This window comes from Hypanus sabinus, chromosome 6 (assembly GCF_030144855.1).
Source record: "Hypanus sabinus isolate sHypSab1 chromosome 6, sHypSab1.hap1, whole genome shotgun sequence".
Lineage (NCBI taxonomy): Eukaryota > Metazoa > Chordata > Chondrichthyes > Myliobatiformes > Dasyatidae > Hypanus > Hypanus sabinus.
In genome coordinates this window covers 45,719,084-45,791,172 of record NC_082711.1, presented here as the reverse complement: position 1 = coordinate 45,791,172, position 72,089 = coordinate 45,719,084, and the positions used below count along the sequence as shown (strand labels likewise).

Below are 72,089 nucleotides of genomic sequence, written 5' to 3'. Positions count from 1 at the left end.
CTATGCCCAAACACAAGTTCAAATGGACTAAAACCTAAAGATTCCTGTACCGATTCCCTTACTGCAAATAAAAGTAAGTTTATACCCTCATTCCAGTCACTTTCATTTTCCACACAAAATGTCCTAATCATATTCTTGAGGGTAGAATGAAACCTCTCCAAGGCACCCTGCGATTCTGGATGGTATGCAGACGAAGTGATTTGCTTAGCTCCCAATTTATAAACTATCTGTTGAAACAATCCAGACATAAAATTACTGCCTTGATCAGTTTGTATCTCCTTAGGTAATCCAAAATAAGAAAAAAAATTTATAAGGGCCTTTGTCACAGTCTTAGCTTTTATATTCCTAAGTGGTACTGCCTCTGGAAACCTAGAAGAAGTACACATGATAGTCAACAAATACTGATAACCAGTTTTTGTCTTTGGTAATGGACCAACACAATCTACAATAACTTTAGAAAATGGTTCACCAAATGCTGGGATAGGTTGTAATGGAGCTACTGGTGTAACCTGATTTGGTTTACCCACAATTTGACAAGTATGGCACGTTTTACAAAACATCGCCACATCTTTTCTTAGACCAGGCCAGTAAAAATGTTTTAAAATCTTGTCCACAGTTTTCCTTACCCCTTGATGTCCACCTAAAGGCACACTATGAGCTAAATTCAAAATCTCATTTCGATAAGCTTTTGGAACAACTACCTGGTAAACAACATTCCAATCCTCACTTGCAGGAATTGTAGGCGATCTCCACTTCCTCATCAACACTCCTTTTTCCAAGTAATATCCTACTGGCACCTTATCAATTTCACTATCTAGTAAAACCTGCTCTTTTAATTTTATAATCTCAGAGTCTCTATTCTGCTCTGCTATCATCTCCTTCCGAGACAAAGATAAATCTTTATAGTCAGACTTACTCCCAGAATCTTGTTCAAACAACGAAGATAAGGAAGTCTCTGACACATCCTCAAAACTCGAATCCTGAGTTGAACAGTCCTGAATAACAACCTCATTCTGCGCATCAATCTTTTTAGCCATAGCTCTAGTCACAACACAGGAAGAATCTGTGTTAGAATTCATCTCTGGTTCCTCTGACTCCATTGTCAAATGCACTTCAGGAAAAACTTGTCCACCTGCCAAGTCATTACCTAACAATAAAGAAATACCCTTCACAGGTAAGCTATGCTGTAATCCTACTTTAACAAATCCTGTAACTAACCCTGACTTTAAATTTACTTTATGTAAATGTACAGGCATAAAATCACTTCCAACACCTCTTATGTAATTTACCTCACCAGTATCAGACTCTTCATTAAACTTCAACACACTGTCTAACATCAATGACTGAGAAGCACCAGTATCCCTAAGGATTTTTATTGGCACCAGAGTAGATCCTTCCTTCAAGGATACAAACCCTTCAGTTACAAAATGATCATATCCCTTTCTAACTTGGTCAGACTCTAACAAAGCCTCATTTGTTTTTATCAAACCCTGTAACTTTACAGGTTCTTCAGTATGTTGCACACAAGCATCTGGAACTGCTTCCTTCTCTTTCTTTCTCAATTTGAAACAGTTAGCTATTACATGGCCAGGCTTCTTACAATAGTTACAAGTAAGACCAAACTGTCTTTCCTTCACAGGCTTTCCTTTCTCATCAACTTTCTCATTAACCTCCGATTTAATTTCAAATTTACCTGGAGTCTCCGTGTTATTTTTCCTCTTAAAAATTCTGCCCTGAGGAAATTTGTTCTTATGGATCAAAACATACTCATCAGCTAATCTAGCACAGTCCTGCAATTTATCAGCATCCTTCTCATTTAAGTAGGTCCTTACTTCAACAGGAATGCTTCTTTTAAATTCCTCCATTAAAATCAGCTCTCTCAATGTATCATAGTCCCCATTTACATTTTTAGAAGAAACCCATCTCTCAAAACACATAGCTTTATCATAGGCAAATTCCACATAAGTTTTTTCCACAGACTTTTTCAAACTTCTGAATCTTTCCCTATATGCTTCTGGGACTAACTCATATGCGTTTAAAATATGACTCTTAACAATATCATAATCAAGAGCTTGTGCAGCTGTTAAAGCTGTGTAAACTTGTTGTGCTTTGCCTTTAATTACACTCTGTAACAACACTGACCATTTATCTTTCGGCCACTCTGACATCCGAGCAATAGTTTCAAAATGTTGAAAATACCTTTCCACTTCTGTTTCACTAAATGGAGGGACCAATTTAATTTCTTGACTAGCAACAAACGTTTTTTTAGAACCAGAAGACTGATTTCCAGTCCTTAATTCCTCCATTGCATATGCAAATTCTCTCTTCTTTTGTTCTGCCTCCAATTTACACCTCTCCAAATCAGCTTTACTTTGTTCCAATTTCATTTGTTCGATTTGCAACTGCATCTCCAGTTTACTTATTTGAAACGACTCTAAAATCGATTCATCAAAAACACCCGAATCCACATAGTGTGACGCGATTTTCCTCTGTATTACAGCCTTAGAAGTAGGCTGCAAAATACCTTTAAGTCGCAATCTACTAGCTAGCTCAAACACCTCAGTTTTTTTCGCCGTCGCCAACACCTCTGCAGCTGGCGAAGCCAGAAACTCATCAATATTCATTGCTGCCGAATACCACAACAAGCCAAACAAAAGAACCGAGTAATCCCCGTTTCCAAAACACCGATTTAAAAGTTAGCAAGCATGTAAACTCAAAAAATTCAATCCCGGACGAGCCCCCATATTTAATGTTACGTATTCAGGCAACAATAAATATATGAGTTCGGCAAGGGTTTCTTATAACAAACAACACGTTTATTAAACACCGAAAACAAACCCCCCAAAAGTAAACAAACACTACCGTAACCGGAAACAGCTGCTGAGCGGCTGTTCAAACAGTTCGTAAAGTGATATTCCAAAACAGTTCTTTAAAGTGATATTCCAAAACAGTTCTTTAAAATGATATTCCAAAACAGTTCTTAAAGTGATATTGCCAAAAATTCGATATGCTCACAGTCCATTTAAAAGGAGAGACTTTACAGGACGATTTAAGTTCTCTTTCACGTCGCTTGCTTCGATTCCCGACGTCGAAATTCCCACGAAGAATTTACGAAACAGAACGGCTTAAAGGCACTGACCTTTCCTTCTCCACTACCTTCAATCCTTTCTAGTTAAACCTAGGGATTAACACGAAGATAGTCAACGAAATCCTTCCAAATAAGGATCAAACAAAGGTCGCCCCCGTTTCACCGTAGAAAGCGATTCTCCTCGATCTTTACTTCCAACCTTGAATCTTCACTCTCCTCTAATTCCCTCGAACTAACAGAATCATAAAGAACCTGTTGGCATTAACCTTTTAAACTTTAGGCATTAAATAAAAACTTCATCCTTCAACTAAACTGCGTCATCACTTCAAACACGCAGTGGCATGAAGTCAACTTGGCAAATCCAGCCACGAACTGCCCCTCCTCACAGGGTGGGGTCTACCTTTTATAACCTGTAAAAAAAACCCGTCACATGATCTCTACTGGCGGGAAAATGACGTCATTCCACCATCACAAGACCATCACCTCAAGTCCAGTACAGCTTCAACCCCAGTCACATGACAAGGGCACCACTGTCATGTGTCACGAGTATGTAACACAGGTCACAAATTGTGTCTCGTACCCAAACGTGTACAGAGTCACAAAAGGATATTCACAGTCCAGCCTGTCAAACTTCTTCTCCTGGTTACCTGGTTACGGGGGAGATAAGTGACTGGAGGACCACCTTCTCAGTACAGGTGAATCAGATACCGGATGAGGTGGAATTTTATCCTGGAGGGACCATCCTGGGACAATGTAGAACTGATCAGGGTGGACCACTTGAGCCACCATGAAGCCCAAATGATTGGCCATTGCCTGGGCAAAGATCTTAATCTCTGCACTGAGGAGAGATACTGGGTGCCAATTCTTTAGGCAATGGAAATCTCCCTTCTTTGGTGGCAGGGCTACAACTGCTCTGTGCCAAGAGAGGGGCATCTCACCTGCCACCAGGCTTCCCCCCAACACCCTGGTATAATCAAACCCAGGATGTCAAAGAAGGACTGGTGGAATTCTACTGTCAGCCTATCCATTCCCAGGGACATGACTCTCTGCAACTAGTTGAGGGCACTGGGCAGCTCCTCCAAAGACAGTGGAGCATCTCGCCACTCAGCACCCTTATGGCCACTGATCTTCCAGCATCTCGGGGTCAAACAGTAATCATGGTGGTCATAGACCAATTCTCTAAGGCTTGCTGATTTGTACCCCTTCCCAAATTACCATCGGCTTCAGAGAATGCCAAGTTCATGTTACAGCACATCTTCAGGATTCACGGTTTTCCCCAGGATATCGTCTCTGATCGTGACAGTTTGCTTCTAGGTTTTGAAGGCTATTTTGAGCTTACTGGGCCTCTGCCAGTCTGTCATTCAGGTTCCATCCTGTCACAAAAATTACCTCTTATAATAATGATAAAGGGACAGAGAGAATCTGTAATTACCAACAAGTACCTTTGTTGTCACAATGGAAGACATGTGAAATTTCACACCTGTGTTCACACCTACTAGGTTTCCCTGACCTTCCTTGAACAGTTAAAATTTGGAAAAATAATACTAGTTAAAAAGGAGTTTCTGCTGATGTCCACATGTTTTCAAAACAGCCATTTTGAATCTCCATGTCCATGGGGCACCTCACATCCATGATATTTTGGCTCTGGAGAGTTGTTGCACTCAGCACTCTTGAAGCATCTGCTTTTATATTGATTCCTTACCAATTTAGATGTTGCATTCCAGTGTCATTAGCTATAGGTCATATGTCTGGTCTTCAACACATTTTTATTGGTTGCGTTCCAAGCCAGCATCCATTTATTGCCCATCACAGCAAGTGACAACTGGTAATTTATGCCTATTTGTTCTCAATCAGCAACCAGCTTCAACCATGCATAATAGATGCAGACTCCAACAGTCACGACCTTGCAAGTTATGTCTAACCTAACAACACCTCACAAATAACTTCTTATTCGGAACTGATCCTTTGTCCAGCAGGTTATCTGAGGCATCATTGTGTCTACTTTAAAACACTGATCAAGCCAAGCACAACTTCACAGAATGGAGGAAATAAAACTGTTCCACAAAATGGCAGTCTCCATACCCAAGCACATGGCAAGAACATAGACAATTGGTCTATCTACTTCCACTGCCCTTGATTCATCTGAGTTCACTGATCTGCAGATTGTAGTTCATTCTTTTTGGCCAACATCTCCCTCCTCTTGATCCACAGATAATCATCTTTGGATGACTATCCTCCTCTATTCTGTTGACTACTCATAGGATTGCAATGAACCCCTGGTAGGTGTGTGACACTGACATTATACAAAGATAAAGGTGGTGGCATCCGTTAGTCTCACGAGACCATGGATCTGCACCTGGGATGGTTTTCTGGGCGCAGGCCTGGGCAAGGTTGTATGGAAGACCAGCAGTTGCCCATGCAGCAAGTCTCCCCTCTCCATGACACTGATGTTGTCCAAGGGAAGGGCAAGGGCCGATACAGCTTGGCACCAGTGTTGTCGCAGGAGTTACCAGAACGAGGTTTAAGGCAATGTCAGAGTGCCTTAGGGACTCCAGCTCCAGATTTGTCCTTAGGGTTTACTCCCAAAGCCTTTCCCATGAGTGGGTATGACCACAAGGTAGTGGAGGTTTGAAATCAGAGTTTTCCCTCTCTTAGATGGACTGCCTTCCCAGGCTGATGAGCTCCATCTACCCCAAAAGATAAAGGTACCATTTACTTATTGAATTCATGCACTCTGTATACAAGCAATTGTCTTCTCTGAATTACAAAACCATCATCCTTTTCTGTTTACATGACTTCAGTTTTCCACCTTCAAAAATAATGCACATTAGCAACACCATTATCAGCGTACACAACGTTGATATTACAGCAGCATCTGATACAGTCCTCAGATACGGATGTATCTGAACATTTGATCCCCAATGCCGAAACTCTTGGTGTAACTCACTGTTGCTGATGCTATATTGCTTGTTTGCCCCATCAATGCATATTGCAAATACTGTACAACTCATTTACAGGCAGAATAGACCACAAACAATTCTAGTAAGTACTGAAACCACAATCTAGAAGTTTCTGTCTTGTCAACTCTTCTGGGCAAGCCCTGTGGTCTCCTCTTTGATGACATCTTGATAAATCTATTCCATTTCTGGTACCATTCCTAACAATAGCATGTGTTGATGGGTTACTTAAAAATATCATGCAATTTGCCATTATTATGAACACTTTTCAAGGAGTACATTATAGTATTTCCAGATTGGGGAATATGAAATACTACAATAACATAAAGCCCTCCCTTACTGTAGTCACTGTACCCAGTACCCCTGTCGGTTATTCTAAGAGTTCTAATATGACACAAGGGTACCTTTCCCCATCCCATTGTCTTACTCGTTCACCTGATACCAAATTTGGTTATGGATGTACATCAAGTTACAATGAATTCTGACCAATCACAGTAAGCAACCAACTAGCATATTAGATTAGATCAGATTAGATTCAACTTTATTGTCATTATTCTAAGTACAGATACAAAGCTAATGAAATGCAATTAGCATCTAAGCAGAAGTGCAAAAGGATAATGTTACTTCAAAAATAACTGCAAATAAAAAGTAAGTGCTACAGCACACCAATATAAAAGTACTGAGACAGTACAATATGGGTGCAATACTGCTTAGCGCTGTGATGTGAGGTTCAGCAGGGTCACAGCCTCAGAGAAGAAGCTCTTCCTGAGCCTGCTGGTGTGGAAGCAGAGGCTCCTGTAGCGTCTACCAGATGTGAGGAGAGTAAAAAGTCCATGGTTAGGGTGAGATGCATCCTTGATAATGCTTTTCGCCCTGCCCAGGCAGCGTTTATGATAGATGTTCTCAATGGTGGGCAATTGGGTGCTGATAATCCACTGGGCAGTTTTCATCTCCTGCTGGAGTGCTTTACAATCCGATATGGGACAATTGCCATACCACACTGAGATGCAGTTGGTGAGTATGCTCTCAATGGTACAACGGTAAAAGTCTGTCAGTATCCTGGGACAGAGGTGAGATTTCTTGATGCTCCTCAGGAAATAAAGGTGCTGTTGTGCCTTTGTGATCAGGTTGGAGGAGTTCAGGGACCAGGTGAGATCCCCAGAAATGTGGACACCAAGGAATTTGAAGCTTGATACACGCTCCACTACAGCTCCATTAATGTAGATGGGGACATGAGTGTAGTTCCTAGCATGCCTGAAGTCCACAATGATCTCTATGGTCTTCTGGGTGTTAAGAGCCAGGTTGTTGTCGGCACACCACACGGCCAGGTGCTGGACCTCGTCCCTGTAGGCCATCTTGTCATCTCCTCTGATCAGGCCAACCACCGTGGTGTCATCTGTGAACTTGATCATGGAGTTAGAACCATGTACAGGAACGCAGTCATAGGTGAAAAGGGAGTACAGAAGAGGGCTCAGCCCACAGCCTTGAGGCAAGACAGTGTCCAGGTTGAGAATGGAGGAGAAGAGGTTGTCTAACTTAACAGATTGGGGTCTGTTAGTCAGAAAGTCCAAGGCCCATTTGCAGAGGGATGAGCTGATACCAAGCTGGCGAAGTTTGGCGATCAGCTTGGAGGGGGTCACAGTATTGAATGCCGAACTAAAGTCAATGAACAGCATTCTGACGTAAGAGTTGGGGCTGTCCAGGTGGGTCAGGGCAGAGTGAAGTGCCGTGCAGATGGTGTCCTCTGTTGACCTGTTGATATGATAGGCAAATTGATGGGGGTCCAGAGTAGTGGGCAGACAGGATTTCAGATGTAATAGAACCAGTCTCTCAAAGCACTTTGCAGTGATGGGAATGAGTGCAACTGGGCGAAAGTCATTCAGGCCCATGGCAGTGGAATACTTCGACACTGGCATGATGGTGGCAATCTTGAAGCTTGTGGGGACAACTGCCTGGGCTAGGGGCAGATTGAAAATGTCCGTGAAGATCTCAGGTTTACACATTTCTTTAGACATGAAGTCAAGAATCAGATGCTTTTTGTATCTTGAAGGGGCTTCAGAAATTTAAATGAATCCAGAATTATCTGTCATGCACTCTGAAAAATTTGATTAGTCTGTATCTATCTGATCCCAATAATTTTCTCTATTAAAGCCGACATTTTCTGTTGAAGGGTCTATATCTGGTTATCCTCATTCTGCTATCTAAAGTATTGACCATTGCAATCCTTAATGCATAACATGCTTTCATTAATTCCAATAGTCCTCTCTTCTTTCCATTTTTGACTGACTTAAACTCGCTCTTGCTTTGTTGTCTCCCATGAAAATGAGCAAATAGCTGTCTCGTTGTAGACGAGCACCATTCAGGCACCATTATTTAATTTAGATTAATAATTACCTGCACTTGCTGGTACCCTGGTACGAAAGTGACAAATTTCACTCTCAGATAATCAATGGGATAAAATTTTTCCATTTGGTAAATACTTCATCTATTTGTGCCTGTCATTCCTGGATACAGTTCAAGGTAGTGCATTGGGCACATATGTCGAAGGACAAATTAGCGTCGTATCTTTTCCAATATTAATCCTATTTGCGATAGATGTAATATTGAGGTGGCTACTTTAACACATGTTTTGGTCTTGTATCAAAATAGATAATTTTAGGAAAGAAGTCTTTAAAACTTTATCAAAAGTCTTGAATTTGGATCTACAACCGAACTTACTTAAAGCAATTTTTGGGATTATTCCATCAGAAGCAGGATATATTCCTGTTTCCGCTCAATGGATGACAGCTTTTACAACTGTATTGGCTAGGAGAGCAATTTTGCTTAAATGGAAGGTTTCTAATCCACCTACTGCTCTTTATTGGCTTACTTCATTATGTCCTGTTTAAGTTTAGAGAAAATAAGTCAGACATTTGATTCATCCTTTAAATTTGAGGAAACTTGGCAACTTTTTATTCAATATTTTCATATGCTTTGATTTATGGCCCTTCCAGTAACCTCCTCGAAATGTTGGATTTGAGCAGAAAGTTTTTCTTTTTTCTTGCTTTCACTCTCAATTTGGGCTGCCCAGTTCCCTTTCTCTCTCTCTTTTTTGTTGCTTTTTATTGTCTAGTGCTGTTTTTAATGTATATTAAAATTATAGAAGTTTCTTTATCTTTTTTCTTATTTTCATGTGATGATAAGAGAATTGATTATCTTATTCTTTATTACATACTATTAAGTTAATACATGATCTTGATAATGTTTATTTTACCTTTTACATGAATTGTTATTGATATAGATATTTGAGATAATTCTCCTCTTGTTTTTATATACATATAAATTTTTATATATATGTACTCTTGTTTTAATTAAGAAAAAGATTGATAAAGAAGAATAATTACCTGCACTTGTTGGTACCCTGGTACAGAAGCGGCAAATTTCACCCCTGCCCACACAGTATATTCAAATAATAACTCTGTCCCCGTTGTGTTATGCTGAATCTCATTACATTTTGGCTCTGCTGTAGCTCCGGCTACTTGAAGTTGTGGGCTAGTCGATTTTTCAAAATTCTCGTCATATCAAATTAAATCTGTAACACACAAGTGTAATTTTTACTCTAATTTCCAGATTCAATTGTAAATTATTTTAAGTCCATATTTATTATCTGCTTTTCTAGCTCATCCAATCCTGGCTCCCAATTCTCTTTGGACTCAACCCATCCATCTTTTTCCACCCAATTCCATTTCAGGATGGGGAAGCAGGAACCACCATGTTTTTCCTTTTCTTTATTTTCTTGACAAACCCTGTTACTTCCCAAAGAGGTAAATATGCAGTAAGGCTATTACAAGCATACAGACTACCAGAATGTATGACTAATCCTAGGCAGAAAGTTTCTTTGTGGTTGACCACATATGGCACAGCTGCCACTTCTGCTGCCTGTGCACTCATTGTGTTGAATAACATTAAAGCTATAACCATATAACAATAACAGCACTGAAACAGGCTATCTTGGCCCCTTTAGTCCATGCCGAGCACTTACTCTCACCTAGTCCCACTGACCTGCACTCAGCCCATAACCCTCCATTCCTTTTCTGTCCATATAGCTATCCAATTTTTTTTTAAATTACAATACCAGACCTGCTTCTCCCACTTCTACTGGAAGCTCATTCTACACAGCTACCACTCTCTGAGTAAAGAAGTTCCCCCTCATGTTACCCCTAAACTTTTGTCCCTTAACTCTCAACTTATGTCCTCTTGTTTGAATCTCCACTACTCTCAATGGAAAAAGCCTATCCATGTCCTCTATCTATCCCCTTTATAATTTTAAATACCTCTATGAAGCCCCCCCCCCCTCGACATTCTATGCTCCAAAGAATAAAGACCTAATTTGTTCAACCTTTCTCTGGAACTTAGACTCTGAAACCCAGGTAGCATTCTAGTAAATCTCCTCTGTACTCTCTCTATTTTGTTGACATCTTTCCTATAATTTCATGACCAGAACAGTACACAATACTCCAAATTTGGCCTCACCAATGCCTTGTACAATTTTAACATTACATCCCAACTCCTATACTCAATGCTCTGATTTGTAAAGGCCAGCATACCAAAAGTTTTCTTCCCCACTGTATCCACTTGTGATTTCACCTTCAGGGAACTATGCACCATTATTCCTAGATCACTCTGTTCTACTGTATTCCTCAATGCCCTACCATTTACCATGTATTTCCTATTTTGATTAGTCCTATCAAGATGTAACACCTCACACTTACCAGCATTAAACTCCATCTGCCATCTTTCAGCCCACTCTTCTAACTGGCCTAAATCTCTGCAAACTTTGAAAACCTGCTATACAATAATTTCTTGTCCACCTTCATCCTCCAGATATATTCTGCACCCAATTCTCCTCTCACCCATCTGTAATGATGAGGAACCATCTATAAAAATATTAAAACAGCATTTTCTTTTGTGTTTTTCCATTGTTTGTGTCTTTGTTCTTGGGTTTTGCTTTCCAATCTCCTTCCACGTCCCCTCTTCTTATTTTGATAGAAATGGGCATTTGGGATAATTTGCTATCATATCCTGGTACTGATGAGGTTCTCCAGTACAATAAAGATGATCTGCTAGGAGGGTGGAAACATTAATACACCTTACAGCTATAGTAACCCTATAGTACCGAGTGTGCCTGGCCAAAATATTTTAATTCAAACATCCAGCAGTCTCTGGATAAATCACAATACAGTGGTTGCTACAAACTATTTTAGGAGGGATCTCAAACTCGAAATCAATATGTCAGAAGTAGTTTTATATTATGTAAAAGAAAGCAGTTTTGTTAGTAAAAGTAACTTTTAGGATTACTCCCTGAATGTTCTATTCTTCCCAAAATGTTAAATTCAAATTGTATCTGTCCGCTAATGAGCAATTTCTGTGAACTTTAACTTTAACATGAGCATTATCATGGGTGCCCATTTCTAAATAATGTTTCTAATCTTTGCCCCGTGTTATACAATTCGGAGCAAGAAGGTTGTGAGTGAACAGCTGATTTTTTGGAGTGAGGGGAGTTTTTTACTACTCGGGTTAAAGAGAGGCGAGACTGCGCAGCCACATAACATCAGCCAGAAGAGTGTGAAAAGTTTAAAAAGACTGTCGTATCCAGCGGGTAGTGGAATGAGAGGCAACAGAGTGGTAGGGCTTTGGCTTAACGGGCTCAGGTGACAACGGGATGAGGCGAGGTAGGATGTATGTGTGTGAGGCCAGTTTTCTGTGCTTGGTGTCAGATGTGGGAGGTCCTGGAGTCTCCCAGCCTCCTTGATGGCTATATCTGCACCAGGTGTGTTGAACTGCAGCCCCTGAGGGACCGAGTTAGTGAACTGGAGATGCAGCTTGATGACCTTCGCCTGGTCAGGGAGAGTGAGGAGGTGATAGAGAGGAGTTATAGGCAGGTGGTCACACTAGGGCCACAGGAGAAGGACAAGTGGGTCACAGTCAGGAGAGGGAAGTGGAAGAGTCAGGTACCAGAGAGTACCCCTTGACAATAAGTACTCCTGTTTGAGTACTGTTGGGGGGGACACTCTATCTGTGGGAAGTGACAGTGGCTGTGCCTCTGGCACAGAGTCTGGCCCTGTGGTTCAGAAGGGTAGGGAAGGGAAGAGGAAGGCAGTAGTGATAGGGGACTCTATAGTTAGGCAATTTTGTGGATGCAGGAAAGAAACTCGGATGGTAGTTTGCCTCCCGGGTGCCAGGGTCCGGGATGTTTCAGATTGTGTCCAAGATATCCTGCGGTGGGAGGGAGAACACCCAGAGGGCATATTGGTACCAATGACATAGGTAGGAAAAAGGAAGAGGTCCTGAAAGAAGACTACAGGGAGTTAGGAAGGAAGTTGAGAAGCAGGACCGCAAAGGTAGTAATCTCGGGATTACTGCCTGTGCCACGCGACAGTGAGAAGAGGAATAGAGTGAGGTAGAGGATAAATGCGTGGCTGAGGGATTGGAGCAGGGGGGCAGGGATTCAGATTTCTGGATCATTGGGACCTCTCTTGGGGTAGGTGTGACCTGTATAAAAAGGACAAGTTGCACTTGAATCCCCAGGGGACAAATATCCTGGTGGAGAGGTTTGCTAAGGCTACTGGGTAGAGTTTGAACTAGAATTGTTGGGGGGGGGGGGTGGTGGGAACTGAACTGAAGAGACTGGGGAAGAGGAAGTTGGCTCACAAATAGAGAAAGCTTGTAGACAGTGCAAGAGGGAGGATAGGCAGGTGATAGAGAAGGGAAGCACTCAGATCGAAGGTTTGAGATGAGTCTACTTTAACGCAAGGAGTGTTGTGAACAAAGTGGATAAGTTTAGAGCGTGGATCAGTACTTGGAGATATGATGTGGTGGCCATTACAACAGAGACTTGGATGGCTGAGGGACAGGATTGATCATTTCAAGTGCAGGGTTTTAGATGTTTCAGAAAGGACAGGGAGGGGGGGCAGAAGAGGTGGGGGCATGGCACTTTTGATTAGAGACAGTGTCATGGTTACAGAAAAGGTGGATGCCATGGAGGAATTGTCTACAGAGTCTCTGTGGGTGGAGGTTAGGAACAGGAAGGGGTCAATAACTTTACTGGGTGTTTTTTTACAGGCCACCCAATAGTAACAGGGATATCGAGGAGCAGATAGGAAAACAGATCCTGGAAAGATGTAATAAAAACAGAGTTGTCGTGATGGGAGATTTTAACTTCCCAAATATCGATTGACATCTCCTTATAGCAAGGGGTTTAGATGGGCTGGAGTTTGCAAGGTGTGTTCAGGAAGGTTTCTTGACACAATATGTAGATAAGCCTACAAGAGGAGAGGCTGTACTTGATTTGGTATTGGGAAATCAACCTGATCAGGTGTCAGATCTCTCAGTTGGAGAGCATTTTGGAGACAGTAACCATAATTCTATCTCCTTTACAACAGCATTGGAGAGAGATAGGAACAGAGAAGTTAGGAAAGCATTTAAATGGAATAAGGGGAATTATGGGGCTAAGAGGTAGGAAATTAGAGGCTTAAATTGGAAACAGATGTTCTCAGGGAAAAGTACGAAAGAAATGTGGCAAGTATTCAGGAGGTACTTGTGTAGTGTTCTATATAGGTACAAACGTTTGTATATTCCAATGAGATAGGGAAGTTATGGTAAGGTACAGGGACCGTGGTGTACAAAGGCTGTAATAAATCTAGTCAAGAAGGAAAGAAAAGCTTACAAAAGGTTCAGAGAGCAAGGTAATGTTAGAGACCTAGAAGATTATAAGGCTAATTGGAAGGAGCTTAAGAAGGAAATTTGGAGAGCCAGAAGGGGCAATGAGAAGGCCATGGTGGGCAGAACTAAGGAAAACCCTAAGCTCTTCTACAAGTATGTGAGGAGCAAAAGGATAAGACGTGAAAGAATAGGACCTATCAAGTGTGACAATGGGAATGTTTATGGAACTGGAGGAAATAGCAGAGGTACTTAATGAATACTTTACTTCAGTATTCACTATGGAAAAGGATCTTAGTGATTGTAGTACTGACTTGCAGCAGACTGAAAAGCTTGAGCATGTAGATATTAAGAAAGAGGATGTGCAGCAGCTTTTGGAAAGCATCAAGTTGGATAAGTCCGTGGGACTGGATGAGATATATCCCAGGCTACTGTGGGAGGCGAGGGAGGAGATTGCTGAGCCTCTGGTGATGATCTTTACATCTTCAATGGGGATGAGAAAGGTTCCAGAGGATTGGAGGGTTGCAGTTGTTGTTCGTTTATTCAAGAAAGGGAGTAGAGGTAGTCCAGGAAATTATGGACCAGTGAGTCTTACCTCAGTGGTTGGTAATTTGATGGAGAAAATCCTGAGAGACAGGATTTATGAAAATTTGGAGAGGTATAATATGATTAGGAGTAGTCAGCATGGCTTTGTCAAGGGCAGGTCGTGCCTTACAAGCATGATATAATTTTTTGAGGATGTGACTAAACACATTGATGAAGGAAGAGCAGCAGATGTAGTGTATATGGATTTCAGCAAGGCATTTGATAAGGTACACTATGCAAGGCTTATTGAAAAAGAAAGGAGGCATGGGATCCAAGGGGACATTGCTTTGTGGATCCAGAACTGGTTTGCTCACAGAAGGCAAAGAGTGGTTGTAGACGGGTCATATTCTGCATGGAGTATGGTCACCAGTGGGGTGCCTCAGGGATCTATTCTGGGACCCTTACTCTTTGTGATTTTTATAAATGACCTGGATAAGGAAGTGGAGGAATGGGTTACTAGGTTTGCTGATGACACAAAGGTTGGAGGTGTAGTGGAGAGTGTGCAGATTGACTCTATGGTTAAGAAGGTGTATGGTGTATCAGCCTTCATCAATCGTGGAATTGAAATTAGGAGCCAAGAGGTTATGTTGCAGCTATACAGGACCCTGATCAGACCCCACTTGGAGTACTGTGCTCAGTTCTGGTCGCCTCACTACAGGAAGGATGTGGAAGCCATAGAAAGGGTGCAGAGGAAACTTACAAAGAAATTGCCTGGATTGGACTGCATAATTCTTATTTTCTGAGTAGTTTAACAACTTATGCCTGCTTGTATTTTATATAACTATCTAGATATGTCATGGTCCCAACTAACGTTATGCAGGCATCCAAGTTTTGACCCTCCATTTCCCTGGCATATGGTCAGCTGCTGCTGCTGTTCCTTTAAGACTTAGACTGGCAATTATTTCCCGTCACATTCCTTCAAGGAAAGTCTGTACTTTCAGGGCATGTGTTCAGCACTCAGTGATCAATCATGCGAGTTCTATTGGTTGTATGACTCTTTGTAATTTTCCTTTGTATTTTGTTTGTGTTTCCTTGTTTCTTTTGATTATGAGTCTGAGTCAATTCTAGACTTTATTCTGTGCTTGGGTTCATCACTATCTATAACTTCCTCGTTGCAGCATGATTGAGTCACTATGAACCCAGCAGAGTGTGAATGTCTATGAACCACATTGACCTACCAGCCAGGCTTGACAACATACTCCAGGAGATCCTCACCACTCTCTAGAAACTCTCCAACTCTGGTAGGCAGGATCTGAGTTTGGACAGAGTGGCTGCCAGTTCTGGGCATGTTCAATCTGGAGATTCCTTCAATACCTGAGAGGGACTGTTGCAACCACTGGCTCCTGAGTGATGTAACAGTAACCACCAAGTGTGCGGAGATTTCCTGGTACAATGCTCCTTGGCCTTCGAGATACAGGCAACACATTCCCTTTGGAATGCAGTAAGGTAGCCGATATCATCTTGCTCCTTACTGGAAGAGCCCTTATCTGGGTCACTGCATTCTGGGACAAGCATTTACCCACCTGTGCTGGTGCAGACCTCTTTTCAAAGACTTTGAGGAGGGTGTTCTATACCCCACCAGAGGGTATGGGTCTATGATTATGTTCCTTAACTTATGCCGGTGGAATCGGTCTGCGCTGATTATTCCAGAGATTTTTGTCCCTTGGCTGCAGAGAGCGGTTGGAATGTGCAAGAGGAAACTACTCCATTTATTGAGGGATGGGTGTTTAGCTAAAGAATGTTGTTTTTTCCTGAGACCCAGTGGAACATCTAGAGGGTCTGTTCCCATCACAGTTCTCATCATGACTGCATGCTCCCTTAGGGTTGCCAACTGTCCTGCATTAGCTGGGACATCCCATATATTGGGCTAAATTGGTTTGTCCCATATGGGACTGCCCTCATCCCATATTTCCCCCGCTATGGTATGGCATTCCTATGAAACTGTTTGTAAGCCAAAATGGCGTAAAGCCAAGAAGCAATTACCATTAATTTATATTGGAAAACTTTTTGAGCATTCACAGACCGAAAAAATAACCTACTAAATCATACCAAACAGCATATAAAACCTAAAATAACACTAACATACAGGGTATAGTAATAGCAGGATATTATAAATACACAGCCTCTATAAAGTAGAAATAATGTATATACAGTGTAGTTTCACTTAACAGAATGGGGCAGATTAAGCCAAAGCTGATATGTAGAAAAAAATTGGCACGTATATGCAAGGCACGTCACGTATGCGCACACACGTGCCCGCGCAAGGCTTCATGGTCATCTTAGTCTTTCTCGGGGTAAACACAAGTGTCTCGTATTTGACTGCTACTTTTGTCCTTTATTTAGGAGAGAGAAAGTTGGCAACCCTATGCTCCCTCTGCACGAAGGTATTCCCGGAACAGGGGCAGGCAGTCAGCCCTGGCAGAGCCCTTGACTGTCCACCCATGAATGGCCATCTTGACCAGGTCCAGCAGCAAGTCCACCAGCGGATCCTCCGAGCAACCCACCCCTCCCATACTGGGTGCCCATATACCAGGAGCACGGGGCTGAAATATAAACAAAACCAGCTGAGCACCCCTTCAGGTGTTCAAACAGGGGCTGCAGCCTCTCACATTCCATATATACATGGAACACGGACTCCCTCAGTCACAGAATGGACAAGTGGACGGGGTGTCAGTGAATCTGCTTAAGAGCTTGTTGCACAGTACTACCCTCTGCAATAGCATCCACCCTCGGTCCCCAATATACAGGGGAAGGAGCCTTGCACAAAGAGATTTCCACTGGGGACCTCCCCCACCACCAGATGGTAATACAGACCGCCACGGTGAGTCCGGTTGGCAGGCAAAGGCAAGGGTGGAAGGTGTGCAGGGGCAACCCATACAAGAATTACCTTGGTGCATCACAGAAGGGCACAATAGGCATCCCCGCCAAACGGCTCATGTTCTGTGGGACTCTGTCCCGCGAGGTAACTCGAGGCCTGGCCCTGACGAGTAAGTCGGGTTGAGCAGTTGTTCGTGCAGCCAGGACTCTTCCACACCTCCGAGACTCCTCAACACCCACCATAATGGGACGGGGTCCAGCCCCACCGGTGCAGGAACACTCTGTTTGGGTGAGACTAAACTACATTCCCGCAGCAGCCCCTGATAAAGCCGGGGCAGCTCCTGCAAAGCAACCGCTGATGCCTGCCAGTTCAAGCAGCGTGCCCTGCTGCAGGCAATTCCCCTGTGAATGTCAACTCGGAGGGTGGTGGGTATACAGGTACGTCTGCAGAGCTCTGAAGCTGACAGTCGATAGCTGGGTACGACGCACACTGATGAGTGACTGCCATCCACATTTAGCAGACTCAGGATGGTAGCAGAGACCTAATGCTTCCTATTGCCCCAGAAGAAATCCACCAGTCTCTTCTGGGTCTTGGAGACAAAAGTAAAGAGTAGGACCAAAGTGACTATCTGGTGTCTTATCATTGAGGCAACCAACTGATTATTACCAGAGATTGCACAAAGTAGGCCTGACCAGCTTCCCAGCCCAGCAGAGATGTTTGTCTCCTAGCCCCGCCACTTTGCTGGCCAGAGCTCCTCAGTGGAACTTGCGTAGAGGAGGTGCATGGTGCTCCATGCAGAAGGGTCTCAATCCCTCCGTTAGGGACTGCAGCAGGCACTGACACAATAAGAAGAGGCCAGGACACTTTTTCAAGTTGGCCCATGCAGAAAATGCAGCCAAAAAGATCCGCTGGCAGTTTCGCAACCTCTGCAAGTCACCAGGGTCAGTGACGATGAGGAGGATGTCATTATTGTAAGCCAATTTGACAACCTCCTCATCTGATTCATTCAAAACCAAGCCCATCCACCCTCTTAGGGAGAGGCACAGGAATGGCTCCGTGCAAACAGAGTACAACTGCCCTGACGTGGAGCACCCTTGACACACCTCCCTCTCAAAGCACAAGGGCATTGTCAAGGACATATTGACTTTAATGAGGTACTCTGCAGCAATATACAAGGTTTGGAGCCCGGCCACAAACTGTGTCCAACACCCAAATGTGTACAGAGTCACAAAAGGATATTCACAGCCCAGCCTGTCAAACACCTTTGCCTGGTCACGGGGGAGAAAAGTGACTGACAGACCAGCTGAGTTAGATACCAGAGAGGGTAGAATTTTGTCCTGGATGGACCATCCTGGGACAATGTAGAACTGATCAAGGTGGACCACTTGAGCTGCCATGAAGCCCAGATAATTGGCCATTGCCTGGGCAAAGATCTTAATCTCTGCACTGAGCAGACGTACTGGGTGCCAATTCTTTAGGCAATGGAGATCTTCCTTTTTTGTTGTCAGGGCTACAACTGCTCTGTGCCAAGAGAGGGGCATCTCATCTGTCACCAGGCTTTCCCCAATACCTGGTATAATAAATCCCCAGGATGTCCCAGAAGGTCTGGTGGAATTCTACTGTCAGCCCCTCCAGTTTCAGAAACCTGATTCTTTGCATCTGGTTGAGGGCACTGGGCAGCTCCTCCAAAGACAGTGGAGCACCTCACCACTCAGCACCCTTATGGCCACTGATCTTCCAGCATCTCGGGGTCAAACAGTAATCATGGTGGTCATAGACCAATTCTCTAAGGCTTGCTGATCTGTACCCTGCCCAAATTACCATCGGCTTCAGAGAGCACTAAGTTCATATTACAGCACACCTTCAGGATCCAGTTTTCCCCAGAATATCATCTCTGATCGTGACAGGTTGCCTCTAGGTTTTGGAAGACATTTCTGAGCTAATTGGGGCCTCTGCCAGTCTGTCATCCAGGTTCCATCGTGTTAGAAAAATCACCTCTTATAATAATGATCAGGGGACAGAGAGAATCTGCAATTATCAAGAAGTAACTTTATTGTCACAATGGAAGACATGTGAACTTTCACAGCTGAGTACCTGTGTTCACACCTACTAGGTTACCCTGATCTTCCATGAGCAGTCAAAGTATAGAAAATATAACACCAGTTAAAAAGGAGTTTCTGCTGTGGGCACCTCACATCCATGATATTTTGTCTCTGGAGAGTTATTGCAGTCAACACTCTTGAAGCATCTGCTTTTATATTGATTCCTTACCAATTCAGATGTTGCACTCCAGTGTCATTAGCTATAGGTTATACGTCTGGCCTTTAAAACATTTTCCTTGGTGTGTTCCAAGCCAGCATCCATTTATTGCCCGTCACCGCAAGTGACAACTGGTAATTTATGGCTATTTGTTCTCAATTAGCAACCAGCTTCAACTATACAGGATAGATGCAGATCCCAACACCATGACTCTGCAAGTTATGTTTAACCAAACAACACCTCACAAATAACTTCTTATTTGGAACTGATCCTTTGTCCAACAGGTTACCTGAGGCATCATTGTGTCTACTTTAAAACACTGATCAAGCCAAGCACAAGTTCAGAGAATGGAGGATATGAGACTGTTCCACAAAATGGCAGCCTCCCTGCCCAAGCACATGGCAAGAACATAGACAATTGGTCTGTCTACTTCCACTGTCCTTGATTCATCTGAGTTCACTGATCTGCAGATTGTAGTTCATTCTTTCTGGCCAACATCTCCCTCCTCTTGATCCACAGGTAGTCATCTTTGGATGACTATCCTCCTCTATTCTGTTGACTACTCATAGGACTGCCATGAACCCCTGGTAAGTGTGCGACACTGACATTATACAAAGATAAAGGTACCATTTACTTATCCTGAGGATTGGAGGGTGGCTAATGTAACCCCACTTTTTCAAAAAGGAGGGAGAGAAAAACTGGGGAATTATAGACCAGTTAGTCTGACATTGGTGGTGGGGAAAATGCTAGAGTCGGTTATTAAAGATGTGATAACAGCACATTTGGAAAGCGGTGAAATCATCGGACAAAGTCAGCATGGATTTGTGAAAGGAAAATCATGTCTGTCGAATCTTATAGAATTTTTTGAGGATGCAACTAGTAGAGTGGATGGGGAGAGCCAGTGGATGTGGTATATTTAGATTTTCAAAAGGCTTTTGACAAGGTCCCACACAGGAGATTAATGTGCAAACTTGAAGCACACAGTATTGGGGGTATGGTATTGATGTGGATAGAGAATTGGTTGGTGGATAGGAAGCAAAGAGTGGGAGTAAACAGGATTTTTTCAGAATGGCAGGCAGTGACTAGTGGGGTACCGCAAGGCTCAGTGCTGGGACCCCAGTTGTTTACAATATATATTAATGATTTAGACAAGGGAATTAAATGCAGCATCTCCAAGTTTGCGGATGACACGAAGCTGGGCAGCGGTGTTAGCTGTGAGGAGGATGCTAAGAGGATGAAGGGTGACTTGGATAAGTTAGGTGAGTGGGAAAATTCATGGCAGATGCAATTTAATATGGATAAATATGAGGTTATCCACTTTGGTTGGAAGAACAGGAAAACAGATTATTATCTGAACGGTGGCCAATTAGGAAAAGGGGAGGTGCAACGAGACCTGGGTGTCATTGTGCACCAGTCATTGAAGGTGGGCATGCAGGTACAGCAGGCGGTGAAAAAGGCAAATGGTATGTTAGCATTCATAGAAAGAGGATTCGAGTACAAGAGCAGGGAGGTTCTACTGCAGTTGTACAAGTCCTTGGTGAGACCGCACCTAGAGTATTGTGTGCAGTTTTGGTCCCCTAATCTGAGGGAAGACATTCTTGCCATAGAGGGAGTACAGAGAAGGTTCACCAGATTGATTCCTGGGATGGCAGGACTTTCATATGAAGAAAGACTGGATCGACTAGGCTTATACTCATTGGAATTTAGAAGATTGAGGGGGGATCTTATTGAAACATATAAAATTCTAAAGGGATTGGACAGGCTAGATGCAGGAAGATTGTTTCCGATGTTGGGGAAGTCCAGAATGAGGGGTCACAGTTTAAGGATAAAGGGGAACCCTTTTAGGACCAAGATGAGGAAAAACTTCTTCACACAGAGAGTGGTGAATCTGGAATTCTCTGCCACAGGAAACAGTTGAGGCCGGTTAAGAGGAAGTTAGATATGGCCCTTGTGGCTAAAGGGATCGGGGGTATAGAGAGAAAGCAGATATAGGGTTCTGAGTTGGATGATCAGCCATGATCATACTGAATGGCAGTGTAGGCTCGAAGGGCCGAATGGCTTACTCCTGCACCTATTTTCTATGTTTCTATGTTTCTAAATTATATCGTACATAGCTAAATTGAAGAAACAAACAAGAATGGAATTAGATAAAATTTCTAAACAAATTAAAGAGTTAGATAACATTGTCATATTTTTCCTGAGTAGTAACACCATCCCTCCTTCTTTAATGCCTACCACCCTGTCCTGTCTAAAGTAACAGAACCCTGAAATATTGAGCTGCCAGTCCTGCCCCTCCTGCAACATAGTCTCTCTACTGGCTACAATGTCATAATTCCAGGTGCTGATCCAAGCCCTGAGCTCATCCACCTTTCCTTTGATACTTCTTGCATTGAAATATCGGCAGCTCAGGACACCAGTTGCACCATGTTCATCTTATGATTTGTAACTTCGTCTGAGGTCTTACCAAGATCTGCCTCCACAGCCTCTCCACTAACTGTTCTGAAACTGTGGTTCCCATCCTGTTTCTCTAGTTTCAACCCCACCATGTAGCACTGACAAACCTTCCCACTCAGATAATAGACCCTGTCCAGATAAGGTGCAAATTGTCTCTTTTGTACAGGTCCCACCCTCCCTGGAAGAAAGCCCAATGATCCAACAATCTTATGCCTTCCCTCCTATATTAACTCCTTAGCTACCAGTTAAACTGTATAAACTTCCTTTTTCTGCCTTCACTAGCACGTGTCTCGGGGGAGCAATCCAGAAACCACAACCCTGAACGTCCTGCCCAATAACTTAGCCCCCACCTCCTGGAACTCCCTATGCAGAATTTTGTTGTGGACAGGGTTGCGGTCACTCTTTCTTGATTTATTCTAATAGCCTCACCGAAGGCTCTTCCTATCTCGAAGGTTTTCTCATGTCATTGGTACCTACATGGATCCTGACCTCTGGCTGTTCACCCTCCCACTTGAGAATGCTGAGGACCCAATCCGAGACATGCTGTTCCCTGGCACTCGGGGGGGGGGGGGCGCAACATAACATCTGGGAATCTCATTCTCATTCACAGAACCTCCTATCTGTTCCCCTAACTAACAAATTTCACCACAGCTCGCCTCTCGATAGATTCTTGATTGGACAGGGCATGAAGGGCTACTGGCAGAAGGCAGGAGATTGGGCTGAGAAGAAAATTGGATCACTCATGATGAAATGGTGGATCAGACTCGATGGACTAAATGGCCTAATTCTGCTTCTATATCTAATGGTCTTCTCCCCACCTTCCCATAGGGGTAGTTAGTAGCACTTGATAGGGTCCCTTCCAACTGAGAGAGAGAATACAATTGGGTCTGAGATAATTGCATATACAATAGGGTCTTTTAAGAGCCACTGAGTACATGGAGCTTAGAAAAATAGAGGGCCATGCGGTAGGGAAATTCTAGGCAGTTTCGAGAGCAGTTTACAATGTCAGCACAACATTGTGGGCCAAAAGGCCTGTAATTTGCTGTAGATTTCCATGTTCCTATGCTTAATCTTTTTCAGGTGATTTGATATATACACAATCATCTGGTTTAAAAGGATGCGCATTTTCTTTCCCAGGTGTGGACAGGGTTGTGGTCACTCTTTCTTGATTCATTCTAATAGCCTCACTGAGGGCTCTTCCTATCTCGAAGGTTTTCTCATCAGTCCATATCAGTGCTGCCTGAGCACTTGCAGTAGGGATGGGGTGGGGGTGGACTGGAACTCGTGAGCATAGGTTTTCCCATCAATTCTTCAAAAGGAGTCAATTTAACTATCCTGTGAACATGGTTAATCCAGGTATACAGAGTAATCGGGAGTGCCTCTGGCCACTTCAATCCCACCTCTTGGCATACTTTGGTCAGTGTGTCTTTTAATACTCCATTCATTCTTTCTACTAAACCTGAATATTATGGCTGATAGGAGTACATGACATTCCCAGGTGAATCCTAGAGCTTATCCGAATGCTTGGTTGGTCTCCCTGTGATATGGGTTCCTCTGGCACTATTACAGTACTTATAAAAAGTATTCACCCTTTTTCAGGTTAAACCACTTCAAAAAGGACTGATAGCTACAATTCATAAATGGTTATTGAATTTACGAATGATATCTAATAATATTATAATAATATCTAATGATAAAATTAAAGGTGCTTGGGAACTGGAATTTCCCAAGCACCTGGAACTGGAACTTCATATGACAAGCCGTTTAAACCCAGAATTATTTTCGTGAATCTCCTTTGAACCCTCTCCAGTTTCAGCACATCGTTGCTAATATAAAGGTAATCTCTGTAATCGCCACAACATCATAGTTCCACGTCATCCCTGCTCAGCTGTATCCAAAGGGGTGTACCTGTTGCAGAGGGATTTACCAAAGAAAGAATCAATGAGGTCTCTTGCTAAATTTGACCATTTGCCCACACTGGAGGCACTATTTATGAAATTGCAGTTAAACTTTCCATTTCACACACACCTGCTCTCACCCCATCCTCCCGCTGCCCTACCAGAGATAGGGTTCCTCTTGTTCTCACCTATCACACCACCATTGTCCATGACCAGCACATAATTCTCTGAAACTTCTGCCATCTCCAATGGGATCCCACCACCAACCATGTCTTTCCCTCCACCCCCCACTTTCTGCCCTAAACAGTTCTTCCAAGTGAGGTGACCCTTCACTTGTGAGTCTTTTGGGGTTATTTACTGTGTTTGGTGCTTCCACTGTGGTCTTCTGTACATCATTGAGATCCGATATAGATTGAGAGTCCGCTGCATCGAGCATTCACGCTCTGTCCTCCAGAACAAGTAGGATGTCCCAGTGGCCACCCATTTTAATTCCACTTCTCGTTCCCATTCCTATATGTCCATCCATGGGCTCCTCCACTGTCCTGATGAAGCCACTCTTAGGTTGGAGGACAAATTACTTACATTCCATTTGGGTAGTCTCCAACCTGATGGCATGAACATCGATTTCTCAAACTTCTGGTAACTAGCCCACCCCTCTTTCACCATTTCTCATCCCCCTTCCCCTCTCTCACCTCATCCTTGCCACCCATCGCCTCCCTCTGGTGCTCCTCCCCCTTTCTTTCTTCCATGACCTTCTGTCTCTTTCACCAATCAACTTCCCAGCTCTTTACTTCATCCCTCCCCCCCTTCCAGGTATCACCTATCACCTCCACTTTTTAAAATCTACTCCTCAGCTTTTTATTGCCTCAGGGTCTCGGTCATTTTGCTGCCTGACCTGCTGAGTTTCTCCAGCATTTTGTGTGTGTTGTACTGTCTGATTGACAGCCCGCGAATTTTCTCAAACTGCCATGTCGGGTCTGTCCGGTTTGCTGATTGACAATATGGAGTGTTGCAAGGGTTCTCCGTCATGCGTAGAGCTCCTTGTTGTAAGAGTTTGGAAAACAGGTTTAATGCGGTTACCATCTTCAGGAGATAAACGGTATTGGCAAACGGAGGGGATTCTTAGGTTTTGCTTTAGTGTGACTCGGCGGGATGCCGGAGAGGAAACCACTTTTCTTATGCAACGTCCATAGGGATGGGTCTATTTCTCAGTCAAAATGGATGACACTGAAGAGGAGGAGGTGAAGTATCAAATACAAGGGATCCTGTAAGGGTTTACTACTGGCTCTCCAGAATAAGTGATACCCGCCGGGAAGGAGTCCTGGGTCCCCTCCCTTAATCGTTTTACCATCGGACCCAGGTCTCTAGGTTTGACGGGAGTTTTATGCCCAAAGACACATAATGTGCGGAATGCTCTCCTTCAGTGAAAAAGGTTATCGGAGAAGGTTATCATTGCATTTCAGCAACGATCCCTTCAGGATTAAAGAAAATACGACCTATGATTTGTATGTTTTGACAAACTCCTTGGAGAGCTTTGACTTGTTAGCGATATTCATCGTTACTATCATGAAACCGAAGAGCTGCGATGTAATTTTGGTATCAAATTACAAGTTGCAACTAATTCTATCAAAAAGTTCCTGTTCGGTCGCACTTAGAATTAAGGTTTGCCATGTCCCTTTCCGGGGAAATTCCCCTATGTCAAATATATAGGGCGGGCGATTCGGTTCGAGCCTCAGCTTGTGCGTGAAGCTGAGCAACTTTGGTTCCGGCATTAGGGATGCAATGGATGCTCGCATTTAAGTTGCAAAAGGCTTTTTGACCTAACGTATTGTCGGGTGAGTTTTGAGCCACTAGAAATGACTCTTTTACTGTGTGTTCTCCCAGTTTAACATTTACAGGTTCGGATAAGGCTCTATCACGGGAATTTCGGCTATCCCCACAGTCTCTTTCCTCTCCTTTAGGTAAGTCCATAGAACGAGGTACAGGCGATAAGGTAGCATCGGGATCGATCAGAACTGCACCCGCCTCTACTCTACTCGTATTTCGGCTATGGGGTCTTCTAGGAGTGCAGTAGAAAGTCTCATCATTGCTGCCTGAATCGCCCAGCTTTTGCCCTCCCCCCCCCCCCACTATTACTGATTCTTGGAAAAGGGGTGAATGGGGTCTCTCTCTCTCTCTCTCTCTCTCTCTCTCTCTCTCTCTCTCTCTCTCTCTCCCTCTCTCTCTCCCTCTTCTCCCCCCCCCCCTTCCTTCCTTCTGTGCGATTTCCCTGTCTTCATTCCCCTGCAAACGGGTACGACACTCGCATGCCCAATATCATTCTCTTCCACATTGTCTAAAGACATCCTGACTTTTGCCTCTCTGTTTCCCCTCTACCTTTCAGTAGTTTCCCATATCAGCCCTTCCTCTATCCTGCTGCACACATCGTCCCTTTGCTTCTCCAGTAGTTTTCAACAATCCATGACGTTCCCTATTTACAAGGACAGCTATTATTTGATCCCATGTCCGATTCTGCCACTGCAGGTTAGCCAGTTTTAAAGAATACGCCGCCCCAGTCTCGGTGAAATACATCGTATGGAAATGTTTGTTTGATGATGAACTTCAATAAAAAATAAATTACAAAAAAAAGAAATATTTGTACAGCTAAAGGTCCATTTTGTTTCAGCGCTATCCAGCACAAATTTCACACGCATCTCTAAACCAGCATATTAAATCTGTTCTGGGCTCACCCCTTTTCTGTTGGCACCTAGTGACCTCCTCAGAATCACTATGCTGTTTGGCTCCCGCTAAAACGATCTCTTTTGTTTGTTCTAACCATGTCGGCCTGTCGAGTTTGCCCGTTGCGTTTGGGACCCAATTGCTATCTGTTCCCCGGGGTACAGCGAATTGCTGAATGGTTGACCAGGCGGTGCCTTAGGCAGCTCACAAAAGAGCCTGTACGTCTTCTGGCAAGGGTTAAACATGTCACAAGTCTGTACCAGCCATTGCTGGAAAACTGTGGGCTTCTTAATCGGGTCCAGGGCTTGAGAATTGGGACGCTTCTTACCATTAAGGGACAGACAGGATATTTTGCGGCAGCAAAGGAGAAGACTGCGTAGTGGATTGTCTTCCGGGTGCAAGGGGCCAGGATGTCTCTGAGCGGTTGCAGAATATTCTTGAAGGGGAGGGTGAACAGCCAGAGGTCGTGGTACATATTGGTACCAATGACATAAGCAGGAGAGGGGTAGGGGTCCTACATGGTATGTTTAGGGAATTAGGAAGGAAGCCGAAGAGCAGGACCTCCAAGGTGGTAATCTTTTGATTTCCCCGGTGCCATGAGCTAGGGAAGATCTGAACAAGAAAATAGCGCAGATGAATGCCCGGCTGAGCAGATGGTGCAGAGGGCAGGGTTTCAAGTTCTTGGCTCATTGGAATCTTTTCTGGGGAGGGTGTGACATGTACAAGTGGGACGGGTTGCACCTGAACTGGAGGGGCACCAATATCCAGGGAGAGAGGTTTGCTAATGCTATTGGGGAGAATTTAAACTAGATTTGCAGGGGGTTCGGAACGGAAGTGAAGGGATAGAGGATGGGGTGGTTGGCACACAAGTAGAGACAGCTTGTAGGGAGTTCGTGAAGAAGGACAAGCAGATGATAGCGCAAAGATGCACTCAGCTGGATGGTTTCAGATGTGTCTATTTTAATGCAAGGAATCTCATAAACAAGGCGGATGACTAGAGATTGAATCAATACGTAGAACTACGATGTTCTGGCCATTACAGAGGCTTGAATGTCTCAGCGGCAGGAATGGCTGCTGAGTGTGCCGGGCTTTAGATGTTTCAGAAAGGACAGGGTGGGAGGCAAAATGTGTGAGAGCGTGACATTGCAAATCAGGGATAGTATCACGGCTCCAGAAAAGGAGGAAACCATGGAGGGATTGTCTACTGTGTCCGTGTTGGTGGAAGTCAGAAACAGGAAGCGGGCAATAACTCTATTGGGTGTCCTTATAGACCCCTCAGTAGTAACAGAGACATCGAGGAGCAGATGGGGAGGTAGAATCAGGGACGTCGCAATAATGATAGGGTTGTTGTGATGGGTGCTTTTAACTTTCCTAATATTGACTGGCATCTCCTTAGAGCAAGGTGTTTGGATGGAGTGGAGATTGTTAGACGTGTTCAGGAAGGTTTTGTGACGTAATATGTAGAAAGGTCAACAAGAGGAGAGGCTGTACTTTATCTGGTTTTGGGAAATGAACCTGGTCAGGGGTCAGATCTCTCAGTGGGGGAGCATTTTGGAGATAGTGAACATAATTCTATCTCCTTTATCACAGCATTGGAGAGGGATAGGAACAGACAAGTTAGAAAAGTGTTTAATTGAAGTGAGGGGAAATATGAAGCTATCAGGCAGGAACTTGGAAGCATAAATTGAGAACAGATGTTCACGGCGAAGTATATGGGAGAAATGTGGCAAATGTTCAGGGGATATTTGTATGGTGTTCTGCATAGGCAGGTTCCAATGAGACAGGGAAAGGATGGTGGGGTACAGAAAACTTGGCATACAAAGGCTGTTGAAAATCTCGTCAAGAAGAAAAGAAAAGCTTATGAAAGGTTTGAAAAACTCGGTAATGATAGAGATCTAGAAAGTTATAAGGCGAGCAGGAAGAAGCTTAAAATTTGGAGAGCCAGAAGGGAACATGAGAAGGACTTGGTGAGTAGGGTTAAGGAAAACCCCAAGGCTTTCTACAAGTATGTGAAGAGCAAAAGGATAAGATATGAGAGAATAGGACCAATCAAGTGTGACAGTGGAAAAGTGTGTATGGAACCAGAGAAGGTAGAAGAGGTACTTAATGAGTACTTTGCTTCAGTATTCACTATGGAAAAGGATCTTGGTGGTTGTAGGGATGACATATAGTGGAATGAAGAGCTTGAGCATATAGGCATTAATAAAGAGGATGTGCTGGAGTTTTTGGAAAGCATCAAATTGGATAAGTCACTGGGACTTGATGAGATGTACCCCAGGTTACTATGACAGTTGAGGGAGGATATTGCTAAGCCTCTGGCAATGATCTTTGCATCATCAATATGGACGGGAGAGGTTCTGGAGTATTGGAAGGTTGCAGATGTTGTTCCCTTATTCAAGAAAGGGAGTAGAGATAGCCCAGGAAATTAGACCAGTGAGTCTTATTTCAGTGGTTGGTAAGTTGATGGAGAAGATCCTGAGAGGCAGGATTTATGAAAATTTGGAGAGGCATAATATAATTAGGAATAGTTAGCATGGCTTTGTCAAAAGCAGGTCATGCCTTACAAGTCTGATTAATTCTTTGAGGATGTAGCAAAACACAGTACTTTATAGTTTTTACATTACAATAGTTATTGATGGATTTTGAAGTTTCACCAAAAGTCATTAGAGAGATGTTTTTCTGTGGATTGCAATCATTAATAGTTGATTTATAACAACTCTTCCCTGACCATCTGCATGTACAAAAGGATCTGTGCACAATTTCACTTGCTTTCCTATTCATTATCACATACTCTAAATCAGCTATGTGGCTATCTTTTTTCTAATTAACACGGCCTTGTAGTCTGAGCACTTTGTGTATGTTTTGTACCACTGAAACATAAAAATTAATTGAACAGAAAACAAGAGAGCTGGGAAGGTGAGTCCACCTTCATTTTGTAAGTAAGGCATGCACGTATCACATGGTAGAGCGATGATGTATGCCATTTATGTACTTTTGCAGATAACCTGTAATTGATTATGTAAACAACAAAGAAAGCTTAATCAAACAATATATTTGCAATATTATTCAATTATCACCTAAATATAAAATACACAACACTCCTCTCTCTCTGCTTAGCTATAAACTCCAACAGACAGACAGACAGACACACACACACACACACACACACTGGAGTGTTGCATATTTTACATTTAAGTGTTTGTATATATATATATTTAATACCATCATTCCCATAATCCTGATTGAGAAGTTACAGAACCTGGGCCTCTGTATCTCCCTCTGCAATTGCGGAATGGTGATAATATCTTCTTCTTGCTGACAATTAACACTGGTGCGCCTCAGGGATGTGTGTTTAGCCAATTGTTCTATTCTCTCTATACCCCTGATTGTGTGGCTAGGCACAGCTGAAATAACATCGATAAATTTGCTGATGATGCAACCATAGTTGGTAGAACGTCAGATGGAGATGAGAGGGCCTACAGGAACAAGATATGCCAACTAGTGGAGTGGTGTCACTGCAACAACCTTGCATTCAATGTCAGTAAGATGAAAGAACTGATTATGAACTTCAGGAAGGGTAAGATGAAGGAATAGATAACAATCCTTATAGAGAGATCAGAAGTGGAGAGAGTGAGCACTTTCAAATTCCTGGTTGTCAAGATCTGTTAGGACCTAACCTGGTCCCAACATATTGATGTAGTTATAAAGAAGGCAAGATAGTATCTATACTTGATTATGAGTTTGAAGAGATTTGGTATGTCAAGAAATGCATTCAAATACTTCTATAGTTGCACAGTGGAGAGCATTCTGACAGGCTACATTACTGTCTGGTATGGGGGAGGGTGGTGCTACTGCACAGAACTGAAAACATCTGCAGAGGGTTGTAAATTTAGTCGGCTCCATCTTGGAGCCTATAAAGTACCCAAGACATCTTCAAGGAGCAGTGTCTCAGAAAGGCAGCGTCCATTATTAAGGACCTCCAGCACCCAGAGCATGCCCTTTTCTTACTGTTATCATCAGGTAAGAGGTACAGAAGCCTGAAGGCATGGAGTCAGCAATTCAGAAGCAGTTTCTTAGTTTCTTCCCCTCTGCTATATAATTTCCAAATGGACATTGATCCTGTGAACACTACCTCACTTTGTTAATATATAATATTTCTGTTTTTGCATGATTTTTAAAAACTATTCATTATATGTGGACGTTAATTAATTAATTAATTAATTAATTATTTTCTTCTTCTATATTATGTATTGCATTGGACTGCTGCTAAGTTAACAAATATCATGACACATGCCGATGATAATAAGTCTGATTCTGAATTCAGAAGAATGTGGGGTGACCTAATTGAAACCTATCAAATATTGAAAGGGCTTGATAGAGTGGATATGGAGAGGATGTCTCCTATTGTAGGAGAGTATAAGACCATAGGACGCAACCTCTGAATAGAGGGGCCTTCTTTTATAATGGAGATGAGAAGGAATTTCTTTCAGCAGAGAGTGGTGAATCTGTAGAATTCATTGACACAGGCAGCTGTGGAAACCAAGTCTTTATGTACATTTAAAGCAGAGATTGATAAATTCTTGATTGGACAAGGCATGAAGGAATATGGGGAGAAGGCAGGAGATTGGGGCTGAGAGGAAAAATGGATGAGCAGACTCAATGGGCGCCTAATAATGCTCCTGTATCTTATGGTCTTATGGAATTATCTTTTCTTGAGAATAAGATCTTATTCGGATATCTGCCTGCTTCAATTTAATATCTTTCAAATGTCATTCAAATTGATTTAGTAGAATGACTGAAAGAGCTGAACCAGTGTCTGATTTCATTTTAATTAATTTATCATTCACTTCTGGTGTAGGCCATATTGCTTGTCTATTGTTAGTTTTCACAATGTAAATCTCAAGGCTACACTGTCTTATGTCACTCACCTGAATTCCTTTCACTTCTTTTACATCTTTTAATTTCAGATGTGGCTCTGCCACTGTTAGAGCCTGTTATCAACATTCTGGTAGTTTTTTTTTGGGCCGATCAGACGATTTAGTGGTTTGCTGTCTCTGAGAGTGCTCCTCAAAGCTGCGACCAAAGCGTACAGCATAGAGGCCAGGAAGCCTGGGGACGGGGCATGGGCCCATCATTGACTCCATCTCCTGCCAACTAAAACCCTGAGGAAGACTGAAATCATTGAGGTGGGTGTGGAAGGTTATCGAATATTCAATGCTGTCTACCAGCCTCCTGCTCGCAGATGCCAGAGAAAATGCCTGCACATGGCACTCTCTTTCTCTGTTTCTCCCTCTCCCTACCCTCCCCCCTCCCCTCTCCCTCCTCCCTTCTCCCCCTCTCCCTCTCTCTCCCTCTGTGCTCTCAAGTGTAGGTCGTTACTTTCGAGTGATCTTTCTGTTGCTCGATCCCGTCGGTGGTTGGGCCCAGAGCCAACGGGGATTGTATATTTGGACTCAAATTCAGGTTTAATGATGTATTCTAGTTTCTAGTTCTATTTCTGGTCACTCTTTATTTGTTACTACTTTTCGACAGTTTTTGAATCGGGGCAGCCTGCAGATAATGAACACTGAGCTGAACTAAATTGAAATATGCCTTTTGATTTTGTGCTTTATATTCATACAAGTTTATTTCATTCATGAAGACCTCCCACTTTCCAAGTACACCTTTGCCAGAAAACAATCTGCTCCATTCTACACTTGCCAGGTCATTTCTTATACCATCAAAATTGGCCTTTCTCCAATTCAGAACCTCAACCCATGCACCAAACCTATTTGCATATCTACTTTGAAACTAATGGCATAGATTGAAAGTATTAACTTACATAAAATTCTGTCATCTAGCCTATCTTATTCCCAAACAGCAGATCAAGTATCACACACTCTCTCACTGGGATGTTTACATACTGATTATGGAAAAATCAGTCGAAGTACATACTGTTTACTGATTAAATAAAGGAAGTTCAGGAACCAATTCACTGTGCCATGACTTCTGACAATAAGGAAATGACATAATTTTGTAAACTGAGATTTAGATGAAAACTAAGTTTAATGGGGTTCTGGTGAGAGGTCTTTACTTAAAAAATTAATTCCACTTATTATTTCATAGATTCTACTCCACCTGCTCAGTGGTTTCATCATTTTGTGTTTTTGATAAACTGCAATATTTTCAAATTTTTCTTGGAGTTTGTGACAGTATGAAGACCATAAGACCAGAAGACAATGAGCAGAATTATGCCATTTGGCACATTGAGTTGCTCTGCCACTTAATCATTTCTAAATGGACATTGAACCCATGAACAATACCTCACTTTTTACATATATATTATTTCTGTTTTGCACTATTTAAAATTTATTCAATACACATATACTGTATTTATTTATGTTTTCTTCTATATTTTGTATTGCATCGAATGGCTGCTGCTAAGTTAACAAATTTAACGGCACATGCCGGTGATAATAAATCTGGTTCTGATTCGTTTTTAGCCCTCCTCAGCCCCACTCACCAGCCTTCTCCCTGAAACCTTTGATGGCGTGTCCAATCAAGAACCTATCAAACTCTGCCTTAAATACACTGAACAACCTGGCCTCCACAGCTGCCTGTGGTATCAAATTCCACAAATTCACCACCCTCTGGCTAAAGAAAATTCTCCACATCTGTTTTAATTGGACTCCCCTCTATCCCGAGGCTGTGCCATTTTGTCCTAGATTGCCCCACCTTGGGAAGCATCAGTTCTACATCTACTCTGTCTAGTACTTTCAACATTTACATGGCTTCAATGAAATCCCCCCAATCCTTCTAAATTCCAGTGATTACAGACCCAGACTCATCAAACATTCCTTGTATGATAAACCTTTCATTCCCAGAATCATTCATGTGAGCCTCCTCTGGACCCTCTCCAATGCCAGCACATTTTTTCTCAGATAAGGAGCCCAAAACTGTTCACATACTCAATGTGAGGCCTCACCAGTCCCTTATAAAGTCTCAGCATCACATCCTTACTCTTGTATTCTAGACCTAGTGAAATCAATGCTAACATTGATTTTGCTTTCTCTATCTGCAAGTTAACCTTTAGGGTGTTCTGCACAAGGACTCCCAAGTTCCTCTGGATCTCAGATTTTTGGATTTTCTCCTCATTTAGAAAATAGTCTGCATATTGATTTCTACTATCAAAGTGCATGACCATGAATTTTCCAATGTATTTCATTTGCCACTTTCTTACCCTTTCTCCTAATCCTTTTACAGCCTACCTGCTTCCTCAACACTACCTGCCCCTCCACCAATCTTCATATCACCTGCAAACTTTGCAACAAAACCATTTATTCCATCATCTAAATCATTGATATACAGCATAACAAGAACACTAACCCCTGCGGAACACCATATAGGCATATTTCAACTTGGCTCAGATCAGTGTTCATTATCTGCAGCCAACCAGAAAAGGATCCTTTTATTCCCACTTGCTGCCTCCCAGCAATCAGCCAACGCTCTAAATATGCCAGTAACTTTCTTGTAATACCAAGGGTTCTTAAGTTGGTAAGCTGCCTCGTGTGTGGCACCTTGTTAAAGACCTACTGAAAGTCCAAATATACAACACCTACTGCATCCCCTTTATCAATCCTACTTGTAATCTCCTTAAAGAATTCCAACAGATTCATCAGGTAAGATTTCCCCTTAAAAAAGCCATGCTGACTTTGTCTTATCTTGTCCTCTGTCACCAAGTACTCCATAACCTCATCCTTAACAATTGACTCCAATATCTTCCCAACCACTGAGGTCAGGCTAACTGGTCCTTTCTGCTGCCTTCCTCCTTTCTTAAGAGTGGAATGACATTTGCAATTTTCCAGTCCTCTGGCACCATTCCAGAGTCTAATGATTTTGAAAGATCATTACGAGGGTTTACACAATCTCTACCACTACCTCTTACCCTTGAGTGCAGATCATCTGGCCCAGGTGATTTATGTTCCTTTAGGTCTTTCTGCTTTTTGAGCACCTTCTCCCTTGTAATAGTAACTTCACTCACTTCTCTTCACTCACACTCTTCTCTTATAGCACTGTAATTTCCTTTACTCCACTGGAATACTTATATCAGAGTTTACTTTCTCCCTATCAAATTTCAGGTTGAACTCAATCAAACCCTTAGGAGGATGACTACCTCCTAAGGGTTCTTTTACCTTAAGTTCGCAAATCACCTCTGGTTCATTTGATAACACCCAATCTAGTATAACGGATCCCCTTGTCAGCTTAACAACAAGTTGCTCTAAAAACTCACTTTCTTGAGATCCATTACAAACCTGATTTTTCCAAACGATTTGCATATTAAAATCTCCCATGAATATCATAACATTGCCCTTTTGACACACATTTTCTATTTCCTGGTGTAAACTGTTCGCTGACTGCCTTCAGTAGCATGATTTTATAACTGGAATTAGGTTAACCATTAATTAGTAAACTAAACTGATGATCACATAGAACTTCCTAAGCAGATATATTATAATATTCTTTACTTCCTCTTGTCAAACAGTACATGGAACTCCACAGCTTTCATTCGAGGCTCTCAATATAAAGCATAGAAAGTAGGGATGGAATAAAATATTTGGTAAGAACTATAATTTCTGATTGAATTCTCTGAGTATAGTTATTATTTTAAATTTGAAAATTAGCTTGGTCCTAGTTTTCATTTCATGCTTTTATTAAAAAGGCATTTATTCAGAATTATTAAATTATTAAATATCTCTAAATTATCAGGTTGTGATGATTGAAAGGAATATGTTTTCATCTTTACTAATTGAATATTAATCTATCAAAGCATATTTTAATAAAATCTGTTACAGATTTTTCTCAATTTCCTGTATACTGATTTCAATTGACTAAAAATTAGCAGGGCTTTACAATGGGACAATCCTGTTGCTAGATTATTGCCTATCTTGTAAAGAGCAAAAAGTAAGTTCGGTTAAGTGTGATGTTTTACTATTTAAAAGTGAATGTTGTTGAGGGAGAGAAAAACATTCAAGATTTTCAAATGATATTTTAAACAAAAAAAAACGAAGTGGCAAATTTCAGTAAACTAGTGGAACTTTTCCAAACTGAGTGTTAAAACCATTTTGAATTTTTCTGCATTGTCTATACAGAATAAAAATCATGTATTTCTTGTGGCTGGAAATCCAAGTCATCTTAATTTAAAATTGCTTGATATCTATCAATTCATGAGAGTTTTAGTTTTGTCCTTTCCTGCAAAAATTATAGATTATGTTTATAATTTTCTTGTGACTGCTGCATATCTAATGCTATGTTCCTCTCATGTTGCTGTAGGTAATGTTATTCCTTGTACCTGTGCATGTACACATTTTTGCACATGACAATAAATACAACTTTGAATTTGACTTTAAACTCAGGTGTTAAACCTCCCACAGAGTCACATAAATTTAGGCACATTTAAACCAATCTGATAAGGTTACTGTGACTTTTGGCTGTAAGCAACTTTGCAGGAATTTGTAGCAGCTTTAATAATGAATCCAAATGATGAATTAATACATTACACTGTTCCCTGTTGATAACAGTCACAAGGTGATTTAATTCAAAGTAAAATTACATACTTCCTCATACTCAAGTGATTAATTTGTATTCTCACAAGGAAAATCACTGAAATTTCCTCAAAATGAATGAGAGAAACAAGATATAGGAATGAGGTAAGTAACAATTCTCATTTAAAAGTAAAACATTTCTTATTTTATCAATTGAAAATATTTCCATTTTAAGTTTCTATAATGATTACTTAATCAAGTTTATGTTAAATCACTTTTGAAAGAACTTGTTTGAGGTTATTGGTGACTGAATGATTGAACTTTCAGCTTTGTCAGATGAGCCTGAGTGGTTTGCTTTCTCGTGAGCGCAGAGAAAATAAAATTATTTCATTTTTGTAACTTGAAATAAAAGTTGTATTAATTTTTAATGATTTTATATCCAACAAATAATGATGGTTTATACTTGAGATGTTGAATCACGAACTGAAACAATTACATACATTCCAACACATTTACATTAAACTTCTGACTCAAAACAGCTTTCACTCATTTACAGCTGACAAGGTATGAATTGCAGTGAATCTTTTACTGGAAGTGTGAATTTCTTTATACTTTAAGCTACACAATGAATCAAACCATCATTGAACAGATTCAGTTATCATAAATCTTGCTGAAGAGTGGCTTCTGGATTCTATAAATCAGATGGCTTCTGCAATTGGCTGTTACTCCTTCAGATCATCGTCAAGTGAAGAAAAAAAATTCGTATCTTATTCCATGTGTTCATCTTTAGTCTGACCAAGTGACTTTACATAAAGGGCGTGTTTTGCATTTAAAAAATTACCAATAAAGAACAGTAATTATTCTTGGCAATTCTTGACCTATAAATTGTTTCCATTTTCTTGTAAGCAACACAATTTTGAAGCTAATACCCAAGTTGTTTTAATTAATAAATTGCAAATACTTCACATGTACACAATAGGAAATGCACTAATTTTGTTTATTTTCTCCACATGAATAGAAATTAAGAATTTATTGTTTTTTAATTTACCTCAGTCTTTCAAATACTTTCCATTTTATATGTCTATTGGTCATATAAATAATAATTGTTTATGATACAAATATAAAAATGTTAAATGTTTGATTTCCAGTGACAAAAGAACTGACTGGGATATTTACATGAAATCATACAAAAGGACAGCAGATTTTTTTTCTCTCATCATTAAATGAGCAGTCAACAGATTTTTGACATAACCAGGTTGTGTATAAACAACCATTTATTTTTATAATTCTGCTGTTGGTAAATGAGTGATTCAAAAAAAAGGATATGTTGTCTCTCTGACAATGTTATTTCTTTCTAAAAAAAACTTAAGATCAGTATCTGAATCTAATAAACAAATATGAAATAATTATAATTTTGTTACATTCTCATTTTAATAACAGGCTTGAATGCTAAAAATGGGAAACAAAGGTGAAGATATAGCTATTGTTGGAATAGGATGTAATTTTCCTGGAGGTAAGGCAAATAAAGATTGAAAACCAAACTTTTAGGAAAAAGTCTGTAAAGGTTTGAAAAGGATTTTCAAAAAAGGGTAACTTTTCCCTTGGTTATGTTTGAACATAAAAGGTCTGCCCACTTACAGCTCATACACAGACACATTACTCCATTAATTTTCCAAGTAATCTATTCTTTCCCACTTACAATTATGAACCTACCACTCCACTTGTTTAGGACAGAAAGTGAAAAATGTTGATAAAACACACGCAATCACAGGGAGAATGTGCACGGGTCAGAAAAGCAATAACAGTATACAGAATAAAGTTTTACATTCACAGAGAAAGTGCATTGTAAGGAGATAGTAAAGTGCGACGGCCATGATGAGGATGGGGTAGATTGGGAGGTCAATCTCATACAAAAGGTCCATTCAGTAATCGTATACCAGTGGTACATGTGTCCTTCAGGCTGGTGGGACGTATTGTCAAACTTTTATATCTTTTGCCCGATGGAAGGGGAGAGGAGAGAATGTCTGTGGTGGGAGGGATCATTTAGTCTGTTGGCTTTTGTAGGGTAGTGAACAGGTTTAGACAGCATCCATGGAGGGGAGTTTGTTTTTCGTGATCTACTGAGCTGTGTCCACAACTCTCTTGTGTCCTTGGGCAGAGCAGTTACCATATCGATCCCCACTTCCACTGGAAAACTCTTGGTTGGGCTATTATTAATAAAGCTGGTGGTTTGCCATTTTTACATGAACATATGTTGAAGCAATTTGCATTCTTTTATTTATGAGGTCATGGACAGCTGGGTTTTAAATCATAATGCATTGTGGCAAGCAGCAGCACCTCCATATTCACATGCAAGATCCATATTTTGTCACACATAATCTGTACATTCAGGAGCTCAAGAAATTCTGTAGATGCTGGAAATCCAAAGCAACACCCACAAGATGCTGGAGAAACTCAGCCGGTCAGACAACATCTAAGGAAAAGAGTGAACAGTTGACTTTTCAGACCGAGACCCTTCATCAGTACTCGACTGTTTACTCTTCTCCATTGATGCTGCCTGGCCTGTTGAATTCCTCCAGCATTTTGTGTGTGCTGCTGCACGTTCAGGAAATGGATTTGCTTCCAGGTGGAGGCTGATTGAGTTCACAATAGAATCTTGAAAGACACACATGTGTTGTTTTTAAAGAAAATAAAGATTTGCAGCCAATGAAATACATTTTGAAATAAAGTAGCATTTGTAATGTAGGAAATAGAGTAATAAATTTGTACACAATATACTCACAACTAGCAGGATGAAATGATCAAATCATCTGTGTATAGGGTAATGTTAAGGGAGTACACGGGTTAATTACTCTATTCTTAAATTACATGATATTTTGTGGCTGATTGAGAGAGTTTAGCGTCATATTCCCAAACAATATTCCCAGTACTGTGACATTTCCTGGAAATGCCAGCTGAGAACATTATTCCAGTGGAATGTTAGCTGAGACTTTTGTCCTCAATCACCTGAAGTGAAACCAAAAACTGAAATCTTCAGGCCAAGACCAGACCACTATCAATGAACCCCCTGCTTACGTTTCAACTTACAAAGTAGATTTATTATTATGTCTGGATTATCATATATTACTTGGGATTCATTTCCTTGCATTCCCTCATTAACAGGGAATAACAAAGACTGACAAAGAGCCAATGTGCAAAAGAAGACACACTGTGCAAATAAAAACTAATACTGAGAACATGAGTTGTAAAAAGTCTTTGAAAATGAGACTGTAGGTTCAGAGTGGTGGTGATTGAAGTTATCTGTGCCAGTTCATGAGCCTGATGCTTGTAGGGTAATAACTGTTGATGTGGGCCCTAAGGCTTCTGTACATATAGCTTGATGGTAGCAGTGAGAATACGGCATGGACTGGATGGTGGGGATCTTCAATGATCTTCTATGCTATCTTGGGACAACAGTCCTTGTAAATGTATTTATTTCTAGGGTGGGCTTTGTCTGTGATGGACCGAGCTGTGACAACCACTTTCTGCTGTCATTTCTGTTCCTTATGAGGCCATGATTCAACCAGTCAGGATACTGTTCTCAGTGCATCTATAGAAGTTTTTAAATGTTTAGATGACATGCTGAATCTGCACAAACTTCTAAAATAGTAGAGGCACTACCATGCCTTCTTTGTGAAGCTATTTCAATGTCGGTCCCGCGACTGATCCTCTGATATATTAATGCCAAGGAATTTATAGCCTCTGCCCCTCTCCAACTCCATTCCCTAATGAGGACGGGTTCATGGACCTCATGCTTCCTCCTCTGGTCAACAATCCACTCTATGGTTTTGCTGACTTTAAGTCAGAGGTTAAGTGACACATTTGTCTCCCTTATCACCCTGAGATGCCTGTGGTCCTGTAAAAATGAACATTCTTATTTCATTGTTGCTTTGCTGTTCGTTCAAAGTGAATGAGGCAGAGCATACTGCCAGCAACAAGACATACATGTCAAGTACCTGTTTGGATTTGGTCCTGTAATTCAGAATGGATCTGCACGTGGGCGGGGCTCTGTGTGGTAAGGGCTGCAAGTGGGCAGGCCCAGAAAACTACCCAACATTCACAGCTGGCTGTATTATGCCTGCACTTGGCTGTCCAAGTTTACAAGTTTTAGAAAGCTTTCTCACAGAAGATTTCGCACTAACTAGCATTTATTGTTGAGAAAATCATGCCAGCTCAGAGAGTAATGGGTGCATTAGGTTTAAACATAAGAAACACAGAAATGTCATGGAATTCTGAGTCCAATTGTGATAAATCGGTAATGAAAGGGTTCTCAGTGTTTATTGCTCAGACACATAAATGCAGAATAATGTACTGACTAGTCTCTCCCTGACAGAATTGTAAGACCATAGGATGTCGGAGCAGAATCAGGCAATTTGGCCCATCAAGTCTGCTCCACCATTTCATCAGGTCTGATTTATTGTTCCACTCAACTCCATTCTCTTGCCTTCTCTCTGTAACTCTTCATACCCTGAATAATCATGAACCTCTCGACCTCCACTTTAAATATAGTCAATGACTTGACATTCACAGCCATCTGTGGAAATGAATTCTATCTAAAGAAATTCCTCCTCCTCTCCATTTATCCCTGTTTTAAATGGATATCCTTCTATTCTGAGCCTGTGACTTCTGGTTCTAGACCCTCCCACTATAGGAAGTATCTTCTCTACATCCACTCTGTTTTGGTCTTTCAATATTCAATAGGCTTCAATAACATTGTGCCGCATTCTTCTGAGTTCCAGTGAATATAGGCCCAGAGCCATCAAAGACTCCTCATGTCAACCATGTTTTCCCCGGATTCATGCTCGTGAACTTCCTCTGAACCTTCTCCAATGTCATAAATTTTCTTAGATAAGGGGTCCAAATCTGCTCACAATACTCTGTGTTTTCTGACCAATGCCTGATAAAACTCAGCATTACATCCTTGCTTTAATGTTCTCGTACACTCAAAATGAATGCTAACATTGTATTTGCCTTCCTTATCACCGACTTAACCTGCCAGTTAACCTTTAGTGCAGCCTTTCCTTTTGCCCTGGAGGAACCCGTGAAATAATTTTGAGGTCTCAAATTATTATATCTAAAGCTCAGTGTACATCAGTGTGATCAGTAAATTGTAGATGTAATAATCCAAAAATAATTGTCAATGCTCTTTTGAGTAGAGAATGAATTTTTAACCAACCTTTCTTGAAAAGAAATGAGATAATTAAACTTAGTTTACCTTTTCTGAAATTACTCTTTCTTTCTCATTCATAAATTTTAAGAACTCATAAGGTAAACATAATAGATTTTTCAATTATGGATCAAACTTGAGATAAGCACACACAGATTTCACCTTCAACTGAAATAAGACGATTTCTATCCTTGCTCTTGATGCTTGTTAAACAAGAAAAAACTTGCTCACACATACAAGAAGTTGAAAAGTGCAGCAAAATGTTCATTACTTTCCTATGAATGGCAGGATACTCTTCTTCCACAGAAATCCAGAATTTGTCTGGGGGATAGTCGGTAAATCTCGTCTTGAGTGCACGATCTGACTGCAGCTCACAAAGTTCTTCCCCTTCTCTCAAAGAAGGGTTCTCCAGCAGAGTAAAAGATTCGGAGAAAGGGCCTCTCATCCAGTCGTACACTGTGTTAAAAGGGAGGAGAAATACTGTTCTATTTTGTTCTGCAGTTCTTACAGGTGGATTTCAATAAGACTCCTGCAGGCAGAGTCCCCAGTGGAGAAAGTGCATCAACAGTGCATGCCATCTTGGAGACTGGTTACTGTACTGGTATATCTGCAGTGTCCTGAGGCAGGGAGCCACCATCTGGGTGTGCACATACAACAATGACTGACCGCCCTCTGCAATCAAAAGAACCAGGACTGCAGCAGAGACCCAATGCCTTCTGTTGCCCAGGAGTTGTCCACCAGCTTCTTCTGGGTCCTGAAGACAAAAGCAGTGGGCAGGACTAAAGTAATCAGCCAGGACCATATCTTTACAATGGGCTGAGAGACCTCTAGGGAGATTGCTAATGGGGCTGTTTAGTCACTGCCTGCCACTGCGAGTGCTAGTGTTGTGCACCGCCCGATGTTTTAAAAGCAAGGTTTATCTTTTCAATCACGATCTTTTGCAGAACCGCATTTGAGAAACCCTGCTGTAGGGAATCCTGCACAAGGACTCCCAGGTCCCCTTGCACCTCTAAGTTCTCAATTTTCTCCCTGTTTAGAAAGGAGAAACCTTTATTCCTTCTACCAAAGTGCACGACCACACACTTCTGTACACTATACACTGGTTACCATTTGTTGGCCCATTCTTCCAATCTGTCTCAGTCCCTCTGCAGACTCCCTGCATTCTCAAGATCACCTGCCCCTCCATCTATCTTTGTATTGTCTACAAACATAGCCACAAAGCCATCAATTTGATCATCCAAATCACTGACATACAATGTGAAAGAAATGTTCCCAATACCGACCCCTGTGGAATACTTCTAGTCAATCAGAAAAGGCCCGCCCCCTTTATTTGCTCTCTGTACATGCTGCCAGTTAGCTAATATTCTACCCAGGCTAGTATCTTTCCTATAATACCATGGGCTTTTATTTTGTTGAGCAGCCTCAGGTGCGGCTCCTTATCAAAGTCCTTATCTGAAAGTCAAAGTAAACAACATCCATTGACTCTCCTTTGACTATACTGCCTGTTATTTCCTCAAAGAATTCCAACAGATTTGTTAGGCCGGATTTCCTCTCAGAGAAACCTTTTATCTTGTGTATCTAAGTAACCAAAACCTCATCCTTTAATAATGGACACCAACATTTTTGCAACCACTGAAGTCAGGCTAACTGGCATGAAATTTCCTTTATTCTCCCTCCGTCCTTCTTAAATATTGGAGTGGTATTCACAATTTTCCATCGTCCAGAACCATTCCAGTATCTTATGATTCTTGAAAGATCATTATTAATGCCTCTACAATCTCACCAGCTATGCTGTTCAGAATCCTGTGGTGTAGTCAATCTGTTCCAGGTGACTTATCTACCTTCAGACCTTTCAGCTTCCCAAGTATCTTCTCCTTAGAAGTAACAACCAGACTCAGTTCCGTCCTTGGATACTCTCAAATTTCTGATATACAGCTGGTGTCTTCCACAGTGAAGGCTGATGCAAAATATTGATATTTGTCTGCCATTTCATGTCCCCTATTACTGCCTCTGCAGTGCCATTTTCCAGCAGTGCAGTATCCACTCTTGTCTCTCTTTTATTCTTTATAGATCTGAAAATACATTTGTTTATGTTATTGGCTAATTTACCTTCATAATTCATCTTTTCTCTCCTTATGGCTTTTTAGTCTCATTCTGTTGGTTTTTAAAAGCTTCCCAAACTTCTAACTTCTCACTACTTTTTGCTATATTGTAAGCTCTCTGTTTGGCTTTTACGCTTTCTTCAACTGCCCTTGTCAGCCATCGTTGCCTCAACCTCCCTTTGAAATACTTCTTAATCTTTGGGATGAACCTATTGTGCACCTTCCAAATTGAACCCAGAAACTCCTGCCATTACTGTTCTGTCCTTATTCCTTCAAATTAATGTTGGCCAGCTCCTCTCTCATGCCTCTGTACTGCACTGTAATTCTGATAAATCTGACTTTATCTTCTCCCTCTCAAAATGTGGGGTGAGTTCTACTGGATTCTGGTCATTGACACCTGAGGGTTCCTTTGCCTTAGGCTCCCCAATTAAATCTGGGTCAGCACACAACAGCCAATCCAGAATTGTCTCTTGCTAAGTGGGCTCAACCATAAGCTGCTGGACAAAGCCATCTTGTCAGCATTCTACAAATTCCCTCTCTTGGAAACCAGCGGCAGCTTGATTTTGCTAATCTATCTGCATATTAGAATCCCCCATGCCTATCATAACATTGCTCTTTTTAATAGCACAGACAAAATACTGAAGGAACTCATCCGGTCAGGCAGCATCTGTGTAATTGAATAAGAAGTTGACGTTTCAGTTTGAGACCATTCTTCAGGACTGAAAAGAAAGGGGTAAAACATCAGAATAAAAAGCTGGTGATGTGGATGTGAGTCAAACTAGAAGCTGATAGGTGAAGCCAAGTGTCTGAGTAAGGTAAAGGGCAGGAGAAGGAATCTGAGAGGAGGCAAATGTAGACCATGGGAGAAAGGTAGAAAGGAGAGGTACCAATTGAAAATGATAGGCAGGCGAGGTGAAGAGGGAAGTAGCCAGAATGGAAAACAGAAGAATGGAACTGGGAAGTGGAAGGGGAAAAGAATTTCTGAAAGGAGAAATCAATGCTCATGCTATCAGGTTGGAGACTACTCAGATTGAATATGAAGGAGCCTAAGCATGGCAGAGGAGAAGGCCATGGACTGACGTGTTGGAACAGCAGAGAGGATAGGAATTAAAATGGTTCACCACCTGGAAATTGTGCTTTAGGTGCATGGAGCTCGACAAAGAGGTTTCTCAAGTTAGATGGGGTCTCACCAATGTAGAGGAGCTTTTTAGAAGCTTTTTCTATTTCCCATTGTAATTTATATCCCACATCCTGGATACTGTTCAGAGGCCTGTATATAACACCCATTGGGATCTCTTTACCTTTGCAGTTTCTTAAGTCAACCCACATGGTTTCTACATTTCCTAATCCTATATCATCTCTTCTAAGGATTTGATTTTATTCTTAACCAACAGAGTAATCACAGTGCCCTGCCTACCCATCTGTCCTTTTGATACAATATGTATCCTTAGATGTTAGGCTCTCGGCTATGATTTTCTTACAGCCACAACTCAGTAATGCCCACATCGTTATTCCATCAATTTGTAAATGCACTACAATATCATCCACCTTATTCTGTATACTGCATGTATTCAAATATAACACCTGTCCTGTATTCATCACCCTTTTCTATTTTGCCTCCATGTTATTCATCAACTCCCCTACTAACTGCAATTCTACCCTATCATCTGTCTGTCCTTCATCGCAGAATCATTACCTACTGCATCTATTTGTATGGCAACTGCCCCATCCTCAGTCCTATCACTCCAGTTCCTATCCCCTGCCGAATTAGCTAAACCCTCCCCAACAGTTCTTGCAAACCTGACCATAAGGATATTTTGTACCCCATTAGGTTCAGGTGTAACACATCATTTTCTGCACAGGTCATACCTTCCCCAAAAAAGAGTACAATGATCCAGAAATCTGAAACCCTGACTCCCGCACCAAACCTTCTCAATCAGGTATTCATCTGCCAAATCATCCTATTCTTATCCTCTCTAGTGTGTGGCAAAGACAGCAATCCAGAGATTACTATTGTGAAGGTCCTGCTTTACAGCCTCTTCCCTAACATCCTATATTCACCTTGCAGGGCCTCTTCCCCTTTTCTATCTACGTAATTGTTGCCAATGTGTGCCACGAATTCTGACCACTTTCCCTCCCTCTTGAGAATTTTCTGCAGCCACTCTAAGACATCCTTGACCCTGGCCCTCAGGATGCTTTTGCAACCAGGGAATCTTCTGGCCTTCCCCTATCTATTGAGTCTCCTATCACCATTATTCTACTTGACTTTACCCTTCCATGCTGGGTCTCAGAGCTGGCCACAATACCACTGGCCAGGCTGAATCCAGAAAGAGATATTTGTTGCCAAGGGACTGAGCATGGTGGAATGCTGCTCTAACTATTTACCTCCCTTACTTCTGCTGGTGGTCAGTTATCTACTATCTAAAGCCTGCACTCTGGATGTGACCACCTTGGTAGAGTCTCATCTATGAGTTGTTCAGCCTCCCAAATGGTCCTGAGAACACCCAGCTCTAGCTCTATTTTATTGACCTTGTCAGTCAGGAACTGAAGTTGGAAGTACTTCCTGGAGATGTAATCATCAGGAGGCAATTGACTACCCTGCAATCTCACATCATACAGAAAGAGTAACCCACTGGTTTAACTACCGTCCTGCCTACAATTGTTATACTCTGGCTCTAACTTCTTTATCTTAAGTTCTGCAATCAACCCAATGACTCCAAAAGATTAAGTACCTTTAAACTACATCTTTTCTCGCCAAAGCCTGATCACTTTATACGCTGGCTTAGCCCACATCTCTAGAATGATTATAAATAGAGTCATGTGATACTGTTACCTTCCTCAGGGATGAATGACAGAATTACAAACTGGTTATTATCTAAACGTTTTTCCTTTATATTCCAGGAGAAGGCATTGATAATTTCTGGAAAGTCCTTCTTGAGGGAAGAAACTGTGTGGATGATATTCCAGCAATTCGTTTCGATACAATGTTCTGGCATGACACTGATGACAACAAAGCAGGAAAGATGATCACAAAACGAGCAAGTTTAATCAAAGGGTAATGAAATATAAAACACTTCATAAAATAACAAACTGAATGATCAAAATATTAATAATTATAAATCAATTTAGAACAATGGGATATTCTTATGAATTCACAAGAAAATCACCATCACAATGCTATACAAAGATTTTAAGAGAAAATCAGAGGTGAAAGTCATCAGTACAAGCTATCAGTAAGAAAATGAAAGACACAGGTGGTACAGATTGGTTAAGTCAGCACAGTTAGAGAAGCAACTGGAAACTAATTTAATTTACTTCAGCTTGATTATAATTGACATTTCAATCAAATCCCATTCCCTTTAAATTATGCCAGCCTTACTTTACTTCTCATTGTTCAAACTTCTAAAAGAATGCTTGACTTCACATTTCTCTACTAAAATGATTTTCAACCGATTCATTACAGATGAATTTCTGTGGGAGTTTTCCAACATGTCCAAATCAACAGCAGAACCAGAATTACTGTGGAAAACTGCTGGTTACATTTTGTTTTATAACTTAATAACTTTTGTTTTCTTCAAAAATCATCAGATGGGAGTTACAGTATGTGAGCATGTGAGCACCGCGGAATATCACCAGCCGGCAGTTAACACTGACTTTCTGTTTAACTAACAGGTTTAATGAGTTTGATCACAAGCTCTTTAACATAAGTCAAACAGAGGCCAATAGTATGGACCCACAGCAGAAACTTCTGTTGGAGTGCACGTACAAAGCGTTTGAGAATGCAGGGATGCCCATGGAAAACATCAGTGGGAGTAAAACAGGTGTTTTTATTGGTGAGTAGACATTGCCAGACCATGTGAACCAGCGTAAGTTGTTTCCACCCTCAAACTTGTTTCATCATTTGTATATCAGCTACAATAAGAATATACTGTATATAAAAATATAAATAGTGCAAAAATTGTAAAGTTGATGGTTCATAGACTTCAGAATTCTGATGGTGGAGGGGATGAGGCTATTCTAAAATATTGAGTGTGTGTCTTCAGGCTCCTGAATCTTCTCATTGATGGTAGCAATGAGAAGAGGGCGTGTCCTGGATGACGAGGGCCCTTCATGATGAATGCTGCCTTCTTGAGGCATCACCTTTCAGAGATATCTTTGATCATGGGGAGCATATTGATCATGATGGATCTGACTGTTTCTCTAATGTTCTACGTTGGTGTTTCCATACCAGATGATGATGATGCAACCAGTCGGGAAACTCTCCATAGTACATCTGTAGAAACTTGTTGGAGTCTTCAGTGACATACCAAATCTCTTCAAATGAAATATATCCACTGGCGTGCCTTCTGTACCAGGACAGATTTCAGAGATGTTGACACCCAGTAATGTACTCTGGCATTTCATTCCATCTACCCATCACCATCTGTGTGGGAAAACTAACATACCCATGACCTCAGGTTTTAGACTCCCAAACCTAGAAAACAGTTGTAGCCATCTGGCCTGTCTATCTCTCTCAAAATTTTATGAAATTCACTAAGGTCATCCACTTACATCAGGGAAAATTGTTTCGACTTAAGTCAAGCTCTCCAATTTGAGGCAACATTCCCGGGAATTCTTTTTGCAGTCACTCCAACTGAATCACATCCTTCCTGTAGTGTGGTGACCAGATTGCACACTGGTGTAATCTGACCAATGTTTACAGCAACTGTAACATTATGTTCCAACTCCTCCCCTCAGTGCTACAACTGGGGAAGATTTCATCACCATCTGTCTACAAAAGTTGCCATTTTTAAGGCACAATGTACTTGTACCACAGGATCTCACTGTCAGTAAGACTTTCTAGGTTCCTGCCATTCACAGTGCACATTCTGGTTTAACTTCCCAAACTGCATCACTTTGCAATTATCTGTTTTAATTCCCTCATCATTCTGTTTCCCATTTTCTCAGCTGGTCTATAAACTGTTGTAATCTTGGATAATATCCCAGCAATCTTGGTGTCATGTACAATCTAACTGATCATGCCACTTGCAGACTTTGCTGAATGATGAGCAAAGAAGTACTACACTCTGATCTCTGTGGCACACCACTGATGCAGGTCTTTGATCTGGAAAACAATTCTCCACTACCATCCTCTGCCTAGAATACCAAACAAATTCTGTGTCCAATTGCTGCTGTCCTGGTCCCTGTGGAACCTCTGTCAAAGACTTTGCTAAACTCCATGAAGACAGAATCCACTGCCCTGCCCTCATCAATCGTTTTAGTCACCTCCAGAAAATTTTGATAACAGAGAGGTTATGTGGTAATCAGTACAATTTATTATTGCACTAAGTTGGTATTTACATTGGTGAAGATGGAGCCCAACTATGTCTGGAAGGTTTAGTTTGTATACATCATGGATTTGAACGTGAAATGTTTAGGTTTTGTGTATCTTTTGGAGAACAGCTGCTTTATTTACATATCTAACTGTGTGCATGCAGTCACAGGAAATCGTTGTGTTACTTACACGTTAAAACAGTGAACTTCACTAATGTTTCAACAGCAAAATGCATTTGATAATTTTTAAATTTGTAACAAAAGGAAATAGAGCTGGAAGAGATAGGATTGTGGAAGTAAGTTTATTAGTGATTGCCAATGAGTATTAAAATTTCTACACAGTGTGATTCATTGCATAACCTGTGCAAATGTATATGCAATACTCATTTGACACTTTATCATTGCCTTCTCTTTAGGACTCATGAATCGTGATTTTGAAGGGATTTCAAATAGCGCCGCCAACAAAATCACCCATTATAACGGGACAGGGTCAGCAATGAGTATTGCGGCAAATAGGATTTCTTTTGCTTTCAACCTTACTGGACCATCACTGGCTATTGATACAGCGTGCTCCTCATCGCTTGTTGCTTTACATTATGCTGCTCAGGCCATCAAGCAAGGTACAAGTCGTATTTTTTGTTCTGTTACTTTTACTCTTGTTACCATAATGGATGAAATAAATTTAATTGTTCATACTGTAGCTTCAGTTAGATTCATCCAAAGAAAGTTGAATGGAGTCTTATGAAACTGCTTCAGTCAATTGAGACCTCACCTTTAGGTACTCCTGCTATAATTCCTGGCCTGCTTTCCCACACTGCTAATTAAGCATAAGTAGTAATTTAGCAAGGAAATGGTGGCAAAGGAGCAACACCACATGGATCCTGATTCTAAGGATGAGATACTTCAGAGGAATATGTTGTACTCTGAAATATTATTAGTTAGCTTGGCACATCTCTGAATCTTTGGTTATAACTTAATGACACACAAGGAAGTAACAAAACTGAGCCACGTCATTGTAACTTCCTTCAAGCTACATCTTGAACTTAGATCATAGAACAGTACAGCACAGCACAGGAAAGGGCCCTACAGCCTTCGATGGTGTGTCAAACCAGTGAAAAAGTAAATTGAAAACCTCCAAAAACTAATATCTCCTACCTCAGCAATACCCATATGCCTCAATCTTCCTTATCTTCATGTGCCTGTCTAAAACATCTCTTAAAAGCTTTGAATGTACTTGCCTCTGCAGCCATACCAGGCAGTGCATCCAGGCATCCACTGCTTTGAGTAAAAAACTTACCCCTCACATTCCCATCCCTATCGAACCTACCCCTTCTCACATTCAATGTAAGCCCTCTGATACTGGACATTTCAACCCTGGGAAAAAAGATACTCCCTATCTACTCTATCTATGCTTCTCATAATCTAATAAACCCTCAGCCTCTGCCACTGCAGAGCAAGTAATCCATGTGTGTCCAGACTTTCACGATAGCACAAGCCTTAATAATTAGGCAGCATCCCTGTAAACTGGTTCTGCACTCTCTGCAAAGCCCCAATATCCTTTCTGTCGTGGGACAACCAGAACTGTATGCAAATATATCCAGATGTGGATTGACCAGAGTTATATTTGCAACATAATCTCTTGGCTTTTGAACTTAATGCCTTGACTAATAAAAGTAAACATTTCTCAAGACATTCTGTACCACCCTGTTGGCCTGTGTTGCCACTTTCAAAGAAGTGTGAACTTGGATCACATGATCTCTCTGCTTAGCAACACTGTTAAGGGTCTGCACTGTTCTTCAACAATTTTGTATCACAAATTATTTTATTCAAACCTTCCCTTGTACATTTGAAATCACATAGACTCTGTTCATATTCCCATTTGTGTCTCAGGTGATTGTGAGATGGCAGTTTGTGGGGGTGTGAGCTGTATTATTGAGCCGAGAATCAATGTAGCACTCAGCAAAGCAAAAATGATATCTCCAGATGGAATGAGCAAACCATTTTCCAACAAAGCCAATGGGTACGGAAGAGGTGAAGGTTGTGGCATTTTGCTGTTAAAGCCGCTCGCAAAGGTAACACATTTAATCAGATTCTTTTTACGTCTACAAAGTGTATTTAAATATTGGTGTTTATTGGAAAACTATTGCTTTAATATTGACATACTCATTAATCCTATCAACAGGCTCAGAAGGACCACGACCATATTTGGGGTGTAATAGTCCGTAGTGCAATCAACCAGGATGGCAGAGCAGTCACACCTATCACCAGACCGTCCCAAAAGCAGCAAGAAGAGTTACTGAGGGGTATTTACCCCAGAAGTGTTGACCCTTCACAGATTCAATACGTGGAGGCTCATGGAACCGGAACACCAGCTGGTGATCCGACTGAAGCAGCCAGCATATCAAGTGTTATTGCACAATCCAGACACTCAGATTTCCCTCCACTTACAATGGGGTCAGTCAAAGGAAACATTGGTCACACAGAATCAGCCGCAGGAGCTGCAGGTTTAATTAAAGTTCTCCTCATGATGCATCATGGAAAGATTGTACCATCACTCCACTACTCCAAGGAGAACTCGAGCATCAATACAAAAGATCTGAACCTACATATTCCAACTAGTGTGGTGAACTGGGAAGGAAACGGGGAGAAAGGGAAGATGGCAGGGATCAACTCATTTGGATTTGGAGGGACAAATGCTCATGTCGTTGTAAGGCATTTCAAGCAAGATTCTGGTCGAAACTCTGTACAAAAACCATTTGAAATATTTGTGCTTTCCGCTGTCTCCCAGAATTCAGTGAGAATGATGATAAAGGATACAAGTAACCAAATAAGGGAAAGTGAAGATGTAATTCTTCACAACCTGGCGTACACATCTGCATGTAGAAGAAGCCATAAGAATTACAGATACAGGAAAGCATTTATTGCTTCTTCCCTTGGGCATCTCCAACAGCAGCTTAGATCAGCTGTAGATAGTGAAGTGGCTCAGACCAAAGCTGATGTTAAATTGATATTTGTGTTTTGTGGCAACGGTGTTTTATATCAAGGTATGTGCAAACAGCTTCTACAAATAGAACCGAGGTTCAGGGCACAGATCAATGAGATAGACAGGATGCTCCAACAATACACAGACATCAGCTTAATGGAGTTAATAGAGAATGACTGTGATGACTTCACAAAACCAGACGTAGCACAGCCAATACTCTTTGGCATCCAAGTAGCAATAGTGACTCTTCTGAAGTTTTGGGGAATTGAGCCTGACATTGTCATTGGACACTCAGTTGGAGAAGTAGCTGCAGTATATTGTGCTGGAATACTTTCATTACAAGATGCTGTAAAGGTGCTTTACCACAGAAGTGCTTTACAATCAACGGTAACAGGAGGGAAAATGCTGGTGGTTAGTAATTTGCCTGTGAAAAAAGTGTCAGATAAGCTTGATTCCTATTCAGGGAGACTCTGCATTGCTGCATTCAATAGTCCCTCATCATGCACAGTGTCAGGAGATGCCAATGCAATAGACAAACTGCATACAGAATTACACAGTTCATTTGGTGACAAAAATGTATTCCTTCACCTTCTGGATGTCCCTGCAGCATATCACAGTCATTTGATGGAACCAATTTTAAACCAAGTGGAAGAGAGTATTACTGATTTACAGAAACATGAAACAAAAGTTAAAGTAATTTCCACTGTTACTGGAAAGTTGGTTGCCGGAAATGACTGTGTGACAGGGAAGTATTGGTCCAGAAACATAGAAAACCCTGTTCTTTTTGAACAAGCCATTAGAGCTGCTATTGCGGAGGTAAAAGATGCTGTGTTTATTGAAATAGGACCTCGAAGGGCCTTACAGAGATACATCAAAGACATTGTAGGAAATGGGGCTCAGGTTTTCCCTGCAGTGCAGCCACAAAGAGATTATGAAACCCTGCTTTCAGTTTTGTCAGGGCTTTTCCAAATGGGTTACAATCCCAATTGGCAAAATATCTTTGAGGAATGTGAGATAGTTCCAACATTGTATCCATGTTATAAGTTTGATCATACTAAACTTAGCATTAATTTTGAAGATTTCAGACAGGGTGACCACAAAGTGTCATCTATAGCTCATCCTCTTCTCAGTAGTTCCAACAAAGATGGCAAGGAGTATGACTACAACCTCACACTAACAAAAGCACCTTACCTGTTGGAGCACAAGAACAATGGAGTGCCAATATTACCTGGCTCCATGCACGTTGAGCTTGCATTAGCATCTACCTTGGCAAGTATTAAACCAAAGATACCCCTCAGGTTGTGCCAAATGAGTATTTCTTTCCTGAATCCCTGTATTGTGCAGCCAAACTCAACAGATCTCAAGGTCCATCTTAACAGTAAAGACAAAGTGATTGAATTTACTGTTATGGCATCAGCTGTCTCTTACGCAAAAGGAGAAGTTCACCAAAACATGGAAAGCATTGTTGAAAAAAATATTCTTTCAATTGACCATATTTTGCAAAGAACCAATGAAAGGATAAAGGCAGAAAATATCTATGATGCTATCTCGAAATTAGGCTTCCAGTATTCTTCAGTCTTCAGAAACCTTGGAGATGTGTTCTGCTCAGATGAACTACAGGAAGCTATAACATATGTTAAAGTACCAAATGAAATTCTCCCACAAATGCACGAGTTTTGCATTCATCCGGTTATCTTAGATTACTACATGCAAATGGTTGCTATTCTGGCAATGAAAATGTCAAACCTGAGGGCTGGATTCCCAACTTCCATTGGGAGTTTGGTGGTATGTCAACCAATGCAACAGGACATGATAATATACATGAGGACCTGTAAAAATACTGCAGAATTTTATGAAGTTTCTGGGGCATTTACAGATAGAAAGGGCACAGTAATTGCTGAATTAAAAAATGTCAGAATTACATTCCTTGGACTAGGAAATTCTACAGGATTTAATGAAATTTCCTATGAAAATTCTTGGGAGGAAATCGATCACCTTGCCAAAGAAGTAGACAGTCGGTCTACCCCAAAATCATTAGTATTTGCCGATAACATTGGGATTGCTAAAGGTCTGCAAAAGCACTTGCATAAGCAGTCCTATTATGTTCCTTACCAGGATCCAGAGACCTTGATGGATAGAGAAGTCTCACAGATTTTGCGACAGTACAATGTGACTGATTTGAACAGCTTTGATGAAGTGTTGTTCTTGTGGGGCATGAAAAACATAACTAACCAGAACAGTAAAGCAGTAGTGGACCATGTCAGCAGTTGCTGTGAGTTCTATCGGCAAATACTTCTACTGGTCCAAGGAAAAAAATCCTCAAAGTCTGTTAGAACCATAACCTACAGGACATCTGAAAATGCAGTGGATCAAATCACTGCAGGTTTTGCCTTATGGGGAATGACCAGATCATGCCTTGTAGAACTTCAAGAGATTTCTTTTCAGCTGATAGACATTGGCTCTACTAATGAGGCAGATATTGCAGTTCTAGCTGATGTAATCACTTTGCCTCATAATTACCCTGAAGTAATGATTCGACTAGGAAAGGTACATATTTCATGCGTCAAAAGAGCAGCTACTATAAATTCCAACAATATTTTCAGCATTGTACCTTACACTGGTTTTAAAAATTTGGCTTTCCAAACAATGAATCCTTACAAGGTTGTAGATTTTCATGCAAAGCCACAAGAATGGAAAATGATGGAACCTGTAAAACAAGCAGTTTATGTTAAAATTGATGCAATGTGCATTCATTCTTCAGATTATTTTCCAGTCAGTGTCTCTGCTGTGAACTTTGGACAGACGTTGTACTGGAACACAACTGTAACTAAAGGACATGAGCTAATTGCTCTGGACTTCAGTGGTACGGTCACAGCAGTCAGCAAAGATGTGAAGTCCTGCAAAGTAGGAGATCATGTTGTTATGTGCTACCCCGTTGCTGCATTTTCAACAGTGAGTCTTCCTGCATCTGTTTGTTTCAAAGCCAGTAAAGTTCCATTTCTGAAGCAGACACCCTGTGTCTCATACTTCATAATTGCCTGGGAAATACTCCATAACATTTTACGTCATCTTAAGCGTCACAAGTGCTTGTCAATTCTCTCCTCCAGCCCAGAATCTTGTCTCGGTAAAGTGCTGTCTCTGACAGCAAAGTCATTGGGCTGGAAAGTACAGGTTCAAACAGAACCTAGTGACTTTTCACAAACATATCCTCATTCCGATGCATTGCTTTTCCTGCCACCTGTTAAAGCAGCTCTAGTCACAAGGGTTGTTAACAACTCTTCTGCTGGCTATGTTGTTGTTCTCTTTGACAACAACCAGGCATTTGAAACTTGTGAAAACATCCTTGGTTATGAAAAGGAAAATGTCCAAATTCATTTCTTGAAGGTAACTAACATACTGAAAAAGTGTTATCTGAAAAAATCTGCTGATGATGTTTATAAGTGGATGAGATCGTTGCGGTTACAGAGCAAACAGCTTGATTTTCCAAGGATTAGTTCTCACTCAGTGACCTGTGCTGTAGGTGAACGTGGGGAAGACTCCTACTTCACCTGCAAAGCTGTCTCAGTTGTGGATCTGAATACAAATGATAAGATTTCAGAGATACCCGTGTACCACAGTCACAAACAACTTTTTCTTTTTCATAGAGATGCAGCATATATCGTGACAGGAGGACTTTCAGGACTTGGCTTTGAGACAGTAAATTTTATTGCCAAACATGGGGGAGGATATGTCATTATTTTGTCACGAAGCATTCCAACTACTGAAAAGCAAGAAGAATTTAATAAACTCAGGGAACAGTTTGGAACAATTGTAACTAGCAGTGCATGTGATATCTCAAACTTGTCAAATGTTGAGTTAGCTATCAGTCATTTTCGTCATTCCTTCCCAAAGATCCCAATTAAAGGAGTGTTTCACAGTGCTGTTGTATTACATGATGCCCTCATGCAAGCTCTAAATAAATCATTGTTCGATAAAGTGTTGGGTCCAAAGATTGCAGGAGTTCTGAATCTTCACAGTACAACAAAATCCTTCCCACTGGATTACTTTGTCTGCTACTCATCAATTGCATCATTCATTGGGAATTCTGCCCAGGCAAACTATTCTGCAGCTAACTCTTTTCTTGACATTTTTGTGCATTACAGGAGAAATCAGGGACTGGTAGGGCAGGCTATCAACTGGGGTGCACTGAACCTTGGCCTATTACTCAATAAGGATAGCATCCAAAGATTTCTGGAATCAAAGGGGATAATGATTTTGGAGATTTCAGAAATTAACCAATGCCTTGAACAGTCCCTCGTACAAAACAATCCACAGCTTGCTCTCTGTAAATTTAATTTCTCTGGTTTTCATGCTAATGTTGTTTCTCAAATTCCAGCTATGAAAGCACGACTTTATTCCCTTGTGAAAGATGAAATCAGTAAATCACAAATCAATCCAATGGCAGAATTACCCAATAATTCACAAAAGACTCCCGAGGAGTATGTTATTGAATTGTTGAGTGAAGTCAGCAATGCTGATCCTACAGAGTTCACTAAAGAAACTTACCTTTCCAGCTTTGGTCTTGATTCCATGCTGAGTATGACAGTGCAAAATCGTATTTATCAGGAAAAAAATATTAATTTACCAATAGTGTCATTTCTTGATCCACAGACAACCATAGGTACTGTTGTGTCACTGCTTGAGGAACACAATTCTAGTCAGCCACATTTTGTAGGAGATCTATCACTGCAAAAATCTTTCAGTGTTATGCCTTATGAAAATACCAGGCTCTAAGGTAGCTACAAAACCTGCATTAATGAATGAAAAATAAATTTTCCTTTTGTATCAAAAATGGTAGTGAATAAATGTATTGTATTTCATGCTCAAATACAAATCCATTGTTCTTGATTTACTATTGATATTGAAGTGGTGAATTAAATGTGCTTTTTCTCTAATGCTGATTACTTTTCTATTGCCTATTACATATATTTTAAAGAGAATGCAATGACTTGAGTTCTGAATAGGTTTTTACACGTTTAGTTTGTAAAGCAAAAGTAATTTCCCTTCATCTTCTGTATATAGCAAATATTCCATGATATGATGCTGTTCAAATACTTTCTGCTTTTACAGTCCATTCTCTACGTAACACAATATTTCAATATGTTTAATGTTTTATTCATTATTTAATGCCTTCTGGAATATCAAACACTGATTTGAACATTGCTCTATAATTATTGATAAACACTTTACAATAGTAGTTTACTTAACTTAAAACCTAACTCTATTTGTTTGAATATTATGATGCCTGTGAATTCAGTTTTGTGTGTGAACTGACCTTCAATGTAATAAAGAATACCTATTAATTCCTAATAAATTCAAAACAAGTTCATTTCAATAGGTTTCAATAGGTACATTTTATGTCAGAGAAATGTATTCAACATACATCCTGAGATTCTTTTTCTTTGCAAACATCCACAAAAACAGAGGAGTGCTTCAAAGAATGAATGACAGTTAAATGTTAGAATCCCAAAGACACCCCCCAGCTCTCCCTCCCATGTGTAAGTAGCAGCAAAGTAATGACCCTCCTCTCCCACCAACAAAAATGCATCGGCACCCCTCACCGAGTACTCAAGTGTGCAGCAAGACATCAATAAAGACACAGACTTGCAGCACCCCAAAGACTACTCATTTACCTGGTAATTTGACATACCACAGGCTCTCTCGCTCCCTAATAAGGGAAAAAGAGGTGTCACCATTTCACAGTGTGACATGAGGCATAACAAAACATCTCACTGATTTATGGTTTTAAAAGTCTGTTGCATCGCTTTTTTTTTAAATTGAATATAGTGCATTTAATTGCATAACAGTGTTGATGCTTTACAATCATTCAACTAAACTAAAAATATTTTGTTGATGATTTTCATTTGTATTCAGTGTCTGAGGCTTCTCGTTTAAGTGTCCGACAACAATCAGCCAGCAATGATGGATTCCAATAGCTTTTTCTCCATGATTGCAAAGTCCTGGTGAAACCTATCCATGCTCTTCACTGACTGCACCAAAATTTGCAGGGAAGAAGAGTAAATAGGAATGTAGTGCATCGCTTTTTCTGAGCTCTGTGCCCAAAGAGCTCGAGTCCCTGGGGACATAGCCAGCAGCCAGCTCGTTGCTATTGATCTTCTGTGTACTCCCATGATGCATCAGGTGGTGGCACTGGCCTCTAATCAGCCCGCTCCAAACTCACAAAAATCTGGCACCCTGAAGGTGCACTAGTCTTCCAGGCCATGTCCTTGGCATATCCAAAAATGGTAGGTCATGAGGCCCTATGAGCGTGTCCCATTTCCGCAAGGAACCAAAGTCGGCATGATACTCCAGGTCAAGGTCTTCAAAAGAACTCTGAAAAGGGGAAAAGAGATACTAAATTTAGAAATAGAGCTGTTTTGGAAGCTGCAAGCAAAGGAGTTGCTGTTAGACGCCATCATCCTAGGCTTTGTACTCTGTATTTTTTACTGAGAATTCATTGCCCCACTTATCCACATCACAGTTCACCTCTGGCACCAAGGGTGACAACATGGTGGGGATAGATAATTGTAATAATAAAGCAGTTTAATTGCAGTTCAGCATCTAATGGACTCACTAAAAAATGAAGGCAGATGTCAATAAAGTTGGACTGCAGTTCTAACCTCCAACATTCATTACTTAAAAAACAGCATTAACAAGACCAGAATAATTGGATATCCAAATTCCATGTCCATAAATTTTAATAAAAAGAGAAGCTCCCAAATTGTTGCATGCTGTATTTGATGTGACATAATATGAGCACAGGAATGGCAGCTTGATACAAGGTACCAAGTGGGGGATGGACATAATGTTACCAGGCACCAGAATATGAGTAGCAGAAATTGTTTGTAAAAAGTTCTATACCAACCTAGCATTATATTCCCTACTCTTAATTGTGGCTGGATCTGTACAGTTCATGTAAGATTTCACTTCCATATTACAATGTAATATACCTATTTATCTTATTGATTGCTGTATGGTAATTAAAACTGTTCTAAATCACAATATTTGACCCATTTGGTTTTAAGCCACAGAGTGCCATCTTCATGTACTATGGAAATAGGTCCTTCAGTCAAGTTAGTCCATGGCAAACAAAGTTCTCATTTAAACTACTCCCATTTGCCTGCACTTGGGCTGTTCCCACTAAACATTTCCTATCAATGTACCTGCCCAAGCACTTTTTAAATGTTGTTAACATACCTGTTTCAGCAAACTTCTCTGGCAGATCATTCCAAATATGGACCATACTCTGAGAGAAATAGCTTTTGTACTTTTTCCAGCTTAATAGCATATTTGCTTTAGCAGGGTGACCAAAACTGAACATGACTGAAGTGTGGCCAGAGTTCCAAAACTCTTCAAGATTATGAAGGCTTTGTCAGAGTTCTGATAAATGTTCTCAGACCTACTAAGTCAATGTTGGTTCTCTTTCTACAGATGCTATCTGATATATTGAGTGGCTCCTGGATTATTTGTATTTCATTCTGGATTCTCTCAATCACCATCTCCCTATAAGGCCTTGCACTCTGTACTCTCCTCTATCACTTCACCAGATACTTAAACCATCTCATCAGACACCAGCCAATCATTTCACAGTTAAAGTCAGTTAGATCACATTTCTTCCCCAATTGAATGATGGGTCTGAAAAACAACAGAACCTCTTGACCTTGTCTGCATGCTTTTATGCCTCGAGTTGCTGCCACATGATTTACTGATTAGATATCAGCATTAATGAGCAAGTGTACCTAATTTGTGACAACTATGTATATTAGCAAGACTAAGATAGATGGATTTTAGTTCAAGGGATTTTAGAAATGGGCAGGAAAGTAGAGCTAATTGTATTGAATGGCAGAGTTAGCTGAATAACATACTTCTATTTCTGAATTTATAAAATCTTTTTAGGAGCAAATTGACCATAAACCCATTGGTTGTCATAAATAGCTAAATATTTATCATTGTTACCCTTTCTGGTTTATTCATGATCCTACTCCACTGAAATGTCATTGCCTTTTGCTTACCTCTGAAATGAGCCATCAAGTGACTGAGCTTATGCTAAATAGGGTAAACGAATAAAAGTGAGAAGAAAATTGATTTTCTGCACAGGACCAAAAGAAGCTGCAAAGGGTTGTAAATTTAGTCAGCTCCATATTGGGTACTAGCCTACAAAGTGCCCAGGACATTTTCAAGGAGCGGTGTCTCAGAAAGGCAGCATCCATTATTAAGGACCTCCAGGACCCGGGGCATGGCATGCCCTTTTCTCACTGCTACCATCAGGTAGGAGGTACAGAAGCCTGAAGGCACACACTCAGTGATTCAGGAACAACTTCTTCTCCTCTGCCATCCGATTCCTAAATGGACATTGAATCCTTGGACACTAACTCACTTTTTAAATTATATAGTATTTCTGTTTTTGCATGATTTTTAATATATTCAATATATGTATACTGTATAAAGTGTACTGAGTAAGATTTACTTATTAATTTATTATTATTTTTTCTTCTATTTTAGGTATTGCATTGAACTGCTGCTGCTAAGTTAACAAATTACATGTCACATGCGAGTGATAATAAACCTGATTCCAATTCTGATTCTGATTTGTGACTAAGCAATAGCATTTGAAAGTAAGGTTATGTTTTTAACTTTCAACATATTGTCTGAGCCTCCCATTCTGGAATGAGACAGTGCAGGTGACAAAAGTGTGTGCAGGGGAACACTTTGGATCTAGTGATCAAAATTCTGTTAGTTTCAAGTTAATCATGGAGAAAGATAGGACTGTTCCTCCAATTCAAATTCTAAATTGAAGAAAGGGTCGTTTTGATGGCATGAGAAATGATTGGCAGATGTGTAGTGGGGTAGATTGTTTTCTAGCAAAGAGGTGTTTGGTAAGTGGGGGGGGGGGGCAAGTGATCATAATTTGATTGAATTCACCCTGAATTTTGAGGGGAAGCTAAAGTCAGATGTGTCAGTATTTCAGTAGAGTAAAGGGAATTATAGAGGTATGAGGGCAGAGTTGCCCAGAATTGACTGGAAAAGAACACTGGCAGAGATGACAGCAGAGCAGTAATGGCTGAACATTCTGGAAGCAATTCGGAAGGCACAGTATATATACATCACAAAGAGTAAAAAGGTATTCTAAAGGCAAGATGACACGATGTAGCTAACAAGAGAATTCAAAGCCAACATAAAAGCTAAAGAGAGGGCATAAAATAGAGCAAAAATAAGTGGGAAGTTAAGGATTGGGAAGCATTCAAATACCAACAGAAAGCAACTAAAAATTTTTAATAAGGTAAAGATGACACTTGTGTGCAAACATGCCCTTATTCAACATCTTCTGGATAGATCAGGAAACCACCTTTTTCACTCCTTTTATGTCTTTTACTTTTGTTTCTCATCTTGGATGTGATTTGGAAGAGAAGCCAAAGAGTGGTAGTAGATGTTTTCCCCCCTGACTGGAGGCCAGTGACTAGTGGTGTGCCACAGTGAATTGGTGCTGGGTGCGTTGTGGTTTATTATCTATGTATAATTATGATCTGGATGGTAATGAGGTAAACTGGATCAGAAATTTTTTGGATAATACCAAACCTAGGGGCACAATGGACATTCACGAAGGTTATCATAGCTTGCAGTGGGATCTGGACCAGTTTGAAAGATGGGCCGAAAAATGGCAGATGGAATTTAATGCAACCAATTGGGAGGTGTTGCACTTTGGGAAAACAAACCGGGGTACTACTTACACAATGCATTGTACGGCACTGAGGAGTTTGGGAGAAAGAGAGATCTGGGAATACAAATCCATAATTCCTTGAAAGTCGTGACACATGTCGATAGGGTCATAAAGAGAACTTTTGGCACATGGGTTTACATAAATTAAAGTATTGAGTGTAAGAGTTGGAATGTTGTGGTTAAGTTGTGTAAGACTTATGTGAGGCTGAAATTAGAGTATTGCATGAAGTTCTGTTTACCTGTCTGCAAGAAAGATATTAATAAGATTGAAAGAGTGAAGAGAAAATTTATGAGGATATTTCCAGGACTTGAAGAACTGAGTTATCAAGAAAAGTTGAATAGGTTATGTTTATTTGTTGGATTCTAGGAGAATAAGAGGACATTTGATAGAGATGTGCAAAATTATAATAGGTATAGATAAAGTAAATGAAAGCAGGCTTTTTCCAGTTAGGTTGCATGAGATTAGAATGGGAGATCATAGGTTAAGGGTGAAAGGTGAAATATTTAAGGAGAACCTTAGGAGGAACTTCTTCTCTCAGAGGGTAGTGAGGAATGAGCTGCTAGCAGAAATGGTGGATTCAGGTTCAATTTCAAATTTTAAGAGAAATTTAGATAAGCACATGGATGGGAGATGTATGGAAGGTAATGGTCCAGGGTTGATGGGACTAAACAGAATAACAGTTTGACATGGACTAGATGAGCTTTTTTCTGGAAGCTGTTTTGGACTCTGAGCCAAATCTGTTGCTTGGCTACCCTATCTCAGGGTTTATTGTTTGGTTTCAATATACATTCTAGTGGTTATTACTTTAGCCTTTCTTTTAAATAGTATTAAAATGGATGAAATTATTAATTTACTTAGTCTTAACATGAAAGGGTTAAATCACCCTGTGAAACGGGATAAGATTTTTGCCTATATTAAAAAACTTAAGGTCCCAATTATTTTTTACAAGGAACTCACATACGTAAATGTGACAAATTATGCCTTTTTAACCGATGGAGAGAGCTACATTATCATTCTTCTTTTCAGACTTAATCTAGGGGAGTTTTGATCTTTATACATAACACACTTCCCTTTGTCCAACATAAAGCAGTGTCTCATACTAATGGACATTTTGTTATAGTGTCAGGAAAATTAGATAATAAATTAATGGTATTTGCTAATTTGTATGCCCCGAATATAGGTGACCCAGGATTCTTTGAGCGTTTTGTTTCCTTTTTGCCAGATTTGAGTCTTTACTCATTGGTGATGGAAGGAGACTTTAATTGCTGATTAGATCCAGTTTTAGACCAGACATCTCTTAAACCAGTGACACTCAATAAATCAGCTTTGTTTATTCAATCTTTTCTAATGAAATGTGGTATTATTGATGTCTGGCATCTCTTACATCTAGTAGAAAGGGAGTATTTGTTTTTTTCTCATGTCCATCATATATGTTCCAGGATTGATTTTTTTTATTAGTAGCCAAATGATTCCATTAGTTCAATCCTGTGAATATAAAGAGATTGCTGTCTCAGACCATGCTCCTGTATTTAAATCTTTAAATCTTCCTAGTCTCCCTCAAATAAACAGATTTTGGCATTGTAATCTAACTTTGCTATCTGATAAGGATTTTTTAAAGTTTCTGGAGAGACAGATTATTTTTTTTTTGAAGAGAATACACTGGAAGATGCTTCTAGTCTTCTTATATGGGATGCCTTCAAGGCCTATATTAGAGGACAAATTATTTCTTATACTGCAAGTGTTAAGAAAAAAGTTAATAAAGAAAGAATTGAGTTACCTAATCAGTTGAAATAATTAGACCAAAAATATGCCTTTCCTCCAGATCCTGCTTTATATAAAAGACGTGTTGAAATTAAAACTAAATACGATCTTTTTTCAACATATCCAATTGAAACTCTATTCCTAAAAGATAAAAATTAATTTCTTATTCATGGAGACAAAACAGGTAAATTATTGGCCAACCAATTAAAAAGATATATAGATAAATGGAAAATTAAAGAAATTTGTAAAGCTCATGGTGATTGGACAACCGACTATTTAGAAATAAATGATACCTTTAGAGAATTTTATTCTGAACTTTATAGTTGTGACCCTCTTAAAGATAATACTGTAATAAATAATTTCTTAGATTAATTAAACATTCTTGCACTTTCTGTTGATAACTAAAAGCAGTCGGATTATCCTATTTCTTATGAGGAAATTGCCGAGGCTGTACATTCATTGCACTCGGGGAAGGCTCCGGGTCCTGATGGATTTTCTGCAGAATTTTATAAGGCTTTTTCCTCACTACTTATACCTCATTTATGTTCAGACTTTTTGGATTCCTTTAAGTTGGGCAGGTTGCCACAACCCTTTTATGAAGCTTCTATTTCACTTACCCTTATAAAGAATAAGAACCCAACTGAATTCTCTTCATATAGACCAATTTCCTTAGTTAATGTTGATACTAAAATCCTAACTGAAGTTCTGGCTCGTAGGATTGAAAATATTTTACCATCTATCATTTCTGATGATCAGACTGGATTTATTAAAAATTGATATACCCACTTTAATATTCATCATTTATTAAAATTTATCTATTCAGCTTCTAAGGAGATATTGGAATGTGTGATATCCTTAGATGCTGAGAAGGCTTGTGATTGGGGTGAATGGAATTATTTATCTAAAAACTTAGAAGAATTTAATTTTGGGCCTGATTTTATTGAATAGATTAAATTATTTTATTTATCTCCCTCTTTTTGGGTTCTTACTAATTTTCAGAATTCCAAGCCATTTAAACATGAGCGTGAAACCAGACAAGGCTGTCCTTTGAGCCCTTTGCTTTTTGATCTGGCCTTAGAACCCTTTGCCATTGCTTTTCGAGAATCTAATGATATCGTCGGTATTTTAAGGAGAGGCATTACCCACAAAGTTTCGATCTATGCTGATGACCCATTGGTTTTCATTTCTTATGTGGAGACTTCGTTACCTCCTGCGCTTTCTTTACTCTCCTATTTCAGCCGGTTTTCAGGATATAAACTGAATTTACATAAGAGTGAACTTTTCCTTTGAATAATTTGGTATCAATTAATACTAACCTTTTTTAAAAATGTGTCAATTTACCTATTTGGGTGTAATAATTACTAAGAGTTATTAACACCTACTTAAAGAAAATTTTCTTATCCCATTAAATTATGTAAAAAGTGCACTATTAAACTGGTTGCCCCTCTCATTATCATTGATTGGCAAGCTAATTCTATTAAAATGAGTATCTTACCTAAATTTATATACCTTTTTTAAGGCCTTGCCTGTATTTGTTCCTAAATCTTTTTTTGATTCTCGATTCTATTCTATCTTCTTATATATGGAAAAACAAACATTCTCGACTAAATAATATTCACCTTCAAAAAGCTAAAAAGAATGGAGGTTTAGCTTTACCAAATTTTAGGTCTTATTACTGGGCAATCAATATACAAAATCTTATGTTTAGGTCATACTATATTAATCATGAGGGCTGTCTGGAATGGGTTTCTTTAGAAGCTAACTCTGTTAATAAATTTTCTATCATTTCTCTTCTTGGATCCTCACTTCCTTTATCTTTAAGTAAACTAACTGACAATGTGGAAGTAAGGCACACTCTGAGGATCTGGGTACAATTTAGAAAATACTTTAGTTAATTGAGATTTTCTCTTTCAAGTCCCGTTTTTACTAATTAATTTTTTGAACCTTCTATGACTGATCCAGTATTTAAATAATGGGATAGATTGGGTATTAAATGCTTCCAGGATTTGTTTGTTGGAGGAAGTCTGTTTTCATTTGAGCAATTGTCAGCTAAATATAGCTTACCAAACACCCACTTTTTTCGATAACTACAAATTAGAGACTTTCTTTGATCTCAATTATATATATTTCCTAGAAGTCCCAAAAAGAACTTATTAGATGTAATTTCTAATTAGCAACCTTTTCAAAATGGTTTAATACCCAATATTTATGGCATGTTGCTGGGAATGAGAAATGCTCCTTTAGATGTTGCTTCAGGTGTTATAGAATTGGAGGGGCAAGACGGGGAGGTGTAGCATGGCTTGCCAGAGAAAATATAACAGTGGTGCTTTGGCAGGATAGATTAGAGGGCTCATCTAGGGAGACTATTGGGTGGAATTGAGAAATGGGAAAGGTGTAGTAACACTGCTAGGGGAGTATTATAGACCACCTAATGGGGAGCGAGAATTGGAAGAGCAAATTTCTAAGGAGATATGGTATTGGTTTATGAAGGCCAATGCGCCAAAAGCTTTCTTTACCACCCTATCTACCTGTGACATCACTTTTAATGAATTATGGACTGATATTCTGAGATCCATTTGTTCAATCGCACTTCTCAATGCCCTACCGTTCGCCATGTAAGACCTACCCTTGTTGGTCCTACCAAAGTGCAACACCTCACGCTTCTCTGCATTAAGTTCTATCTGCCATTTCTCATCCCATTTTCCAGCTGGTCCAGATACCGCTGCAAGCTCTGATAGTCTTACTTGCAGTCCACTACACCCCTAATCTTCTGTGCTATTGCAAACTTGCTGATCCATTTAACAACATCATCATCCAGATTGTTGATATAGATAACAAACAACAATGGACCCAGCACTGATCCCTGTGACTCTCTACTATTCACAGGCATCCAGTCACAGAGGCAATCATCTATTACCACTCTGTGGCTTCTCCAACAAAGCCAATATCTCATACATTTCACTGCCTCATCTTGAATGCTGAGTGACTGGACTGTCTTGATTAAACTCCCATGCAGGACCTTTCCTGGTAAACCTGTTATAATTCTTTGAGGAAATAACAGGCAGCATAGACAAAGGTGAATAAGTAGAAGTTGTTTATTTTGATTTGGGCCTTTGAAAAGATGCTACACATGAGGCTCTTAAACAAGATAAGAGCCCATGGTGTTACAGAAAAGGTAGTAACAGAAACAGAAGATTAGCTGACTGGCAGGAGGCAAATGGGAATAAAGAGAGCCTGTTCTGGTTCATTGTTGATGACTTGAGGCATTCTGCGGGGTCAGTGCTGGGACTGCCTCTTTTCATATCATACATCAATGATTTGGATGACAGAATTGATGGATTTGTGGCCGTGTTTGCAGACAATACAAAGGTAGGTGGAGGGGCAGGTAGTGTTGAGGAAGCAGGGAGGAATTAGACAGATTAGGAGAAAATTAGGCAAAGAAGTGGCAGATGGAATACAGTGTATGGTCATGCACTATAATAGAAAGATAAAAGTCATAGACTACTTTTAAATGGGTAAAAATTTCAGAAATCAGAGGTGCAAAAGGACTTGGGAGTTCTTGTGCAGGATTCTCTAAATGTCAACTTGCTGGTTGAATCAGCAGTAAGGAAGCCAACTGAAAGGTTATCATTCATTTCAAGAGGACTGTAATATAAAAATAAGGATGCAATGCTGAGGCTTAACAAGCTACTGGTCCAACTGCACTCGGAGTATTGTGAGCAGTTTTGGGTCCCTTATTGAAGTAAAGATGTACTGGCATTGCAGAGGTTCACAAGAATGATTCCAGGAATGAAAAGGTTAATGTATGACTCGCTGGAGTTTAGAAGAATGAAGGCAGCTCTCATTGAACACATGGAATAGTGATAGAGTGTATGTTTTCTATGATGGATGAGCCTAGGACCAGAGGGCACAGCCTCAGAATAGAGTGAATCTGTGGAATTCATTGCCACAATTATTGGGTATATTTAAAGTGGAGGTTGATAGCTCCTTGATTAGTAAGGTTGTTAAAGGTTGCAGGGAAAAGGCAGGGGTGTTGCATTGCTTGTCAGAGAAAATATTACAGTGGTGCTCTGGCAGGATAGATTAGAGGGCTCATCTAGGGACACTATTTGGGTGGAATTGAGGAATGGGAAAAGTGTAGTAACACTTATATGTGTGTATTATAGACCAGCTAATGGGGAGTGAGTATTGGAGGAGCAAATTTGTGAGGAGATAGCAGATATTTGTAGTAAACACAAGGTTGTGATTGTGGGAGATTTTAATTTTCCACACATAGACTGGAAAGCCCATACTGTAAAAGGGCTGGATGGTTTGGAGTTTGTAAAATGTGTGCAGGATAGTTTTTTGCAGCAATATATAGAGGTACCAACTAGAGAAGGGGTAGTGTTGGATCTCCAGTTAGGGAATGAGAGGTCAGGTGACGGAGGTATGTGTTGGGGAGCACTTTGGGTCCAGTGATCACAATGCCATTAGTCTCAATAAAATTATGGAAAAGGATATGTCTGGACCCAGGGTTGAGATTTTTGATTGGAGAAAGGCTAACTTTGAGGAGATGCTAAAGGACTTAGAGGGAGTGGATTGGCACAATTTGTTTTATGGGAAGGATGTAATAGAGAGATGGATGCCATTTAAAGGTGAAATTTTGAGGGTACAGAATCTTTATATTCCTGTTAGGTTGAAAGGAAACATTAAAGGTTTGAGAGAGCCATGGTTTTCAAGGGATAATGGAAACTTGGTTCGGAAAAAGAGGGAGATCTACAATAAATATAGGCAGCATAGAGTAAATGAGGTGCTCAAGGAATATAAAGAATGTTAGAAGAATCTTAAGAAAGAAATTAGAAAAGCTAAAAGAAGATACGAGGTTGCTTTGGCAAGTAAGGTGAAAATAAATCCAAAGGGTTTCTACAGTTATATTAATAGCAAAAGGATAGTGAGGGATAAAATTGGTCTCTTAGAGAATCAGAGTGGACAACTATGTGTGGAGCCAAAAGAGATGGGGGAGATTTTGAATAATTTCTTTTCTTCGGTATTCACTAAGTAGAAGGATATTGAATTGTGGAAGGTAAGGGAAACAAGTGGAGTAGTTATGGAAACTATGATGATTAAAGAAGAGGAAGTACTGGTGCTTTTAAAGAATATAAAAGTGGATAAGTCTCCAGATACTGACAAGATATTCCCTAGGACCTTGAGGGAAGTTAGTGTAGAAATAGCAGGGGCTCTGACAGAAATATTTCAAATGTCATTAGAAACAGGGATGGTGCTGGAGGATTGATGTATTGCTCATGTGGTTCTATTGTTTAAAAAGGGTTCTAAGAGTAATCCTAGCAATTATTGGCCTGTAAGTTTGATGTCAGTGGTGGATAAATTAATGGAAATATTCTTAGAGATGGTATATATAATTATCTGGATAGACAGGGTCTGATTGGGAACAGTCAACATGGATTTATGCATGGAAGGTCATGTTTGACAAATCTTATTGATTTTTTTGAAGAGGTTACTAGGAAAGTTAATGAGGGTAAAGCAGTTGATGTTGTTTATATGGACTTCAGTGAAGCCTTTGACAAGGTTCTGCATGGAAGGTTAGTTAAGAAGGTTCAATCTTTAGGTATTAATATTGCAGTAGTAAAATGGATTCAACAGCTGCTGGATGGGAGATGCCAGAGAGTAGTGGTGGATTAGGTTGGAGGCTGGTGACCAGTGGTGTGCCTCAGGGACCTGTACTAGGTCCAATGTTGTTTGTCATATACATTAATGAGCTGGATGATAGGGTGGTAAATTGCAGATGATACTAAGATAGATGGTGTTGTGGATAATGAAGTAGGTTTTCAAAGCTTGCAGAGAGATTTAGGCCATTTAGAAGAGTGGGCTGAAAGATGGCAGATGGAGTTTAATGCTGATAAGTGTGAAGTGCTACATTTTGGTAGGATTAATCAAAATAGGACACACATGGTAAATGGTAGGGCATTGAGGAATGCAGTAGAACAGAGTGATATAGGAATAATGGTTCATAGTTCCCTGAAGGTGGAATCTCATGTGGATAGGGTGATGAAGAAAGCTTTTGGTATGCTGGCCTTTATAAATCAGAGCATTGAGTATAGGAGTTGGGATGCAATGTCAAAATTGTACAAGGCATGGTGAGGCCAAATTCAGAGTATTGTGATCAGTTCTGGTCACCGAATTATTGGAAAGATGCCAACAAAACAGAAAGAGTACAGAGGAGATTTACGAGAATGTTACCTGGGTTTCATCACCTAAATTACAGAGGAAAGTTGAACAAGTTGGGTCTTTATTCTTTGGAGTGTAGAAGGTTGAGAGGGAACTTGATAGAGATACTTAAAATTATGAGGGGGATAGATAGAGTTGATGTTGATAGGCTTTTTCCACTGAGAGTAAGGGAGATTCAAACAAGAGTACATGTTTTAAGAGTTAAAGGGCAAAAGGTTAGGGGTAACACGAGGGGGAACTTCTTTACTCAGAGAGTGGTAGCTGTGTGGAACGAGCTTCCAGTAGAAGTGGTAGAGGCAGGTTCGATATTGTCATTAAAAAAAATTGGTTATGTATATGGACAGGAAAGGAATGCAGGGTTATGGGCTGAGTGCAGATTAGTGGGACTAGTTGAGAATAAGCATTTGGCACGGACTAGAAGGGCCAAGTTGGCCTGTTTCCATGCTGTAATTGTTATATGGTTATGTGGTTTATAGAGAAAATTAAGAATCTCTGGGAACAAGATTTACAGACATCATTTTCTGAGGAAACTTGGAATGAAATTTTTACATTGGTTAACACTTCATCGTTATGTGCCCATCACTCTCTCCTACAATTTAAGTGGTCCATAGGGCCCACATGATTAAGGACAAGCTATCTTGTTTTTATTCAAATGTATCTCCCAATTATGATAGATGTAATAATGGAGAAGCTTCACTAATTCATATATTTTAGACATATCCGAGTCTTGAAATTTGCTGGAAAGAAGTATTCCAAACTTTCTCTGTACTTTTTAAAGTAAACTTTAAGCCTAACCCCTTGCCTGCCTTATTTAGTATTGTTGGAGGAAATGGTATTGTTTTGGAGACATTTTGGCTTTTATTTCTCTTATAGCTAGGAGGTTGCTCTTGCTTAAGTGGAAGGATGTTGTTCTGTTTATTCATGTTCAATGGTTACTTGATGTTATGTCATGCTTAAAGTTAGAGAAGATTTGTTGTTCAATTTCTGAATCTTGCCAAGACTTTCAAACATTGTGGGGACCATTTTTGAACTATTTTCAAAACCTTTGATTTGCTCTTAAAGTACAGATGTTGGCTAATAACATATTTCACAGTATGACAAGGCTTTTTTTCTCCCTTTTTTCTTTCTTTACCAAACAGCTTCGATCTTGGTAGTTGGCTTAGATGCTTTTTTTGTATAATAATAAACTATCATATTTCAACATTACTATTTAATTTAATTTACTTGAATATAGGGTAATGAGATCACAAATGTGATTATATATAATGTACTTGATATTATTTTATCATTTTTGATATAATATATATCTTCTTGTATTCTGTATTCTTCTATGTAGAAATTAATAAAAATATTGAAAAAGAAAAGAAAAACTGTGGCCAAATAAAGTGGAAGAGTAGTTGTAACAAGTTACATTGGGACATGAGGTGTTCATGTTTTGTGTGTGAAAGGCCACCATACTGGTTTGCATTGTTAATCACCTGCTTTGCCCGCAGTTTCACAATTAGTGATTTGAGCAGAAAGGCAACCAGTTTTCACTGAATACCAATATCTTTTAGTCTGTGTGTATGTGTGCCCCCTTAACTCCTGCTGGAGTCATCGGGGCACCATCATGACAAGCTTTTTGCACCAATCTTTTTGGTGATTGCTCATCATATGGCAGGCATCTGAAACCTGATGGATCCCATCCCTCTCCATGAGATCTTTCAATCTCCCATCTTTTAAAAATTTATCTGCCAATATAGATAACTTCCCATTTTTCTGCATTATATTCAAACCTTACATGTCCTTGGTCATTGACTGAACCTGAGTATATTCTTCTGAAACTTCCTAGCATCCTTTGCACAGCCCACACTAGCACTTATTCTGCAGGATCAGCAAATGTCAATATATTGCAATTAATCCTCTTATCTTAACTGATACCTGTGATAACTTAAACCGCAGTTATTCAACCCAAAGATGACCTGTTTATTTTTCTTTCCTTCATCATGATTAACCAAGTCAATATAACCAATATTTTGCTTTTCATTTTCTAAATTTCATTTAATCAACATCACTCTCTCAACAGGTTTGCCCTAATCTACTTCAAACATTGTAGAGAATTGTCGAACATGAGTTTCCTTTCATAAATTAATCAATTATCCACTTGGTCCAATGAACCACAAATGCTGGTGTTCACCCAAGTCAGTTCTTGGCATCTCAAAGAATGGTTTAGTTAGAACAGACAGGAAGGCCTGTGGTTCCCTGCAATCTTTGTAGTGTGAGGTGAGTTGAGGTTGATGACCTACTTGTGGTGTTACTCATTTATATGGTCATCTGCATGTAGTACTGGCAATCTTTCTTCCTGATCTGGAAAATGTTCCAGTATTCCTAATTTTCCACATTTTTGATTCTGAAATAATTATGATAGACAATTAAATGTTGATGAATATTTCAATGGATGAATAAATTAAGAACTAAGCTTTTGTCAAGCACACTAAGCCAAAACATTCTCCTTAACTGTGCATGTCAGTAGAACTGTTCCAGCTTGGATCTTGTTACGTACCCGTGGGTATCTTGTATTTGTCACGTGACAGTGGTGTTGAAGCTATACTGGACTTAAGGTAATGGTCCTGTGATAGTGGAGTGACGTCATTTTCCTGCCAGTAGAGGTCATGTGACAGGTTTTTTTCACAGGTGTAAGGGGCTTTTGTCTTTGTGCAAGGGGGTTTCTTTTTTTTAATGTTACTGCGTGTGTTAATCAAAATGG

General features: G+C 40.3%; 1 protein-coding gene across 3 annotated transcripts; it reads left to right on the top strand.

The window, feature by feature from the left end:
- The first annotated feature begins 25,437 nt into the window (after positions 1 to 25,437).
- On the top strand, positions 25,438 to 56,946 carry LOC132395434 (uncharacterized). 3 transcript variants are annotated; one of them, XM_059972034.1, is made up of 10 exons: positions 25,438 to 25,592; positions 31,443 to 31,661; positions 34,997 to 35,071; positions 36,107 to 36,161; positions 37,437 to 37,509; positions 46,206 to 46,359; positions 46,977 to 47,137; positions 49,034 to 49,237; positions 50,508 to 50,689; positions 50,800 to 56,946. In XM_059972034.1, the coding sequence occupies exons 5-10, from the start codon at positions 37,443 to 37,445 to the stop codon at positions 56,371 to 56,373; spliced, it is 6,342 nt and encodes a 2,113-aa protein (XP_059828017.1). In that variant the 5' UTR covers positions 25,438 to 25,592; positions 31,443 to 31,661; positions 34,997 to 35,071; positions 36,107 to 36,161; positions 37,437 to 37,442; the 3' UTR covers positions 56,374 to 56,946. The 3 variants fall into 3 exon arrangements, with proteins under 3 accessions (XP_059828017.1, XP_059828018.1, XP_059828019.1); XM_059972035.1 differs by lacking the exons at positions 25,438 to 25,592; positions 31,443 to 31,661 and having other exon boundaries at positions 33,854 to 35,071; XM_059972036.1 differs by lacking the exons at positions 25,438 to 25,592; positions 31,443 to 31,661; positions 34,997 to 35,071 and having other exon boundaries at positions 35,343 to 36,161.
- Positions 56,947 to 72,089: the final 15,143 nt, after the last annotated feature.

What these genes read in the sequence shown, in the direction of transcription:
- LOC132395434 (XM_059972034.1), top strand. Translation starts at nt 37,443, where the DNA reads ATGCTAAAAATGGGAAACAAAGGTGAAGATATAGCTATTGTTGGAATA. An exon ending in AGGATGTAATTTTCCTGGAG is followed by an intron (nt 37,510 to 46,205) that starts GTAAGGCAAATA and finishes TTTATATTCCAG; the next exon opens with GAGAAGGCATTGATAATTTC. An exon ending in TGCTCAGGCCATCAAGCAAG is followed by an intron (nt 49,238 to 50,507) that starts GTACAAGTCGTA and finishes TTTGTGTCTCAG; the next exon opens with GTGATTGTGAGATGGCAGTT.